Genomic DNA, 72,089 nt, shown 5'->3' with positions numbered 1-72,089 from the left:
GTACATAAAGAAGAAGACCCCTACATGGGCCCAACCTAACACAGCTAAAGACATACAAGAAAATAAAATTAAGAGCCCAAGCCCACTAGCTTATCTTGTAGTCTAAATAACCTGCTAAATCACAATAAAAGTAATTGTAAATAGAATTAAACTGGCTCAGGGTCCATGGCCCAAGCACTTCATTCGTGGACTGTGACAAGATCTAATATTGAAACCCTGTAAATTTATGAGAAATGTTATACATCAGCTACTATTAATCCCACTATTCTCTCTCTCTCATCAAGCTCTCTCTCTCTCTCTCTCTTCGACCTCTATCTCTCTCTGTCATCAAGCTCTCTTCTCAAGTTCTCTCTCACCGAACGCCCACCCCCTCTCTCTCATCGAGTTCTCTCTCTGTCTCATCGAGCTCTCTCTCTCTCTCTCTTTCTCATCTCTCTCTCTCTCTCTCTTCCCCATCAAGCTCTATTCTCAAGTTCTCTCTCCCCGAATCCCCACCCCCTCCCTCTCATCGTGTTCTCTCTCTCATCAAGAGCTCTCTCTCTGATATGGCTCACTCTCTCACTCTCTAACATCAAGCTCTCTCTCACCAAGTCCTCTCTCTTCTCAAGCTCTCTCTCTCTCTCTCTCTCTCTCTCACAACTTTGGGTTGGTTTGTTTTTCACTTTGATTTTCACCAAGGCCAATGCTGTTTCAATGGATGAATCTGTGCACTAGGAGATGAAGCATGAGCACTGGGAGATGAAAATTCACAAAGAAGAGGGGAGGAGAGGAGTTTTCGGGCGAGAGGGATGATTTGGGGGCATAATCAGTTTTATTTTTTATTTGTTAGTGAACCGGAACATAGAGTGTATGGTTTAAAACATTTAAACTGGCTGATGAGAAGATTTCTCTAAGTTTATATATATATATATATCAGTTGAATTTCACTCATCCACTCGGTGTTATAGTCACGAAAGAATTACACAAAAATAATTTATAAACTGATATAGTTTGATGTTTTTTGTTAGATCTATTTTACAATAAAAAGTAACTTTATAACCTGACGAACTACATCAAACATATCAGTTTGTAAAATTACTTTTATACAATATCTTTATGGATAAATCATTTCTCCTCTTCTATATATCTTCCCCTTACGATTGACAATTCCATATCTTGCTCATTCTGTGTAATAAAATGTGCATTAATATTACGTGGCAAATTTAGAATATCTTTAGATTTGTTCTTTTCCTTTCCATATAGAAAAGATTTGATTTATAATAAACCCATTATAACCTATATAGTGATATCATCTTTACATTCTTATTATTCTCATATATATATATCTCAATTCTTCTATAAAAATGAGTAATGTTAGATATAGTCTTAAGATGCACCCACTTTTTTTCAAAGGAATGACGGTGCTTGCACACGTTAAGACCGCAAATACCATTTCTCTATAAAAAAAAATACTAGTTATTTTTACTGAAATAATTATAAAGAAAATATGAGCAAATCAAGCCATTGGGCTCTTACCCAGTGGTGAATACTGGTATATATAATATATATTGTAAGAATAGTGCTACATGTACTTATAATTTTCACTTACACTTTTACATACAAGACTCATTTTGTCAATTTTTTTTTTAAATTCAATTATAAATTTCAAATTTCATAATTTTCAATATATCAATAATTAACACATGAAGAAGTAAATTTTTTATAAATACAATTAACATTTTTCATATTGTAATGTTGAACAGGCCACCAAAGAATTCTTTGTTTTATTTTCTCTCTGTCTTCCCTTTTTTTTTCAGTTACAATTGTATTACAAAATATTATTGGAACCGGCCTTAGTTACCACCCGGCTCGATTCTGTCATTTTTCTCTATATATTCAAATCTTTCTTGGCGTCATCTTGCTCGCACCATCATTTCAACCATATTATCAAATCAATGTCTGTCTAGCATTGTCTTACACTTTTTCTTAGGTAGAAAAAATTTATTCATCATCTGATATTTTTTTATTATCATTTTATGATTTTATGATTTGATATTAAATGATAAGTTTATAAATAAAATATAATAAATAATCTCTAATAATTTAATATCATATTATAAAATAATAAAAAAATAATAAAAATTAAAATGATAATTAGCATTAAATCCTATTCACAGATTTGCAAAATGGAAAGAAAATCAAGAACAAAAGGCTTATCAGGAGCCAGCACATGCCGGCTTAATTCGGTTATTTATTGGCAGAATCGTCCTATTATGAGCATGGGTTGAAGCCCAAAGCCCATTGTTTTTGCTGGCCTTCTATTTTTTGTCCTGTTAGTTGACCAATGCTGTGTTCAACCCATTTGTATTTGTAGTTGAGTCTTTCAGCCTATCGTTAGTAGCATGATTTTATGTTAGTATTGAGCCACTCTTTTTGCATATTGTTAGTCCCTTGTTGGCTTTTGCCCATTGTCTATTGTCCAATTATCAACCATTTCTGGCCATTGCACCAAATCATACGATTGGTCATAGCTCCAAATTTGATAATCCACAACTGTCTCACCATATTCAGCCGCCACTTCATCTAAGTCGCGGCACTCTAGCACCTATACTACTTCTATCATCATATCAAAGATCAATCAACGGATATAAAGGTCAAATTCATGCCTTTAATTTGTATTATCGCACCAAGTCATTCTAAAATTAAAAAACATTTAGATTTCGAACTCAGCTAATTTAGGCATTTGGATCCAGCTTGAGTTTGAGGCGGATGTTAGAGTATAATAGATTTGAATGCTTTCATGTCATTAGATTTGATATTCTCCCTTGTGTTTAATTAGAATATCTCGTAGAGTGATATTAATATCTCTAAGTCTTTATCATTATCATCTATCTTTATTCTCATGTAAGTTGAGTCATTTGTGCTGTGAACAATCAAGAAATAAAAGCAAAATGTAGCTCTTAAGAGCTCTTACTTGATGGTCGACATAGGCATGATCATAAAGCCGAATGATCAGCAGTTTGTGAAATAATATTTTACTCGATGTGCGTGGATCAGATGATCAATGGCAAGGTCAAAAGTCTCGACTTCCTTAAAATATGACTTTATTTGAACAAGACATCATGCAATTTGTTAAAAATTTCATTAAGAATTGAAATCACACACACACACACACACACACACACACACACACACACACACACACACACACACGGTCAGGAGCACATGCAAAGCACGTTTGCCTAGTTGGGTTAAACATGTTTGTAATAAAAAGAATATGGTTTGTTAAAAAAAACTTGATTAATGAATAATTTAATGCATAAAGACGAAAAGAGTAGAGGTACACTACACAATAAACAAAGTCCAACTTATTTGCAAGTGTGAGGATAGCCTTAGGGTTTCGCCGCCCATCCTCCGTGCAAACTTTGGTAGCCTCCACCTAAGCTTCGAAAATAGCTTCCTCCACCGTCCCTCACACCCAGCCCTGGCTTCACCCACCCATCGCACAAACAAAGGTCATACGAGCACCCATCGGACAAAAACAACCACCCATCGCACGAGCATGAACACACGACATCCTCACACCTTCACGACACAAACCGCACCTTCACACGGCACAGATGCACCTTCGCACGACATCGCACCGCACATGGCACAAATCGCACCATCGCACGGCACAAGACCTTCGTACCGCACCACTGGACTAGTGTATAGCAACACAAGACACCATTGCATGAGCACCATCCCGGTACCATCTCATGCGGGTTTCTTGGTTCTTGCAGCTCAAAAGCTCAAGCCCAGCACCGGCGGCACCATGCGAAGATATACAGAAATGAAAGAGACAAATGGTGCTAAGAAAGAAAACAGATCTAAAACAAAAGGAAACAGAGACTGAAAGAAAGAGTTGAGACTGGGGAGACTAGAACGTGTTCTGCTTTTATTAGATCTAATAAAACACAAAAGGAAAACAAAACCAAAAAAAGGCAAAACAGGGAGGGGGTGAGGGGGGTGGGAGCGTTGGGTCCTCCCCCTCAGCCTCCTCAAGCTAATTTTGAAAGTGTGAAGTTGTTAGAGAGAAGTTGGAGTTTCTCTCTCTAGATAAGTATACAAGTAACAGAGTTAATTATAATATAAACGAAAAAACAAGAAAACTAACGAAAAAGTAACAAAAATTACTGTAGCAGTTAGATAACCACTTATTATAATAGAATATATATATATGTCTACCAAGAAAAATATCAAAAAGCTTGGGGTTTCTCCAATTATAAGCTCTAATACATGTATTTATGAGTAGTTCAGCTGATCAAGTAAACGGGCAACGAGCTGATCATTGCATGTTTGGAATATAAATTAACGTACGTGATCTCAACTACATTCGGAAAGAGATTTTGATAAGATGACCTGAGTTACGAGTATAAAAACAAAACGAATAAAAATAAAAAAATAAATTATTAACAAAGTTTATATATATATATATATATATATATATATATGTATATGGATCGTGCTACAGCCCCCGCTGGGGGCTCCCGCTGGGGCTGTAGTGTATTTTTATATGTGTTTTTTTTAAGTTGTTTTTTATATAATTTTTTTTAATATTTTTTAATATTTTTTAAAAAATAAAATAAATTTAAAACATTATTAAAAACACTTTCTTAATCAAGAAGTAAAAAAAAAATTATTAAAAAATACTTCCTTAATCACGAAGTAAAATAAAAAATCATATAAAAATATTTTATATTTTACTTCGTGATTAAGCAAGTATTATTTAATAATATTATAAATTTTTTTATTTTTTAAAAATATTTAAAATCATTAAAAACATCTATATAAAAAAAAAATTAAAAAATACATATAAAAAAATACACTAGAGCTCCAGCGGGAGCTCTAATATTTTCCATATGTATATATAGTACGCATGATCATTAAAATTGTCGCTCTAAGCTGCTTTAGCTCCTCCTCATGATCATGACGATGGGGTTATCTCTAGGATAGAGAAGACATTAATATAAATTTATAATATATAGATGCAAGTCAATTAAAGAGCCATTGAAATGAATTCTTGAAAATGATAGATCAATAACGTTGATTATTTGACTTTCTGTCTCCTGTATACGCACCTCTCAATCTCTAATAAATTCCTCTCTCTCTCTCTCTCTCTATATATATATATATATATATATATTGGCCAACGTCCTCGAGTCTAATAAACTAATTCATGTAATATTTAAATCACCGACAATATTTTGTTCCACCTTGAAATTGAGATTAATTAGATTAATTCAGTATTTTTTTTAAGTATTAATTAAATCTATATGCATGAATTGTTTTTCCTTGGCCAGCCACACATGATGTTAATTAAATTAGTCAACTTTGTTAGCTGCGAAATTAGGGAAGAAATGAGGGAACGTACTGAGGAGAGATTAAAGAAAATACTGCATATATATATAATATATAATATATATATATATATATATGAAGTGGGAGCCAAAAAACAAAGTCATGCCTTGGTATATATATATATATATATATATATGAAGTACGTGTGTGACATTATCCGGCCTGCTGCATGCATCATGCTTCCATGGATTCCCCCAATATTTGCGGTGTTAATGTCAGAATTAATAAATTCATGCCAGTTCTAAGCAAATATATATGAGCCCGAAATTTCCTTTGATGTGAACTCAGCCCATTTCGTATCTACATTAATTTAAAGGTACTTAATGTGTATATATATTCCAAAATCGACCAGTTTCATTGTAAAATATATCTATTTAAGAGAAGTGATAGGAACACAACTATTACCCATGTATTATATATACATACCACTACAACACAATTTATCTTTTATGACAAACAAAACTGTCACAGAAAATAACCAAAACATCACTAAAGATATTTGGTGACAGTTTGAAACGTCACCACGACCATCACTTAATGTGCGTCACAAAAAATAATTGGTGATGGTTTACTGTTGAATCATCACTAAAAATATTTTTAGTAACGGTTAGAGGTGTTCCGTTTGGTATGACGTTCACACGTTCCCTTTTTATGTAACGGTTGAGAACTGTCACAGAAAGTAACATTCGAACGTCCAATCGAACATTCAAACATCAACCCTACCACTTAGCTTTCGAATAACAGAAATTAACGTTCATTAATTATAGTTCGAATGTATCATATTTATGTTTGAATGTTTATACGTCTGAACGTTAACTACAATAAACGTTTGAATTTTCGTTCGAACATTAACGGACCAATATTTGAATTTAACGGGTATAATGTTAGGATGTTAGTTCAAATATTAACGAAGAAGCGTTCGAATGCAAGTGGTACATTCGGAGGTTTGTTTGAACGTTTTGTTCGTTTGAGGGTGAGTACATTCGAATGTTATGTTATAATCTTGTGTAATTACGTTCGAACGTTTTTTATTTACATTCAAACATATAAATCAAAAATACTAATTTCATAAAATTAAAAAACATATAAATTGTATCATATTACACACCATCATTTAACAACTAATAATATCTTATAAAGTTTCAAAATTAGATATTAAAAGTTATATACACTGATAAAATTGATAAAATTAATTTCTTCTTTTTTCCTCACCCACTGCGATTCAGTTCCTAGACATAACACGCTTTATTTGCACCATCATCTCCCATTGCACTTGTTCTTAGAAATTCACTGCTTATTCTTTCCTTTTGGTCTCTCTGTTGGTCCTACAAACACGTCTCTAAATGAGATTGTCGCTCTAAGAGAGACTCTAACTCTTTCTATCTTGACCTCGTATACTAATTCTCGCGCTGTGCAACTTCTACATTTTTTGTAAGATTATTAATTTGTGAAGTCGATGAGGTTGAGGAGGATGAACCAAAATGCTTGAAAGATCGTTCTAAACTTCTTTCCATACTAGACTGTGGCTCGAGCACTTGCGTGAATGTCTATGTCACTATGAGAGAATTTCCCAGAAGCTGACTGCACTTCAAATACTAAATCGCTGCACTTCAAATATATATAAACATAAATATATATTATATATAAACATAAATATATTTATATATATAAATATATAATTATATTTTTCAAATTGTATGTATATAAATATATATTATAATTTTTTAGACTTGTTCACAAATTATGCACTATAAAAACCACATAATTTTTAAATTAAAGTCATATTTAATTTAAATTTACAATTAACGTTCGAACATTGGCGCCAAAACATTTCACATTCGCACGTAAGTAGCCACAATGTTCGAACGTAAATTTTCCCTCCGTTCAAACGTCAAAAAAATCTCATCTATCTTTAGTGACTCCAGAAATCATCGTAGAAAATACTTTTTAATGACGGTTTGAGGACTGTCACAATTTTCCAACCGTCACTTATAAAATACAATTATGTTGTAGTGTATATCGTCTTTTTAATAAAATATTATTATAATTTTGATCCAAACCCATCAAAGTCAAATAATAAATAATTTTAAAAAATAATAATATTTACTAGAGAAATACTTTAGCCTGAACAAATATAACTCACAAACTGACGTGGTTTAATATGGTATAAATGATTGTATAAATGTTACTTTTATTGGAAAGTAAATATAACGTATTACGTAAAACTACATCATTTTATAAGTTTCATTTTATGAAATCTTTTTATAGATGTAGCACTTCTCCTTATTAGATAGTTGTGTAATAAGACTTGTATAATAGTTTTGCATATATCATTTTTGCATCGAAAGCTATATCTGCAAGTCTATATTTTGAAACACCGGTAATGCGTGTGGAAGATTTTGAGAAATGCCACATCAATTAATAAGTACTAGAGTTTTTAAGGCTTTTATAACTAAAAAGTCTCTACAATAAGTAGTGTGTTGGCATATTAGACATATAAATTAGGGGTGGTATATGTCATATGTGACACGATCCGTGAACTTAAGATAAAATTAGTAGGTTTGGGTTTTAATTATATAAATGGGTTTGGGTCCAAACAGGTTGATCCGTTAATACATTATTAATAAACGGGTCAATAGCTAATTAACCTACTTAACCCGAAATCAGCCCTCAATAATCTTTTTTAAATTTTATTTCAAAATTAAAATTTTATTGTTCGAATTATAATATTGATATTTCTCAATATACTTATATTTTTATTGTTGGAAGTATAACTCTAGACCTATACTCAATTTGTTATTGTTGGATTTGTAATTGGTTTTATTATAGGTTAAATTTTGAAAAATATTACTATTTTTTGTTAGTAAGTAGTTTTATTTGTTATTTTAGATATTATGACTACTAATAAATATAGATTTTAAAGTTTATGTGAAATTATGTTAATTGGATCAAATGGATTATGCGTGTTAGTTTAATAACCTATTTACATGAAATGAGTTGAAATGAGTAGTGTTGTATTGACTTATTTTTAATTAATTATTAAACGGGTCAAAATGGGTGACATGACACGACCTATTATTTAAATAGATAGTGTTAGGGTTTGAAAGTTTGACACGTTTAACTTAACGGATCGAGTTCGAGTTAACCTATATAGTTAAATGCTCATGACTTGATACAACACGAACATGACCCACAAAGACGAATGACCACCACCCCTAATACAAATAGCATATTAACTGTACCAAAATTTGGCCATAGAATGACCTAGCTGGTAGTGCCATCATTTTAACTATGGCTTATGCTACTCATCATCCCACATCATATTTCAATTTTTTTTCTACTAAACTAATTGAGTTGTTTTATTTATCATCTATATACCACATACTTATTATAGTAAAAAGGGAAAAAAAAAACATAAAAAAAAAAAGTGTGGTGTTGTAGGGATTGACAATTCAACATTTAGTCAATAATTAATTGCTTCCAGCCAATATTAAAATATGCACTATATATACGCGATTCAGTTTAGATAATATTAATAGTCAAGATAATTTAAAATGGTCACCGGCCATTGATCATCGCATAATAAGCCTCTTGTTAAAGCCTAGGAAACAGTCAATTAATTGGTTGGCAGCTGGACATTATATATAGTACCTAAAGAATGTTCAGTTGATCTGCGTTTAATTACCATCTTAAACTACAGTCCGAATTAATATTTTCTAATTAATTAGGTACTGTAGTCCACAAAGAATCAAATGAAAATTCCTTTGCATTTTTCGTTTGCAGATATTTATATTATAATTATGGTAGAGATATTGGTTAGTTTAAAATTAATGGAAAATAAAATTTTGGGGAAGTAATATTAATTAATGGGACTATATAATATATTATTCAATATGTACGACGTAAATGATGTGATTAATTATGATGCCTACGAATCCTTTTTCTGAAACCCTTTTGTTTGGGGTTAGGGGTGAGCTAGCTAGATATTCTTCATTGGTGATATTAACACTAGTTTGATGCAAGATGGCATGGGTACTTGAGACATTTCATGTACCCAAAAAGAAATTGGTTGGCTCCACTTCTGTCATTTATTAAAGAGTACTACTACATCCACAAATGAATTATACAAAAGTAATCTTAAAAATTGATGTGGCTTCATGTGATTCGTTAAATTTACTTTACAATAAAAATAATTTTATAATCTGACGAACCACATTAAGTCACATTAGTTTATGAGATTGTTTTTGTGTAATCTCTTTGTAATTAGAGTATTTCCATTTGTTAAATGTAGTTGGGAACTCTATCAATAAATAGAGTTGTGGTTTGAAATCAGGAATATTCTTTGTATTCCAAGATGGAATCATATGTAGTATAATGTGTTTTGTTTTGATTTTTGAGTTATTTAGGTAGTGTGATCTATTTCCTTCTTGTTTGTAATAATTTTATCTGATCACTAAATTAAGGATTAATTTGGCCGTTTGATCGTCGATTTTCTACTTTTTCACTATTTCTAGCATAGAATTTTGAAGAACCCAATACAAAAAGTTCAAATAGCCTTAAATATCTGTTTTTGCAAAGGTTATCATTGTGCAATAAGGGATTAAGCATGCTTTGTTATGGATTAGCTAGATATATACATATTGAATTTCAATGATCGATATATATATATATATATATATAACTACAAGAAAAACGAGTATTTGTAACGGATTATTTACGATGAGAATGACTATTTGCGATGAAAACAAACTCATTTTAATAAGAAATAGTTATTTTCGTAGGAAATACCTTAGCACAAATAAATAGTTATTCCATTACATCATTCAATTAGGAATAGGAAGGGGAATCTTAGATACTAATTTATAATTAATAGGATACCATAAAAAATTGTGTCCTCCAACGTTTTAATACGCCCACAAAAATGTGCTTATTTATTTGTATAACAAGATTTACAACTCCTCTCCGGATTCGATTAAACACATGAGCCCTTCACATCAATTGCTTTAAATTAATGGGTAGATCACTTATTTAGGTGTATGGCCGGATTTAACATTAAGCGTAATACTATATGTAGTCGTAGAGTATGCAAATGTCGTGCAGTCGTTTTGAAAAAAAAATGAGATCCACTATTAAATTTTTTTTTTCAAGTGGGTCCCGTATTTATTTATTTTTTTCAAAATGATTGTGCGGCGCTTATACACTCACGACTGCAATTATCATTTCACTAATATTAATCATCTCATACCTACTAATTTTTACACTTGATTTACCTTCTTTATTATATGAATTGGATTAAATGAGTCGATCATTCTAAACTTAGGCCGATTCATTCTTGTCGCAAATATTATCAATAATATATAGCATCCCATATGTAATTCTTCTACTACGTACGTGTATGGTTTTCATAACGATAATGTTTTTCAAAATCAAACTTTGTTGTTCCACATCTTGGACTTGGACTAACCATCCCTTAGAAAGTATAGTTAAAAGATGTCGATTCATAATTTAATAGATCTAGAAGTGGCAGCTTGCAGGAAGGGATAATAACTTTATAACTAAGTACTAGAGAAGGATAGGTTCATGAATTATGGGGTATGGAGATCCCATGTCAAGGATAGTGCTCTCAAATTCTCAATCATTGTGATAGGAAGAGATAATAAGAATGAGAAATGTTCGGTAGGTAAAGAAATTTTATAACAAAACTTACAAATTGATGTACCATAATACACACTACTTAAAATTATAAAGTCTTTTTTTATTACAAAATAGATTTGACGTATCAAATTAAACCATCTGACTAATTTGTCACTATAAGAAAAATGAATATTTATGACGAGTTTTTTGTGATGAAAATAATTATTTGTGACGAAAATATGCTCATTTTGACAAAAATAAAAAATAAATAACAACAATTTTCTTATATTGTGTAAACTAGGCTAGTTTGGTTGAACAAAATCAAACAATCTCATCTCATCTCATCTAATCATTATAATTTTCCTAAACTCTCACATAAAATATAATAAATAATTCAACTTTTTTAAATTTTAAAATAAAAATTATATTATAATAATATTTTATTGAACTTTTAACAAAATATCTCATCTCATATCATCTTATCTCATTTGAACTATATTATCAATCGAGAATAAGTGCTAGCATATATGTCCAGTATATTAATGATAAGATGATCCTCGGGGCTCACAAGTACTGTACATGGGTGTGATGGTGGGGTTGCTACTGTGGAAATTGTTGCATGCATGGCTGTATGGATATTCTGAGTAGGGGTGTAATCGGTTCGGTCCAATCCGGTTTTGGACAAAATCTAGGACCGAACCGGTATGTACCAATTTTTCATTTTTCAAAACCAATTACGCCCCGATTACCCTTCTAAAACCGGTACATCCGGTTTTACCGGTTTTCGGTCTGGTCCGGTCTGATTTTTCAGTTTTTAAAAATGTAAAAAACATATAATAAAATGTTACTTCTTATGATAAAATATTATTAATAATTTAATATATATATATATATTATGTTTAAAGCATATGATCAATTAAATTTTTATTTTTTAAATTATAATAACATTATCTAATATATAATTATATTAATAACATATGATTAAACAAATTACAAAGGTTCATATTTAAGATTAACATTTTATGTTATAATTTATAAATTATAATATCAAATTATTTCATATATGATATATAATTATATATTATATATAAAAATTTAATATATTATTATATATTATATATAAAACTTATATATATAAATATTTTGTATAATATATCAAATTAATTTTTATATATATATTTTCCAACCAGTCTGGTTCGGTCTGGTCCGGTTTTGGAAACTATGGAACCGAAACCGGACCGGTTCCGGCCGATTTTTATAATATAGGAACCGATTCCGGATTGGACCGGTTCAAAACTGGACCAACCGGTCCTGTTCGGTCCAGTCCGATTTTTCGGTTTAAATTTACACCCCTAATCCTGAGTAAGAGTACCAAGAGTACCACCCCCCACACACCTCTCCACTCTCCAGTCTCCAGCCACACCCCTTCCATTTCCAAAGAGAATGGCTGCCAATCCTAGATTTCTTAATTTGCCAACTTTGAGCACTGAAATTTAAAATGGTAGGTCTAAGCTGCCCAACCATCCACTGGAACACTTCTCTATTTTTTCTTTAATTTCTGATAAGAAGAATATTATTATTTCATTACCATATGTACATAAAACTAGTTATAAAGACAGCTATATCCAAACATCAATGAACACTATTTTGTAATGTGTTTTACATCAATTTATCTTTTTCTATTTTTATATTATTTAAATACTTTTTATTCTTTCCTTTAGGTAAAGTGCTAGGCCGTTCAGGAAAAAATTTTAAATTGATGTGACTAGGTCTGATATGTTACATCTACCTTATACTATAAAAAAATTTTACAATCTCGCATGGTCTATTAGTTTGTAACTTTATTTTAATGAAATTTATTTCGGAACTAAAATTTCTCTTTTTTTATCCATTTTAAATATATCCTCTAATTTCATATATTTATAATATTCCCAGATGTTTCAATATTTGCAATATATATCTTCTATCCTAATGCAATGGCCACACTCAAAAGGATAAAAACAAGCCAAATAAAAATTTAAAAGAAAGAATAAGAGATATTGGAGGGGTAAGAAGAAAATGGCTGAATGGATGAAAGAGAATAAAGAGTAAAATATTTTTAAATCCAAATAATTTTATGAGTTAGAGCGCTTGTAGTACTGAGTTAAACAAAGTTAAAATTAAGCTAAAGTTTGGCCAGAGAGTTCAAAATATATTAGATATCAAATTAGTTAAATAAACAGTAATTTTATTGTTGGCTATTTTAACTGATAAAATATGACTAGTAAATACAACTCATGTCCATTTATTTTTTACTATTATTTTATTATTGATGTTTTTGACGTGGTAGCCTTTTTCTTGCACTCTCCCTCTTGTTGTAAGCTTTGAATTTTGGCGTCTTTTTTCTAGTGACCGAAACAGTATGGATCAAATTTCTAGTTGGCTTTCTTGCGAGCTAGATTTAACTATATTGTTCAATTCGCAGCAAAATATATTAGATATGTGTGAATTCTTTGGATCCTATTTTCCATTATCTTATCCCAAACCGGACAGGGAGGGTTGGGATAGGATCGTGGAGCCCATCAAGGTGGTAGTTCAATTAGTACAAACTGATATTTTATGAATTTGAGGTTAGGAGTTCGAGTCAGGATATAAGTTGAAACCACTTGTAATAGTATGGCCTAACATTTGGGCGATGATATGGATTTCAGACCAGCTGGATGCTTTGGGGGCATTTTGGTGACGGGCTAACTATTGGGATAGTAGTTATGGCTCAAACCGAATATTCCGCATTAAGAATGGACTCCTATAGTCATGTCTAGGGAATGTTGTTACGTTGGTTGCCCCTGCTTCCCTTTTATTAAGAAAAAAAATCATATGAATAATAAAAAAAAAGGTTTGGTAAGATGACTAGCGTACGTTATAGATGACAAATGTGATAGATACACGTTGGAGAACCAGAGAGGGAAGCTTTCAAAAGCTTCTCCCACACAAAAGAAAAAGCAATGTTTATCACCTTCCTTTGCAACATTCGAGGCAGATGCTTACACCCCTTTCCCACCGAAGATTCCAACCCACTCCAACCCTTTTTTTTTCCCCTTTTTCCCATGCATGCATTTTGATCAGTCCCTTTCATGCTTTTGTAGGGTGCTCATTGTTGTTGGATATGCAACTCCTTGGTCGCCACCACCCTCACATGTCGGTGGTTCGTATTAACCTTTGCTCTAAAGCACGTTTGCCATACACATTGGTGCTCTACAACTTGTCCTTCCCTAAGTATACAACACAATAGGCTAAGACTGAATAAAAATTTAAATTCGAACTATGAATCCGACAAAATGGAGTTAGATTTTTTATAATTTTTCAGTCAGAGTCAAAGGTGTCTTTGGACCGACTCTGGCTTTGATCCACTCTAACTACGACTTTATGCTCTGACTCGTACTCCGACTTTGTCCTCCGACTTCGACTTCAATATTGTACATATGTTATAAAAATATGTATTTATCTATATATTTATCATGTATACTAATATAGTTATATAGTCAAATTCAATAATATACTAATATGAGTTCATTCTTATAAATAATATACTTATACTATAATATAAAGAGTTAGTTTACGTACAGTCTCCATTTGGAGACTGCTCATGCAAGCTCATGCGGTTATATTTAAAAAAAAAAATTACAATAATATCCTTTTCAAAATGATGTTTTTCTCATTTTACCTCATTCATCAATAGGACTGCACACGCAGTCTCTCACTCAGGACTGCAAATATAATTTCTCTAATATAAATAGGAGAAACTCTATTTGCAGTTTTGAGTGGAGGACTGCGTGTGTAGTGCCATTGATGAATGGAGGTAAAAGTAGAAAAACATCATTTTAAAAATGATATTATTGTAATTTTAAATTTTTTTAAACATAACTGTATGACTTACATGAGCATTCCCCATTTGGGGACTATATGTAGACTAACTCTATAAATAGAGTAATGATAGTTTAGTATATATAAACATCATAATATTATTACCATACATAATCAAGTATAAAAATAAGTTGGACACTATTATTTAAATAAGTCTAGTATAATATGTTAATAACACATATACTAATTTACTAAAGTATAATAACGTATAATTAGACACTAGAAAGTCTGGTACATAATTAAGTTATAACTAAGTCAGACATTGGTATAATAACATGTAATACTAATGTGTAATAATATGTAATTAGACACTATAGTATAAGTCTTGTATAGAAATAAATTAGACACTAATATAAAAATAACTAATAAGACTAGTATAATAAGTTAATAACACATAATACTAATTTAATAAAGTATAATAACATGTAATTAGATACTAAAAATAATATGTAATGCTATAGTATGATAACATATACTTATACACTAAAAATAATATGTAATACTATATTATGATAACATTTAATTAGAAACTATAATATAAGTCTAGTATAAAAATAAGTTAGATATTAATATAGAAGTAAATTAGTTGTGAATGATTTAGTTTTAAGTTTTTAATTTTTTTGGAAAAATTGAAATTTGCAAGCCCACAAAAAATTGTTTTTGAAAATTGGCTAAATATGAACCTAAAAAAAGCCCAAAACTGAAAATCCAAATCCGACTTCACTCTGACAAGTCAGAATTGAAATTAGATTGGATCCTACACAAGTTAGAGCCGGAGTCGGATTTAGGGGAATCGGACTCCGACTATGTCTGTGCTCATCCCTAGCCATACACTTGGTGCTAATGCACGGGCTGCCACCTCTCCTCCCTGAAATGGTACCCTCACCTCCTCATCCTCCCACTCTCACCCTCATTTGAGCTGCAAATGTTTTGTTTTCACTTCCTATTTTTAAGCTAATGTTTTGGAGCTTGATCTACTTATCTCTATATATAGATGTATAACTTTAACACGACTTTATAAAAGTACAAATGGGGGTGAAAAATCGACCGTCCACTATATTGAACCAAACCAGTCGAACCGACCAAAAGAAGGCTAGAGAACCGATCGGTTTTAGGTTAGTTCATCAGAAATAGTCTAATTTTGGGCCTTTTTAGATTTTTTTTTTTTTTTTTTGTCTATGTATATAGAACTTTTGGGCCCAATGAATGTCCTAATTTGATATAGTGACATGTTAAAAGTCATTTTTAATATTTAAGTTCTATTTTGATTTAGGAACACCATTTTTAATGTTAAGTTAATAAAAAAAAACAAATGACAAATTGTAAATACATGCTAGATAATCCAAAAAATTAAAAAAGTAAAACCAACACCACCATGATACGATCCACCACTTCAAAGTCTAAATTCCACTAGATGTTTGGTACACATTATAAACCAAGTTATCAAGTCTCAAATTCAATTACAAATAAAAAACAATTAAAATTTGTCATAAGCACCATACAAATATTACTAAATAAAAATGTCACAACTACAAAACCAAAAGATAAATAAATATTCTTGAGTCTTCACTCATGATGTTTCAATATTCATCAATGGTTGTGATATTTGATTGTGCGCTAAACTCTATATGAAAACATAGATAAGAAGAAAACATAAAGTATTAGTAAGTTTTAACGATGTAAAATATTAAAAATCAGTTCTAAAATCAAATAAATATTGAATGAATCTCATAACATTAATAGAGCCCACCAAGAAGCTCTTTATATTATCCATGGACTCTCGAATATCAATAGGTGTCGACATTTGTTTCAACCACTTTTGAGCACAATTAAGGGCCTCCTTTATTCCTAGAGTCAATTAATGAACATTGAAACTGATCAAGCACACAACCTCCTATATTAAATATTGACTCGAACACGACGGTGGAAACATTCGTGGCCAAGAAGTCTTATGCAATCTTCAGTATAGGATAGGTAAACTCTTTAAGTTTCCATGAAATCAACAAGCCAAAAGAAGCGGTCCGAGACTCATAACCATATGATATATACTGATTCACCTCTATTTTGGCCGTGGTAGATCCTAAAGTGGAGGATATTTGATCTCACTCATCGTGCCATCATTTCTTAGCATTGCCATTACCATCATCTACGATTGTAGAGTTTGAAAAGTGCTCATATTGTAGGTTAGTCATGGTAGACCCGATTGTCGCATTGTACTTTTCATACAAATCTACGAATAACTGTCTCAGATTCGATACCAACTTTTTAGATTGATTCTCATCATGGACGTTTTTTAAATGGAAATTAAGAAGCCCTAACTTGCTATGTTGATCAAGTACAATTACAATCAACATAAACAAATTCAACATATCCAATGACCCCCAATATTTACCAAACTTCCTTCTCATGCTTGTGGTTATGCTTAGAAAATAATGATTATTACTCTAGTTCAGTCTAATAACTCGTGTTAGCCGTGACATATAAAGAACTAGAAAATTTTATAGTCACATCATAAAACATTTTTAAAAATCTTACAAACGCTCGCACTATCTCAACAAAGTGAGAGGAAATTGTAGTCCTCACTCTCCATCTGCATAGAAGCCTTCTCAAACTTCTCAGTTACCTCCAACATCATATATGTTGACTTCCATCAAGTTGGTACATCAAGGGACGAAATTTTCTTATAATCTCCACATACCTCCCACTAGTCTACCCTCAATGATTAAGAATTAAACAAACATTAAAGATTTTTTTGTGCAATTTTTAATCCCTATCAATGAAATGTGCGGTTACACACGTATAGTTAAGACTTATAGATGTCCATCTATTGGTATTCAATGAAATCCTCATGCCATTATCTTTAAACAACTTTTTGAGCTTTTATTTTTCAATGCAAATAACTTAATGCAATCTCTAGCAACTGTAACACGATATGGTACTTTAAACCTAGGTTCAAGAAACCAACACACCTTCCTAATTAAGCCTTTTCCCTTTTACAACTCTAAATGACAACTCATCTACAATTATCATTTCTACAATAGCCAACATAAAAACTCTTCACTGTACTTGCAAGTTACAAACTTACAACAGTCCTCATCATACTCCTAACATTTTCAATCCCCTCCTCATGTGTTGCCTCGCCCACCAATTGTTTTACTACCTATCCAATGGCCTACGTTTATAAGAGTTTTTGGGACATATAAGTAAATGGTTTTCCATGGTTGAAGTCTCGTTCATGTATGAGTGGCAAGCGTAAAGCTTGCCACAATAGTTACACTTGACCATAGGCTCATCCATGGAACAAGCCTTTACCCTCTTGAATGGTCCCATAAAACTGACAGGTCCTTCCTATTCCATTTCTTAGGAAAGAGGACAAGTATTATGGGTAAATGCACTCGGGGTAATCCTAATGTTTAGGTATTTCTCAAATCATCTATTAAGTTTGTGGTCGGTTTGTCTGAGTCAACAAAAACTGGAGTTGACAAAAAATATATCTAACATGTGAAAGAAAAAATCTACAAAACATAGAAACAAAAAACAAAACAAAACACATGCCCCAAATATCACAACAACAATTACAACATAGTATCTAATTAATAACATTCTATTTTTTTTTAATTTCTTTCATGCAAGAAATTGCACCAAACCCAATGTGTAGATCACTCACAATGAGAAATCTGCTCTCTATTACTTTTCATCCTCAATCCAAAAGGTTTAAAGTTTTAAAGTTCGCTCCAAAAATCCGTAATGCCTATACATAGATAAATAAACAAGCAAGATACCATATAATAGGAAAAATATGGATTAAGTGGCAACTAGAATATTTTAATAAACTGACTTGTTGGTAATAGGGACTTGGACGGGCATGAACCAACGAGGACGCTGACTGGGACGTGAGGAGCAAGTAAACAGATTGCCAAATCAAAAGAATCCAATTTATAGGCCACAGATAGAATGTCAAACCGAGCAGAGACACTCTAGAGAGAGAGAGTGTGTGTGTGTGTGTCGATCGTCAAATAAGGGAGAAGAGGGAGGTTTGTGCTTCAACCCTAACCAAAATGACATTATTTTGCTTATCAAGTTAAACATCATTGTTTTAATTAATTTTTTTAGTAATTGTTTTATCGAAGCGTTGTGGTTTAACTTAAGTAAAATGACACTGTTTTATATCAATACAATCTATATATAATCATTTGGTTCACTGGTTAAAATCCTGTGTAGACTGAGAATCGAACCGATTTATATAGGTTCTACCTCTTTGGACTACTAATTAACCAATTCTCCATCACTCTCAGTAGTTTTCGCCATCTCTATTAGTTGATTTTGGTTAGTTCTAGCCGGTTTGATCGATTACTGTTCACCCATAAGTATGCTAGTAATTTTTTATAATTAGGAAGTGAGTATTGTCTATCTAACTTAACGAAGAATTCAAAGGATGCAACTTTGAGATCTTCAACCATTATTCCAAAGCAATTAGTATGACTGTTCATCTGAGTTTCAGTTCGAGAATTCGGGTATATCCGGACCGGAACTTGGGTTTCAAACACAGGTCAGAACTCGAACCGGGTTAACCAAGGTCAGACCTGGGTCAGAACTCGGATTCTAGATTGAATCTGATTTTTTATTTATTTTTACATTAGAATTCACAAAAAGTAATTAGATACCTAGTGTATTATTTCTTTTTTATAATGCTACGCGAAAGAGATTATCCAAATCTCCTGCTCTTCTTTTATTGGAACTACCATTATGATTTTCATTCTCGTCTTTGGAAGAAGAAGAAGGCGACGACAAAGACTACGTTAAGAAGGGAACAACTTAACAAGGAGAAAAAAGTATAGATAAAGATAAAATGTGAGGGACCCAAAAAGTGGGTGTCAAAACAAAAATGTATAGTTGTAGATAAGGACTGGAATTCGCGTGTAGAACAATACTCTCTTCTTGTGTATTTATTTTGTATTTTCGGAAGTAGTGACATTTGGGAATTAGTTGTTAAAGAGCGAAGTAGTGAAAACTAGTTTGGTATGGAAATCTGTGAAGTTGAAGTTGAAAATAAAAATAAAAAATCGATTACCAGATTTACTATGACCGAGTGTACCTGAATTTTACTATGCAACCCTTAATTAGATCTTTCTATTTTTAGAGTTTCTCATAATAAATGTTTCAAACATTAACCAGTGTCAGAGTATGGTCCAGACCATTTATTGGACCCATTCTTTGTTTTGATTTGTTATGTTTCACTGGCTATTTGGATGTTTGCTGAGATTTCGGAGACGTTTGGATTCGAAGATGATTTGAGATGAGTTGAGATGAGCTGAGATGGATTGTGAATAGTAATGAGATGAGTTGTGAATAGTAGTGAGATTTATGAGTTAAAGTTGCTGAATAGTAGTGAGATGAGTTGAGATGAGCTGAGATGAGCTGAGATGAGTTGAGATGAGCTGAGATCACTTACGAATCCAAACGAGTCCTGACGTATCTTTCTATTACTTTTTGACGTATTTCTCTTCGTACAAGTGATTTTATTTCTTTTTGGCATAGTTTTGTTTATTTTTATAATTATTTTTATCTCATTTTATTATTATAAATTTTTATATAAAATAAAATAAATAACTAGATTTTTTAAAATTTTAAAATAAAAATAATACTAAAAAAATATTTTAATAATATTTTATTTAATTTTTAATTTTTATCTTAATTGAATCTGTAAAAAGAAACGCACGAGTCAGTTGGTTCCGCATAGAACAAAATAGTACAAACAAAAAGCAAACAGGTGGTGGTGCCACAGAAATGGGAGACATAACAGTTGTCAAATTCAGGTAAAAGAGTTTGACAAACATAACATAATCAAAGGAATCCAACATGTTCATGACTCATTTTCTACGCGTAAAAGTGATCCTATTTTTATTTCCACCTCTTATCTATCTCCCGTGGAAAATCTTCAAATCACCCTTTTGCACTTAAAAATCTTTTGGGAGAGGTTTCTTTTTCTCTCTTATTTTCAACCGGCAATTTATTGGATAAAGGGTTTCAAAGGCCGCAAAATATTCGTTAAACAATATCAATCATTAGAGAGATGTAAACTTAGGGTTTGTTTAGATTTAGAAAGTATTTAATTTTTCTCATTTCATCTCATTATTATAATTTTTTTAAATTTTTACACAAAATATAATAAACAATTCAACTTTTTCAAATTCTAAAATAATAATAATATTAAAAAATAATATTCTAATAGTATTTTATTTAATTTTTATCTAAAATTATCTTATTTCATCTTATTATCCAAACCAGCCTTTTGAATAAATTTACAAATTGAGTAATATTTAATATTATAGAATTTATAAATTAAGTATATAAATCAAAATAGTGAAACTCACCGTTAAAAAGCGTATTTTTTTTTTTTTTTGTTTTTTGTGGATATCAAATTTACCTATTTTGTAAAAAACAAAATACACTAAACTTACGTAGTTTAAACAGTCGTCTCTCTTGCTCATTATACTTTATCTATAAGGGGAGAATCTCATGCCACAAGTGACAACCCTACCACCAACCAACCCACCTTTCATCCACCGAAGCAATCTTCAAAAGCCAAAAAGAAATTATGACCAAACAAAAAGATAAAAAAAAAAATAATAATTAAAAAAAGGCCAAAAGATAATAAATAATTGAACGCACAAATAAACAAAAACTAATAAAAAGGCGTGGATGATTCTTGATGTCATCATTAACATTATTGTTGTGTTCTGTCACAAAGTTCTTTCGCTCTCTCTTTTCTTCCTTTTACATCAATTCAACGGCTAACATCTGCAATCTTAATTTCTAGCAGATCTCACCGACAAATTATTACAGCACAGCACAGCTATCCCAGTTCACAGATCTACATGATTTCTTCCCACAGCTTCTTTCTCTGTGCTGCTCCATCTTTTTCTGTAACAAATTTATATATATATTGTACAGCTTCAACATCTTGATCCAATATTTTTGAGGATCACAACAATAACTTGACCAAAATATGTAAATGGAAAAGAAAGGACAGAAATTTTAATTCAAAGAAGAAACGTGACCCAGAGTGATTGATTTCGAATATCATCTTCATCATCGTCAATCGGATTCTTCGGGATGATCATTATTATTGCCGCCGGTACTGGTTTCCTTCCTTAGTTTCGATTGAATCCCATAGTAATTCACGTACCACTTGACGAACTTTCTCAAACCGGTGGACAAATCCGTGGTGGGCTTGTACCCGAAGTCCCTGAAAGCCAAGCTCACATTGGCATGCGTGTATGGCACGTCCCCATTCCTCGGCATCTTGATCACGTGTTTCTTGGCTTTGGTGCTCAGCAACCCTTCCAATATCGACACCAACTTCCCCACCGGCACCGGTGACTTGTTTCCTAGATTGTAGATCCTCAGCTGCGCCGGTCTCCTCTTCTTTCCGCCGCTCCCGGTGCTCTTCTCCGCCGTGTCCAAGGCTCCAACGCACCCTTTCACGATGTCGTCGATGTACGTGAAGTCACGCGCCACCTCCTTGCCGTCCTGTGTCCTGTACACGTTAATGGCCTTACCCTGTAAGATGTCCTTGGTGAAGAAGAAATAGGCCATGTCTGGTCTACCCCAAGGTCCGTACACCGTGAAGAATCTTAAGCCAGTGAGGGAGAGCCCGTAGATATGGTTATAGGTGTGGGCGATTTCTTCGCCGGCCTTCTTTGTTGCGGCGTAGAGACTGGCGGGCTGGTCGGTCCGTTGCGATTCGGAGAATGGGCTCTCGGTGTTGAGGCCGTAGACGGAGCTGGACGACGCCCAAACGATTGCCGGTTGAGGATTCACAGCCTTGGCAACTTCCAAGAGATTCACAAACCCGGCAATGTTGGAGTTCACGTAGGATTGTGGATTCTGCATGGCGTAGCGAACCCCAGCCTGGGCGGCGAGGTGGAGGATGTGTGTAAAGGGAACGACGTCGAATAACTTAGTGAGCAATGGGGCATCGTTCAAATCTCCTTCCACAATAAAGACTTGATGTTTGAGTAAAAGCGCCTGCCTCGCGCGCTTCAGCGAGGGATCATAGTAGTCGTTGAAGTTGTCGAGGCCGAGGACGCCGTCGCCGCGTTTCTTCAAGGCGAGGGAGCAGTGGGAACCAACAAAGCCAGCAGCGCCGGTGACGAGGACGGACATGCCATTGGGGCGGCGGGGGGTGGAGGAGTGGCGGACTTGCTTCTCCCAGGAGGGGCCGCCGGCGTGGGGACCGTATAGAGCGGAGGAGAGGAAGTTGCGGCGGGTAGTGTGGAGATGGAAGGAGCTGGGGGCATCGGAAAGCGGAGGGTAGTGGAGGACGAAGTAAAAGATGAGGGCGAGGGCGATGAGAAGAGTGGCGCGGAACAAGACCTTGGAGGAGGCGTTAATTAGGAGCTTTGTGCTGTTAACTCTGCGGAGGTAGCTGTTGTAGCGCTCTATCTTTATGGTCTTGCTCGTGTCTGGCGGAGAAGAAGCCATTTTGCTTAGCATAGCTCCTTCTTTCCTTTTTTGTTGTCTAATTTCTCGTGTCAGAAACAAATTAGATCATAGAGAGAAAGAAATGGCTCAAAAGTGTTATGTATCTGCGTGTATGTGTGCGCGTTTGAGAGAGCTGGAGCCTGGATTGAGGTTGAGCCCTGAAGTTGTGAAGGATGTTGAAAGATTTAAATATAAAGAAGAAGAACAGAGAGATATGGGTTGGTGTTGGTTGGAGACCACTTTCTTTTTTCATTTCTTTTCCCTTTTTTTTTTTCGTTCAACTCTTTGTACTAATTACAGATGGAAAGTGGCTTGCTAGCTCATTTATATATATATATATATATATATATATTTATTATAGCATTCATAGTTAAATAATTTCATTCAGTATATTTTTACTTATACGTTGGTCTGTTGTCCGTTGCTCTCATCCTCCCATGATTAATGCCGTCTTATTATAAATTTATTAATTGCGATTGAAATTCTTCAAAACAATCAAACCAATGACCCAATAAATAGCAGGGAAGTCCTGTATAATACATTCTGAATGAATGATGTGTGGATTATTAAATTTATTATTTTTAAAAAATAAAAATCGATAAGAATGAGATTAAAGTGTAATATAGACTATAGAATATAACTCTAAATTGAATGCAATTATAATCGCTCCTAGAGAAAAAGATGATAAGCTTTTATTTTCCAAGAAAAAAATTAGATCTTGTTTGGTTATACAATCATCTTATCTTATTTAATCATTATATTTATTTTTAAATTTTTACATAAAATATAATAAATAATTCAACTTTTTTAAATTATAAAATAAAAAATAATATTCTAACAATATTTTATTTAAATTATCTCATCTTATTTGTATAATCAAACGAGGCCTAAAAGATTTAACATCTAAGATTTGCTTATATTTATTATACGGATCAATTCCAACATCATATGAATAACTTTATTCACTTAAAAGAATTAACTTAGATAATGAATTAAACCGTTCTTTTCACGAATTTGAGATAATGAAGACAAAAAATAATATATATTATTTATGCACAATTCATAAACAAAACAATATATACATATATATCATGTAAAATGACTTATCAAAAAAAAATATATATATATATCATGAAAAATGCTATTATAATTTTTAAATGTGTTCATTAAATATGTTCGCTCATATATTTTAATTTTTTTAAAATTTTTTTAAAGATTAAAAATTTCTAACAAATACTTAAAAAAAAAAAATAATTTGTACTTATGTGCATATTTTGTATGCACTTTAGCATTTTCCATATAGACACCGCTACACCTACCGGAGAAAATCACCGAGAAGGCTATTTTATCTTATATATATATATATATATATATATATATATATATATTTGCTTTCTTTTCATTCATTTTCTTAATTTTTTTTTTTAAAAAGCAGAACATTATAAAAAAATACTTAGTCATTAAGTAAAAAAGAAAAAAAACTGAGGATCCATTCTCTGTCTATTTTTCTATTTGATTAAGCAAATGAATTGATGTGATTGATTACGATTCATCTGTCTATTTTTAAAACCAAATAAGTTCAATAACTTCTTATACTAAACATAATGCAAACTGAAACTACTCCATTGAGCTTAAAAATGGAGAGAATCAAATCGTACCATCTAATTTTGGAAAACAATTAACGCGTAGAAAAACCCACGTGGGCAAGTGGCAGTTCGCCGTTTGTTTGTTTGTTTGCTTGAGTAAAGGTCAAAGAGTAGTGTTAAAATCAATTCACGCGTACACGAGTCTGCATTGTCGACAGATCCATGATCTGTCTATCTATATTAATATATATAATAACCAGTTTACTGGTACGAGACCCTTTGTTACCGACGCGGCATTTTAATATTTTTTTAGTTCTCTAACAATAAATTATGCAAAAATCTTACCTTATTTTGCCGGTGTCTATGTCGCGTTGGCGTACGTTGTTTGTTTCTTTGTTTGTTCAGTTCAAAGTTACTCCGTGTTGGCTGCACGTGTTCATTCATCCCGTAGAGCAGCTTACCCAACTCAGTTGCTGGTCGGTGCTGATCTCAATCATGCTTCTTGGCTTTTTATATTGGCGTGGGTTTTTTCCATCAAGAATTTTTATGGTGGGCTTTAGTTAAATAATAATAATTTTAACCTGAATTTTTATCTATCATTACTCATTCTCCCTAATAAGAGGATCTCAATTAATTATTCTCCAACTCTCAAATTCAATATCTTATTTACAGTGCCTAGACTAAAATTGATTATTGATATTGAAAATAAAAATGACCCGCCGAAGACTTGTGGTCTAGTTGTCATAACCTTCAGCCTCTAAAATAGAGGTCTGAAGTTCAATACCACCTCCCCCAAATAAAATAAAAAAATAAAAAAAAAAGAGAAAAAAAAATGACCCATTTAGATGGTCAATGTGTTCAAACCCCTAGGGGTTCACTCAACTAGTAAAAGCTTTAGGTTTGGGGGTATGCTTCCCTAGGTCTAAGGTTCATATCTCCTTGGATGTAAACAATCTTTAGGATCCATCGAACTGAGAGATTTTTTCTTTGAATTACCCGAGTTAAACTTGTGGGAAACTCTTTACTGAGGGTCTGTGCACTCTCGAAATTAGTCAGGACGCTATTCCTGGACACCTGGTACCAATAATAAAAAAAAAAAACTGGTCAATGTGTCCTTCATTCTATAAATAAAGCATTAAACCATTCAATTGGTCCAATAATCACTCTAACTGATCTTAAAATTAGTTTTTTATTTTTTATTTTTTATAAGATGATGACATATATAAATATACATAGTTAATTATGTGTGTGTATACATGGTTATATGTTAGGTTTTTCAAAGAACTCAAGATATCAATGTTTTCTGTTGATCATAAAATTAATAATATTTTCATTATAGTAATGAAATGTGAATCATTTCTTATATTTATTGTTTGGCATTAATAAACTATGATCGATAATATAATTAATACACACCTAGCTTGCTTGCTTCATCATGAAGAATGGTGAAAATGTTTGCTTATTTCTAAATCCGAATTAAACTTATCAAGCTTAAGAACAAAGTTACAAAGTCAAGTTGGAATAGGAAAATGGTATAATCCCAAGTTTATTCCTCGATAAGAATCAAATCCCTCTATTCTCATAATACATGCATAGCCTAATCTTGATAACTAATTTAAGAACTTGACTCGGATTACGTTCCTTATATTAAGACTAGATATATATGTTAGGGACAATGCTAGGATGCAGACGAAATGTGCACTCCAAATTAAATATGCACACTAATGCAAATGGGTTTTTTTTATTTATTTTTAAATATTTTTTAAACATTCTTAATCATTAATATATATAAATTCACTAGTAGTCATTTCCTTAACTATTAAGAAAAAAAAAAAATAAAAGATATGAATGAACATATATATTTATTGGGCATATTTGAGAATAATATTTTCATTTTCCTTATGTTAGATATGAGACATTCTTTCTATGCCAATTGTAATGAAACAGATGTCTCCCTTTTAAGGGATCTAACTCTCACAAAAATTGGACCATTCAAATCTCGCCTCTAGTTGGATTACGGATTTTTTTATTATTTATTTTTATTCTTACTCAAAATTTGAGATTTTAAAGTTAGCAAAAGATAAATGAATCTTCCTATATACAAATAAGTTTGTGTACCAATCTGTATATTAATATTGTTATCTTTATATTCTAAATTCAAATTAGCATTATTTTCAATAAAATATACTTTCTGACCAATCATATTGAATGAGTACGCGTATTAGTGCGCAGAACCATTTACAATTAAATTTTTTCAAGATAAATACATACATTAGTCATTATTATAATATTTAATAAGCATTTAATTAATGACATCTAAAAATAAATGTTGTACGTAGAATCTAACTGATGATAGATATGATTATCTTTTCTATTTTCTGAAATTCAAATAATAACTTAAAACTTTGATAAAAAAAAAAAAAAAAATCCTCTCTCTAATTAATCTTTTTTATTTCCCCTTTCAATTACTGTGCACTAGGTGTAGAATTTACAAGCACTGAAGAACTAAGCAAGAGCTAGCCCACGACGAAATGAGAAAAAATAATAAAGAAAATTATGAATAAATTTCATATTCCACTCACCCAAATAATAATTATATATTTTCTATTTTTTTTTATCAGTCACCATTGATTGCCACATGATGTGCGCCACTACCCCTATCATTGCACTGCATGTGTTTGATATTCTCCACGATTAACCCCGCCCACCGACGATTAATGTAATCCATGCATCATGTCAAGCCAAGAGAAAATTAAATAATTTATTTTCAAATAAATAAATAAATAAATATATATATATAATAACAATGTTAACGTGTTTGTATAATCCGTGCCTGGACATATAGATTTTCTGAGTTAAATTTAATTTTCACTTCTATATTATTATTTACTTTTTTATTTTAATTATTTTAGAGTGTGAAATAGAATTATTTATTAATATTTATTAAGCAATATGGATAATATATAAACTCAGAAAATGATGGGGAGCTGAGAGCAGAAGGTGGGGGGGGGGGGGGACTAAAAAAAAGTCCATTTTTCCAGCTGGCAGCAGAAGCTAGGCCGGAGAGAAGGAAATTGCAATAGATGGGGAAGGTTCGTAGCCGACACATACATCCTACGTACAGTCCTACCATATCGTTGTTGGCATGAGAATTTGATCGGTTTGATATCGAAATACTTTTATCTCATTTTATTTTATTATTATAATATTTTTAAATTTTTATATAAAATATAATAAATAATTTAATTTTTTTAAATTTTTAAATAATAATAATATTTTATTTAATTTTTATATAAAATCATCTCATCTCACGTCTATCCAAACCGACCTTGGTGTATTTTATCACATGGAGAGGGAAGGGGGGGAATCATGAGGGAGTGTCCACATGAGTTTTTGTTTTATTGGTTATGGATACTTTCATGTGAAATAAATATTCATATAGTCGAGTCGAGTACGTACTGGGAAAGCTTGACTTCACTTTAATGATACTTGGCCTTTTGAACAAGGCATTCCCATGTGCCAGTCTTCAATCCAGTCCAAGCATTCATATTCATCCTATCCATCCTCCTCATCTGTTTATTTTAATTATCTTCTTTATTTTATTTTATTTTTTTTAGAATGTGTAAGTTTTGTATTATTCTTTTAAAAAGAAAGCGAGATATATCCGAAACCCGTATTGAAAATATCTATTTTTCATGATGGACATCATTTTTATTCAAATGGACAATATGAAATATACATATCATATGATTATATGTAATATTACTCTTTTTTTCTTGAGTTGACGTGTTCTTTTCTTTTAGCCGCAAAGAAAACATAAAATGGGACCATTAATTTATTTGAACAATTGTCAAATTGCATAACCCATGAATCAAGTGGCGCATAAGGTTTTGAACCTCTGAATCAACCACATTCGTGGATCGTGATGGTACCTTTTATTATTATATATAGTAAATGCGTATTCCATGACCCACGTATTAATGTCTACATAGGTGATCAGAAAAGTTGCTATCAATTAAATAGCTCTCCACCAATTATTTCACTGCACCAGTTAATTAACTTTTGAAGTTGATTAACCAACGTATTAATGTCTATAAAAAGTGGATTTTCTTTTTCCAAAATTTGGTCCACTTGGGTTTCGGGTTTCAAAAACCCGGATTATTCTGGGTATTGGGTTGAGTTATGACCCAGGTTAACCGAGTGGGTATCCGGGCCGCGTTCCACGTCTGGGTCCAAGTCCGGGTATAATTGGGTACTCGGATCCTTAGCTAGGTGAATAGTCTCAACGGTATGGACTTAAAACAAAATTATAAATCTGAAGATATCAAAATAGTAAGTTGGAAAAGTGTAGCTTATAAGATAATGCAGCATTCTTATTTATTTATTTTTCTAGAATGTTTGTATTTTTATTCAGAAATTGAATATTGGAAATATATTTTTGGGTCTATGTAAAGGGATGTGTTTCACATCTATCGATGTATTTTAAGTTTATCTTAACATGATGCACTAAATTACCAACGAGGCTTCGGGTGGAATCTATATTTAATGTATTATTGCAACAACTATGGATTTTCTATACATAATGAATAAATTATATGTGTATGACTTATGGGTTTTTTATATTCCTCTATAAAGTTTATTCAAAATTAGTTAGATGTGGAATTTTAATTTATATAAAGGGAAATGATTACTAGTTTTTTGGAAAACAATTTATCTCATTATGTAGAAAGGAATTCCATTGTCCAATTAGATTTTGGAATAAGAACAAATATGTACTAATGTCAATCTTGTGCAATAAATATAGTGATAATAGCTACTAAGAAAGTAAATGCTGACCTTACTAAAGGAGTAAAATTGAATGAGACCAATTGTAGCATGTGGCATAGGAAAATCTCATACATGCTGAATGAACAAGTTATCCTTAAAAACTTGTTCCAACTTATGATACAACCTTAGAAATGGGATCCTAATATTGTCATGATATGGAAGCCTCGCTATCAAGTCTGAGCAAAGAAAGATCGATGCGCTTGATTTATCATGCTCAGCAGCATGCACAATGATCTTATTAGGGAGTTTAAGATCTGCCCAAGATATGTGGAACCGGATGAATATTGCTTGTGCATGGACATCATCTATTAGGCTCCATGTTCTTCCATTGATGTTTGAGCAGTATGTTATCTACCATTAACATACCATGATCGAGCATTTGAGGTCCATATCTACCTTGATTCCTGATCTAAGGCTGCTAGCAATAATCCCATTGATGAGCAGTATCAAGTTACCGTTGTGATACAAATTATCGAATGACACAAAATCAAATTTGGAACATTTTCAGCCTTGGGGTTCTTTGGGTTATGTTCACACAACTTCCCATAAATATGTGAAACTTGATCCTAGAGCAAATAAGTATACATTCATAAGATATTCAGATAGCTCAAAAGGTTATATAATATATGGTGAACATCCTAATGGAAGAATGAAGGAAATAGAGTCGTGTAATGTCACATTTATTGAGTATAACTTTTCGAATAGTGGTGAACCAAAATAAACATCTTGAACTTTTTGAGTTGTAAGAACTTGGAGTAATACCATCTTTTAGCGAGAGTAGAGAATTATCACATTTTAGAATCGTAAAAGATAGTGGGAGAAACTTGCCTCCTAGTGAAAGTGTACCACTAGAAAGTGACTCACAATAGTATCATATACATAGAAGTGAATGTGGAGCCATTCCTCGTCTTCATTTTGAGATTGAAGAGTATTTTATGTGAGCTCTACATGACCTTGATAAGCCTACATTTTATGAGGAAACACTAACTTCACATTCTTCAGAGAAATGGCCGAAACCTATGAAAGATTAGATGAATTCTATGGCAAGGAACCAAGTTTTGAAGTTAGTTGATCTTTTGCCTAGGCTCAAATCTATTAGAAATAAATGAGTTTTAAAAATTAAGCATCAGACAAATGTGTCAATTGACAAATATAAGGCTCGTCTCGTGACAAAGGATTATACTCAAAGAGAGGGTATAGATTATGATGAAACATTCTCTCCTATAGTGAGACTTGCTTGCCTTCACCTCATTCTAGCTATAGTTGCATATTTAGGCTTGAGACTTTTTCAAATGGATGTGAAAATTACATTTATCAATGGAGAAATAAACGAGAAGATCTATATAGATCAACCTATTGGCTTTGAGGTTGACAAACAATAGTGCAAAGTATGTTAGCCAAAACGTTCCATTTTTTACCTTAAAATAATCTTTAGACAAATGGCACTTCAAATCTCATGAGTCCATTACTTCAATTGGTTTTAAAATGCTAAAAAAAGACCATTGTGTGTATATCAAACATGCAGGGAAGAGCTTTTTGATGTTATCTTTGTACGTGGATGACATTTTTTAGCTGGAAATGCTATAGAGATAATTGTTGCTACAAGCGTGTACTCCTATACTTTTGAGATGAAGGGCATGGATGAAGTAAATTATGTGCATGAAGTTAAAATTAAAAGGGATCAATCTAGGAAACTTTTTGATTTGCCTTGAGACATATAGTAAGAAGATTCTATAACGGCTTCGTATGCACAACTCTAAAACCATAGACACTCCAATTGAGAAAGTTATATATTAAGCATAGAACATTGCACTAAGAGTGATGAAGAAATAAAAATAGATAATCAGAAATCCTTAGGTAGGTGCAATTGGAAGTTTGATGTATGCTATGGTGTGTACACAACCTAGCATTTGCTTTGTAGTTGGAATGATTAGTCATTATCATAGTAACTCAGGCTTTGTTCATTGGCAAGCAGTTAAGAGGATTTTCTATTTCATGGGACAACATATCTTGTTCTTTGTTATCATGGTGGAGACATGAGATTGAAGGGATTATAATGATGTTGATTGAAGTGATAAAGATGATTGTAAGTCTATGATGTGTTTCACATTTATGTTTAGTAGGTGTAGCAAAAAACAATCATGCATTGCTTTATCCATAATGGAGTCAGAGTATATTGTTTGTTCAACAGCTATACAAGAGACTCATTGTCCAAAGGATACAACAATTGTAGATGAAACTAATAAAAGATACAGTAACAGTATAACAACTTTTGCATATGCCAATGATCTCAAATACCATAGTTACCAAGCACATAAGTATCAGGTCTCACTAGATTTAGTATGTTGTTGCGTGAGGTGAGGCTTCATGAATAATCATATCTCTACTAGCAAGATGGTAGCCGATCCTCTTACAATGCTATTTTCAAACTCAAGTTAGGAGTTTGAGACTTCATTAGATTTGATATATATTGTATTGATGATACCTTATTGACTTGTACATTTAACACTGTTAGAATCTATTGCATCAATATATTTTTGTTTTTATATCATGTAATAAGTTAATTAATACTAAATGAAAAACACATATTATAAAGATGTTACCAGGCTAAGATCAGTCTACTCACATTAATGATCAATTTGGCACTTGAATAGCGAGCAATATTTGACAAAGTGATTACCTTGGCGCTTAAAAAGCGAGCAAGTAAATATCTTGATACTTTGGGAGCATTTAAGATAAATTTAAAAAAATGTCGCCTTAGCCTGACTCAAATGAAGATTACAAGAATTGCAAATGAAATGTTTTCACAACTTTATGAAGTCTTATTGAAGTGGAAAGTGAGATATTAGGCACGCGCTAAATGAGTGATTATGGTAAGAAACTCAAGTTAGGGCGCTTTTATGGTGACTAGACTAAGATCCCCACGAAGTTTGAATGTGACAACTCCAATTGAGTGGAAGTATCGCCATAATAGTGAGCAAGATTAGATAAAGTGATTACCTTGGCACTTGAAAATCAAGCCAACTTGAGGGGGCATTTAAGATAATTTTAAAAAAAATGTCACCTTAGCTTGGTGCATATGACACTTACAAGAGTTGCATATGAAATATTTGCACAACTTTATGAAACTTGATTAAAGTAGAATATGAGATATTTGGCATATGCTAAATGAGTGACTGTGGTAAGAAACTCAGGTTAGGGGGCCTTTATGGTGACTAGACTAATATTCGTACAACGTTTGAATGTGACAACTCCAATTGAGTGGAAGTTTTGATGTAACAAAGATTTTATACTGCATGTGCTATAGCCGACCATACAAATGAGTGATGGGATGGATCTCTACTACATTATGTGAGTCCTAATTGATCATTAGATTTTTTTTCCTATGTCTTAAACTTGGACCTATGTCATAAGATGAGAACTTATGTTGCTACTTTAGCATGTTATCTCAGGACCACGAATGATACAGTCTCATGAAACATGTTCGAGAAAGTGAGCAAATCTACTTGAATTGGCATGTGTCTTAGAAAGTGTATGGAATCTTATTTTTTATTGTATGACTTATAGCCTGAGTGATTATTTCATTTTGACTCGATATAATCATGAGCATGTTATATAATATGAGGCCAAGAATTGCATAAGTTATAAAGACTTTTGACCTAGTGATATCAAATAGATTGAGGTATGCACGAACTATTATGAGTGATGTACTATGTTAGTAAGATAGTGACTTAATATAGTACTTGCATCCTTTGCCTTATCGTCAAGTCACATGCTTTGTTTTCTATATGAGGAATAATGGGTTGAGAGATTAGGACGAGAATGTTAATGGGCATGATCCATTGTTGACAAGTGAGAGATATTTGTAAATGAGTACCCTATGACCCATGTAATGTCTACGTGAGTGGGGAAGTTATAATTAGTTAAATAACTCCCCACCAGTTATTTAACCGTAGAAGCTAATTAACTCTCCACTATAAGCAGTCAATTAACTTTTTGGGAAATTAATTAACCACCCTATCATCGGCGCCATGAGTGACAATTTGGGTTGTGTCATTTGGATCTATGTTAGGTTATTTGGGTTCGTGTCATGAAAGAGCCGAACCTAACCCAACTCGAATACCAAAATGAGTCATTCAAGTATGTGTGGTTCATGTTGTGTTAACCTATTTTTCTCAGTCTTCATGCTCTTACGTACATTTTTCAATTAATAAATGAAAAAACATAATTATCATCTGCTTTAGGTTGTTACAATATATGGACAAAGAATCTACTTTCTATATTAGCACTCATTGATTAATTAATAATTAAAAGAAAATAATTAGTCCACAAAGAGATTCGCAAAAAACTGCCTCACAAAGTTATGTAACATGATGTCATACCATAGGTTATAAATCTTTCTTTATTCTAAAACAAATTCTTTGTAAAGATGGTAATTCTTATAATTGAATTACAAGAAAACATAAATTTTTACTTGAAACTTTATGCTTTGTATATTTTTTCTTGGACTTATCAAACACCTCCTTAGATATTTTAATTATCACTTCCCACGTGAGAGATGAGCAATGATCTTTTATTGTTCTCTTTTCCTCTTAGTTAAGTACTGTTTGTTTCACTTTAGTAAATGTGAGATGTTATGTAAGATAGCAAAAAAGAGCAATTAATTCAAATAAAATAATATAAACTTTTAATTATGAAAAAAATAATAAAGAAAATAGAATATTAAGAATATCACATGCCAAAATATACTTCAAGATAGCAAAATTGATTTCCTTTTCAAAATGCAAAATGTCTACCTTCACATTCCTATCCATCCTAAGATTTTATATATATATATATATATATATATATATATATATCATCTTTTCATGGGACTGATTGGAATTAAAATTGATCAAAGTCTATTTAGGCCTCATTTGGTTACATTGATGAGATGAGAAATATATGAATAGTAGTGAGATAGTTTGTTAATATTAATGAAATGATTTGAGTTAAGATTTTAATGAGATTTTGGAAAAAAATAGAGAAAAAGTTAAATAGAAATATTATAAAGTTAAAATATTGTTAGAATATAATTTTTGTTTTGGAATATGAAAAAGTTCAATTATTTTTTGTGTTTTGTTTGGAAGTATGGGAAAGTAGTAAGGATTAGATAAAAAAGTTAGAAATTTGAAATTAAAAAGTGTTTGTGTTTGAATGGTATTTGGATGTTGAGATGAAATGAGATGAGATAAGATAGGCTGAGACTATTTGTGAAATCAAACGGGGCCTTAAGTTTTAGTTAGTCCTTGTAAAGTGGATTGGAAGACACTCTTCATGCTATTAATATGGCAAAAGCTAGCTTACAAGAGAAGTTTAAAGTTTAAAATTTCTAAATTTCAAAATTTTATATGTTTGACACATTTATATATGTTCTTCACACTAACTTGTAAATAGATTTTTATTTTATTTTAATATCTCTCACAGTTAATGTCGATCACCTCATGTTAATTTACTGATAATTATCAATGTAGCAGAAGGAGGTTTTTCCTTTTTTTTTTTTTAAAAAAAAAAAACACAGAGCAGCAAGTTCCACGGTTAGGTGGAGAGAGTGAGCAATGATGGAAGGTTTGGAAGATATGTGGACGTATCTTCGACTAACGGAGGAGGAGGATGTCACTATAGAGATCATGGCTACTAATGGTGAGGAAGTACAAGAGAAAGGTGAAAGGAGACTCATAGGGAAGGTCTGCTTAGATCTTTTTGTTGGTAAGGACATAATGTGAATACCATGGCCAGAATATGGAGAATCAGCAAGCAGACATTTTTGTAGGAAGTGGAGAGGAATGTTTTTGTGATTACGTTGTGAAGGGAAACCGTTGCTTTCTGATAGCGAATTGTTTATGTTATCACCTTATGATGGATTACTGCAATTGGGAAAGATAAAGTTTGAATATGAATTTTTTTGGCTTCAAATTCATAACTTGCCAATGGGGTAGATGACAAAAGAGCGTGGTGCACAAGCGGGAAGTTTAGTTGGCCGTGTTTTAAAGGTGGACGTAGATGATGATGGAATTGGTTGGGGGAATTATCTGCAAGTAAAGTTGGAAGTGCCACTGCATAAGGCCATAGCAAGGGGTAGATTCATAAACTTGCAGGGTTAGAGGATGTGGGTGCACTTCAAGTACGAAAGGCTGCCAAGAATTGGTTTTAATTGTGGATGGTTAGTGCGTGGGGAGAACGGGTGTATGGTGGACAAGGGAGGTTTGGGTTCCGAAGTTAACAAAAACTTGCAGTTTGGTTCGTGGCTTCGTGCTAGGGGTGTTTATAGATGCAGGGCTTCCTCATCTAGTTTAGATGAATGCAATAGTGGTAATGGGGGTTGGAAGAAGGGGACTGGGAGTGGGAAAAAGGGGGGTGAGGCAGAGGGATCCGTTGGTAGAACGGATCAGGGGTGGTTGATGCATAATTCTGATCAGGGGCAAATCGAGAATAAAGGTGGTGTTTTGAATGAAGGTAAGACTGAGAATCATTGAATTGTTTGGAAGTTGTTGAGATAGGGATGGAAGTTGTGGAGGTAAAGGGCGAAATAGGTGGGTTGGTTTCAAATGGGGACAGAGAGATGATAGCAGAGAGGATCTCAAATGAAAGATTGGCAAACTTTCAAAACAATGACTTTTTAAAGGGGAAAGTGGAGATTAGTGGCTGGGCAGACAAAAGTGGGTTATTGGGCTATGATGGGCCGGGAGAAAGGAAATGGCCTACTGAGGGCCAGGTGCATTCTAATGGGTCTGTAGATCTCCTTAGCCAGTCGAAAGAGGCATTATAAGCAATTTTGAAGGAGGGGGATGTAAGGTTGGTCAGCTCACTACTGGCATCACCTGAAAAACAAAAGCAGCAGCAAGGAGGTGGTAGGTGGAAGTGTCAGGCTCGTGAAAAAGGTGTGTTCTCTTCTCTTACAAATGTATTATCTGGTACAAAGAGGGGTTTAGATGGTAGCGGGGAGGTGGTTCTTTTCACTAAGAGTAACAAGAAGTATTGCACTAAGGTAATACAGAGGCATAATGTTATGTCCCTGGATTTGGTGGAGGCTACTGGACAACCCCGCCAAACATTATGAAAATGTTAAGTTGGAACCGTCGGGGACTTGGGAACTCTTGAACAGTTCAAAGCCTTTGTTGTTTAGTAAAGATAAAGTACCCGATGTGGTCTTCTTAATGGGACTAAGTTGTCCTATTTTCGTGCTCAAGCAGTTACAAGAAGGTTTAGATTTGAAGGTTGCATTGTGGTGGAAGCTATGAGGAGAAGTGGAGGTTTTATGCTTTTATGGAAACACAAAGATCAGTTTGAGTTAGTAAATTATTCTCAAAGGCATATTAATGTGATGATTAAGGATGAGGAGTGTAGTCAAAGTTGGTTGTTAACTTGTTTTTTTGGCTAATCTGATGCTAATTTAAGAAGACAGGCATCTAGCTTATTGGGTTCTTTTAAGCCTAATTATAGGGGATCGTGTGTGATTGTTGATTTTAATGAAGTATTGACAAATAATGAAAAAGTGGGGGGCAGATCAAGGAGTGAGAAGCTGATGGGTATGTTTAGGAGAGTATTAGAAGATGGTAATCTTTTTTATTTGGGATGGACAAATATACATGGAGTAACCACCATGAGGATGATTCTTATACTAAGGAGAGCTTAGATAGAGTTGTGGCAGACCCATCTTGGAGAGCAATCTATTCTGAGTGCATAGTGGAAACACTAGCTGCCTTATGTTCAGATTATAAGCCCATTTTGCTGTATTGTTTGCATGAGAGAAGAACTGTTAAAAGAAGTCAACTTCACTTTAAATATGAGGCAAACTGGATAAAGGAGGAGGGTTGCAACTTTTTAGTTGTACTTGAATGGCAAAAAGGGGTTGCTCGACATAATTGGATTGACAGGGTGCAAAGGAAATAGGACGGGTGCAGGAGGGGTTTGCAGAAATGTAGCAGAAATATTGTTAAAGAGATGACAGCTGCAATTAGAGAAAAGACAAAGCTATTGGGCCTTTTGCAAAATAACGTGGGACCAGAGAATATGGCAGAACAGAAGAGGTTGCATGTTGAGATTGGTTTTTTGTTGGATATAGAGGATATCAAATGGAAGCAAAGAGCCAAAAGACATTGGCTAGAAGGTTGGGATAGGAATACAAAATTTTATCATGCCTTTGTAAATCAAAGAAGGAAAAAGAACACTATTAGAAAGGTTGTGGATGATGAGGGTTAGGTCCTGGTGGAGAAGGGTGACATTGCAGTTGGTTTTTGAAATCACTTTTCAAAAGTTTACAAATCTACTCATCCTTCTGTAAGATCTATAGAGCAGTGCCTTCAAGGGGTGGAAGAAAGGATCTTAGATGATATGAGAGGTGGTCTGGACAAAGCTTTTACTAGTGAGGAAGTGGTTGTTGCTTTAAAGCGGATGTCTCCCTTTAAATCACCTAGGCCATATGACTTTGGTGCAGAGTTTTATCAAGATCATTGGGAGAGAGTGGGAGGGGAGGTTGTCCAAACAATTTTGGAGTTCTTTCAAAATGGGAAGATGCCAAGGGATCTGAATCATACTTATATAGCATTGATTCCCAAGGTAAACTCTCCTAATTTAGTGCATGAATATCGTCCAATAAGTTTATGCAATGTCTTTTACAAACTAATTTCTAAAGTTATGGCCAATTGAATGAAGAGTGTTTTGTCTAAGGTTATTTCTTGGAATGAAAGTGCCTTTATTCTAGGTAGACTTATTACATGCAACATTATGGTAGCATATGAATTACTCCATACAATGCAAAATAGGCAGAGGGGAAGAGAGGGTAGTATAACCATTAAGCTTGACATATCCATGGCTTATGATAGGGTAGAATGGGGTTATCTTGAGGCTATGATGCTAAAGCTGGGATTTGGTTTGAATTGGACACAAGATTGGTGATGAAGTGTGTGAGATCAGTGAGTTATTCAGTTATTGTGAATGAGGTGCTAGGTGAGACTATCTTACCTACACATGGGTTGAGACAAGGTGATTCTTTGTCACCATATTTGTTCTTGATTTGCGCTGAGGGTCTTAGTTCATTGTTATAAAAAGCTGAATCTAGAAGGGTTATTAAAGGGGTAACAGTGGCAAGGGGAGATACAAGAATAAATCATTTACTTTTTGCTGATAATTGTGTGATATTTTGTAAAGAAAAATATGAGGAGTGGTGCTGTGTGAGTAATTTGTTGGTTCAATATGAGTATGCCTCGGGTCAGACTTAAAAAAAATAGAAGACCAGTATTTTGTTTAGCTCTAACACAAAGGTTGCTACCAGGAGTTTTATTTTATAGCAGACAAATGGTGTGATGTGCAACAACTATAACAAGTATTTGAGGCTTCCTATTGTTGTGGGAAGGTCTAAGTACAATTCTTTTATAGGACTAAAAGAGAAAATTCGAAAGAGGACAAATAGTTGGAAGACTGAGATTTTATCTATAGCAGGAAAAGAAATCCTCATTAACAGTGTGCTACAAGCCATACCTGCTTACACTATCAGTGTTTTTAAATTACCTGGGAATTTTTTAAAGGAAATTGAAGTAATTTTGGCACGGTTTTGGTGGAGCCACAAAACACTTGAGAAAGACATACATTGGAAAAGTTGGGGAATCCTTAGGCTGGTGAAAGGCAAGGGAGGTCTAGGTTTTAGAGATCTCAATAGTTTCAATAGAGCTTTGCTTGCTAAGCAAGTATGGAGGTTTTTAAAGGAACCTTCTTCATTGGTGGTTTGTGTTTTTAAGGATAAGTATTTTCATAATGGGAAGTTGTTGGAGGCTAAGTTGGGGTCTTGTCCCTATTTCATCTGAAGGAGCCTTTGGTCACGTTTGGATCTGGTTAAAATTGGACTTGCAGCGAGTGGGGAATGGTCAGTGCATAAGGATTTGGAAGGACAAGTGGCTGCCTAGGCCATCAACTTATTAGATTCAGACACCAGTTAATACTTTTGACTCTGAAGCCAGAGTTGATTTGTTCATTGATAATGAGAAGAGGAGTTGGAAAAAAGAGGTAATTGAAGCTTTTAATGAAGATGATGCAAAGTGATTTGTGCTATTCTTATCAGTAGAAGGGGAGCTAGTGATAGGTTTATATGGAAGGGTTCAGCTAACGGTTTGTACAGTACTGTTAAGAGTGCTTATTATGAAGATCTTATGCAGAAAAGTCAGAAGCTGGGGGAGTTATCAAGTTGTGAGAGGGTTGAAGATCAGTGGAAGAAGATATGGAAGATGGGGGTTTCAGGGAAGACAAAACAGTTGATATGGAAAGCTTTAAATAATATTTTACCTACAAAAGGTAATTTTTTTAAGAAGCAAGTGATTGATAGTGGTTTGTGTCCAATTTGCAAATTGGAGGAGTCTGTGTTGCATGCTCTTTGGACCTATTATGCATCAGCTGATGTTTGGGGTGGAGATGCAATTCCAGTTAAAAAGTGGGAAAGGTTTTATGCAGATTTTGAGTTGTTATGGGAAAAATTATATATGAGACTAGATTTGGATCAATTGGAGTTGGTTTATGTCATTTTTCATAGAATATGGACTAGAATGAATGGTTTTGTTTTTTTAAAACAGTTTTAACAATTCGGCAGTGATATTAGAATTGGCTCAAGATGATCTGTTTTCTTATAAGCAAGTGCATCAAAAGGGTTCTAGTCCGGCAGTGACAAGTCAGATAGAAACAAGAGGACAGAGATGGAGACTAGCTTTTTGGCCTAATTTGACATGATGCTGCTTTTGATAAGGAAAATGAAAGAATAGGTTTGGGAGTTGTTATCAGAGATAATGGAGGGGATCTACCAGCTGCTCTTTCTGCTCTTAAGGATTGTGTTAACTCAGTTTTTGTTGCTGAAAGCTATGCTTTGTTAAGAGCTATGGAACTGTATATTGACTTGGGTTTTCATCAGGTTCACTTCGAAGGTGATGCCAAGTTTGTTATTGATGTTGTTCAGTCCAATTCAGATGATAATTCTTGGTTGGGACAAGTTGTAGATGATATAAAGCAGATGTTGTCAAGATTTCCATTGTGGAGACTCTCTTTTATTCATAGGTCTGGAAACAAGGCTACTCATATGATAGCTAAGTTGGCTGTTAATACTGAATGTGAGAGGGTGTGGTTCGAGGAGGGTCCAACACATGTTTTGTTTGTTGTTTTGGAAGACAAGTGATATATTGTTTAAATTGGAGTCAAAAAGAAACTTTTGACTCCAAGAATGGCTCCAAGAACGCTCCAAGAATGGCTTTCTCCTTGAAAGTTTTTTCTTGCTTCGTTTGACGCACGTAATGGCTGCTGCTGCTATCAACGGAGGTCGGCGTCCCTTCGTGGATCTAGTATCGGTGGTTCCTCAACCTCTTCCAGATATGTCTGTGGCTTTTCGTCTGCCGAAGTCTAAGGATGGAGAAATTTTTTTCCAGTTCTCTAAGGAAGAAGTCCAACGTTCTGCCGAACCTTTTCGGTATTCCATCGTATTGAAGTTTCTGAGAAACAGACCATCATTGGATGCCATTCGGGCCTTCATTCATAAGCGATGGAATCTTGATGGAGTTCCAGTCGTCTCCAACATGCGGCATCCTCGGAATGTTTTTATTCGAATGATTTCAGAAGAGGATTGCAATAAGGCTCTGTCTCGTGAAGTCAATGATATCGATGGAATTCCTTACCGTCCATTCCACTGGACTCCAGAATTTAAAGAAGAAGAAGAACCTTCGCTTGTTCCGGTGTGGATTGTACTTCCAGGTTTGCCTCCAAATTACTATCATGAATCTTTCCTTAAAATTCTTACTGCACCTATTGGTAGATTTATTAGAAGTGATAACTATACTCGTTGTGTTACTCGGACTGATGGTGCTCGCATATGTGTTGAAATGGATGTTGCTAAGACACCGTTACTTTCTTTTTGGATTGGAATGCCTGGTTTGGGAACTAGCAGAAAGCAAGAAATTGTTTATGAAACGTTGCCAGCGTTCTGTTCTAAATGCCATATACAGGGACATAATTTAAAGACTTGCCGTGCTGGGAAAAAAAAATGTAGGAAGTAATGTGTGGGTTCGGCAAAAAGATCCGATCGTGGAGGAGCCGACGGATAAGAATAATATTCCAGTTCTTGAAACTACTAATATTCCAGTTCTTGAACATACAGAGGTTGAGTCAAAAGAACCAGCTGAGGAGGATCGGGTGTTAGTTGTTCAAACGGATAATCTTGATCATTTGGAGTTGGAACCGGAAAAGGATCAAGAGGATAATCTTGAGATTCCGGAAATTGCGGAAGAGATGATTCCAAGAATTATGAACGGACATTTGGCTTGTGCGAACCGTTGGACGGAAACAAAATTAGAAACAGATATGAGGGAGGGAGAAGTTATTCCTAGTTCTGCAGAAAAAGAAGTATATGATGGACCTGCGGAAGAGGTATGTCTGGAAGATGGCTTGATGTCTGATCCGGAGCCTGAGAAATGTGCGGAAGTTTTTTTGCAGGAGAAGGAATATCACTCGGCTGCTGAAGATGAAGTTGTTAAGCGTAAATATCAAAAGAGGCAGTTTGAGAAGATCCGTAGTTCTAGGCGGGTGATCACTAGAACACAAAAGTTTTCTCAATGATTGGATCAATTTTAGTTTGGAATGTAAGAGGTTTAGGTACCTCTAAGAGACGATTACAAAAAATGTTGTCTAAATATAAGCCAAAATTGATAGTGTTGCTGGAACCTTTTCAGAGTGTGGTTAAAATCCATAGTTTCATGCGGTTATTGAAATTTGATGAGGCGATATCAAATGAGACTGATGGTGGTAAAATCTGGGTGTTTTGGAAAAATGAATTGGATGTGCAGGTGGTTCGCATGAGTTCGCAGTTTGTGTCATTATGCATTACCGAAGGAAGTAATCATTTCTTGGGTAATTTTATTTATGCAAAGTGTAATAGGCTTGAACGACAGCTGCTTTGGGAGGAGTTGAATTTGGATAGAATGGGTGGGGAGCCGTGTTTCTTTGCTGGGGATTTCAATGTAATTCGGTCGGATATTGAGAGGTGTGGTGGGCGTCCGAGGAATAGAGTTGCAATTGATGAGTTTAATAAATGGATTCATCAGGGTGGGTTGTTGGAAATGAATTCACAAGGTGGTAAGTTTACATGGTGTAATGGTCAGCAAGGTTTATCTAGAGCTTGGGCAAAGCTGGATAGAGTTTTACTTGATGCAAATTTTCTATCTCTTTTTCCGACTGCTCATTGTTTGTATCTTCCTAGGACTACATCGGACCATTGTCCTATGGTTATAGAATTTTTAAGTGATCCTTTCTCTTATGGTCCACCTCCATTTCGTTTTCAGCAAATGTGGGTTGAGCATCCGGATTTTATGACTCTTGTTCAAAAGGTTTGGTATGAATCGGTTATTGGTTCGGGGCTGTTTAAATTAGCCACTAAACTTAAAAAACTTAAGGTGGCGTTGCGTGTATGGAACAAGAGTGTATTTGGGAGAACTAATACTCAGATTGCTATTCTTGAAGATAAGATTGAGAATCTGGAAAATTTGTTGCAGAGAGGTTGGGATGATGATATTGAAAGGGAATTAGTAAGGACTTCTAATGAGTTGTCTTCTTGGAGGATTAGGGAGGATATTAGATTGGCACAAATGGCTAAAATTAAGTGGAGAATGGGTGGTGATAGGAATACAAAATTTTTTCATGTGTGGTTATCTAATAAAAAGCATAGGAAAATTCATCAGTTAAGAACCTCGAATGGGTTGGAGTTTAATTCTCCGGAAGCAATTCATCTTGGAGCTGTTGATTATTTTTCTGATTTTCTTCAAAGATCTAATCCGGTTAGGGAGGTGCCTGATTTATCTAGTTTAATTTCATCGGTTATTAATGATGAGGATTGTGTCCGGCTTTGTGGGATCCCTTCGTTGGTTGAAGTGAAAGAGGCTCTATCAACTATTCCTATTAATAGTTCTCCGGGTCCAGATGGTTTTGGCGCGGGTTTTTTTATGAGTTGCTGGGAGGTGGTTAAAGTGGATGTTTTAGAAGCCATTTCAGAATTTTTTCTATCAAAACGCCTTCCGAGATTTTATTCGGCTTCTTATATTGTGCTTATCCCGAAGGTAGATGTGCCGTCGGGGTTTGATAAATTTAGGCCAATTAGCCTTTGTTCAGTTTTCTATAAAATTTGTTCAAAAATTATTGTGAATCGCATGACAGGTTTCCTTCCCAAAATGATTTCTCTTGAACAAGGTGCGTTTATACCTGGGCGAAGTATTTTTGAGAATATCAGTCTTACCCAGGAAATGGTTCACTCTCTGAAGAGGACGTCACATGGTGGTAATATTATGATTAAAGTTGATATGGCTAAAGCATATGATCGGGTGGAGTGGCATTTTTTGCTTGAGGTTTTGAGGTGTTTTGGCTTTCCTTCTTCCTTTTGTGCTCTGATTAGTGCTTGTATTTCGAATGTGTGGTATTCTGTGATGCTTAATGGTACGACGAAAGGTTTCTTTCAAGGGAGGCGGGGTTTGCGCCAAGGGGATCCTCTCTCGCCTTACCTTTTTATTATTCTTCAAGAAGTACTTTCTAGACTTTTGAAACAAAGCTTTGATGGGAACAAGATTGGAAAATTTTCCCAAGCTAGAGGTACTCCTCATATTTCTCATCTTATGTATGCTGATGATATTGTTATTTTTCTGAATGGGGGTAAGAAATCGGTTAAGGAACTTTTGGTGGTTTTTGAAAAATATGAAAAATGGACAGGTCAGCAAATTAGTAAAGAAAAGACGGCTATATTTTATTCTCCTAAAATTTCGTTAGCAAGAAAGAGAGATCTTAAAAGGCTGACAGGGTTCTCTGAAGGTTTGTTTCCTTTTAAATACCTTGGGGTTCCGATTGTTTTAGGGCGTCTTAAGCATGAGCATCTAGAGGAGATGATTAACAAAGTCTGGAATAAAATCAGTGGTTGGAAAATGAAATTATTATCTGCGGGTGGGCGCTTAATTTTACTTCGTCATGTGCTGTCTAGTATGGTTTTACATATTTTTGCAGTTTTACAGGTTCCTCATTCTATTATTAAAATTTTAAATCGACTGTTGAGCACATTTTTTTGGGGTGAGATTAATGGTAAAGGAAAAAAAAGTAGGTGGCTTGGGAGAATATTTGTAAGCCAATAGAGGAGGGTGGTCTTGGTTTGCGGAATTTGGGGGATATTCAAAGAGCGTTGCATATGAGGTTTGCTTGGAATCTTTTGAAAGGAGAATCTTTGTGGGCTAGTTTCTTTAAAAGAAAATATGTGGGAAATTCGAGTTGGTGTCTTATTGATATGAGAAAAGGTACGAGGTTTTGGAAAATGATTGTCAAAAGTATTCCGAGTGTTTTTAATAATTCTAAATGGAGAGTTCAAGATGGTAATATTTTATTTTGGTATGATAAATGGAGAGATGAGGGTCCTCTAATTGATGAGTTACAGATAGTGGGTAATCCGATGTTGCAAGTTAAAGAGTGTAAGTTGTCCAATAGTTGGGATGTGGAGTTTTTGAGTACGTTAGTTGGTCAGGATAAGGTGGAGAGTATTATTGAGGCTTTGGCTGGGTGTAAGGGAGGATCTGATGTATTGATCTGGATGAAGAATGACAATGGGAATTTTTCGACTAAATCCGCTTGGGATTATATTCGGGTTCAAGGTTCTAGTATGGAGTGGCATCCTTGGGTATGGCATAAATTACTTCCACTTAAAGTTTCGGTTTTAATGTGGAAGGTGTGGTTCATGGCATTAAGTGTTGATGATCGTCTTCGGCGCATTGGGATCCAGATTGTTTCTCGTTGTGATTGTTGTGATGAAGGTAATTATGAAGATCAAGATCATGTGTTACTTACAGGGGAATTTGCATCGGCTATATGGCACTTCTATGGATCTATTTTTGGTATTCCTATTGGTCGTACTTGGAGGGAGACGGTTCAAATTTGGTTTCGAAGGGCATCTTTTAATTCTCAACTGGGATTAATAGTGGGGATTTTACCGTCTATTATTACTTGGCACCTTTGGACTAGACGTTGTGCTGCACGTATGGAGGGAAGGTTCCAGTCTATTTTTTCGGTTCGGCTTTCTATTAGTAGATGGATGGGAGTTGTAGTTCGAGATATGAAAAAGGTTAGTAATTGTTCCAGACATGATTTACAGGTTTTACAGTCATTGAATATTCCTGTTTTGGTTCCTATTAGAAAGCATGTACAACCAGTGGCTTGGCAAAAGCCAGCTCATGGGTGGTTTAAATTGAATACAGATGGGAGTAGTATGGGTAATCCTGGTTGTTCAGGGGTGGGCGGTATCATTAGGAATGATCGTGGTCTTATGGTTTATGCTTTTAATTCTTCTATTGGGATCGGTACAAGTAATAGAGCGGAGTTGTTAGCTGTTCTTCAGGGGCTCAAAGCATGTAAGGAGTTGGGGATTAATTTTGTGGAAATTGAATTAGATTCGCAAGTGGTGATTTCGTGGTGGCATAGGAGAAGGTGTGGTGTGTGGTATTTAGAAGATTTTTGGGAAGATACGTTGTCCCTCATGGATTCTATGGTGTGCGTTGTTCGTCATGTTTATAGAGAGGGAAATAAAGTTGCGGATTGGTTGGCTCGGAGTGGTGCATTGGGTCTTAATTCAGAGTGGAGATTTGTTAGGGAGGTGCCTAGAGTGCTTCGTGGTTTAATCCGTTTGGATAATTTGGGTTTGCCTTCTTTACGTTATCGTTAGTGTCTTGTTCTTGTGTAATGTTTGTCCGTTTTTAGTAGGTTTGTAATTTTGTTTTGTAATTTTGACATCTGGTAATATTGTTTGTAATACTAGGTGTCGGTCTGTAACCACGGTATTCCTCCGCCACAAGTGAGGGTTATTAATAAAATTTGGGACGGGGTCACTCATGGACAGGTGGCTTCGGCTCTTCTATAAAAAAAAAAAAAAAAAAAGTGATATATTGTTTAATGTTTTAATGAGATGAGCATTTGCTTTGAAAAAAAAAAAAGGATTTTGTTTTCATAGTTTGGCTGTAGCTTAGGGTTTAGCCTTGGAGAAATTTTATTTTCACCTCCAAACTATCACTATTCTTTTAATTTACATCATCAACTCAGTTGATTAGTTCAATATGAAAAAAACTTAGATTCTTTGATTGAATTTTCTAAAATTCCCTCACTTGAATTTAATGAAAAAAAGGAAAAGAGAGAAAAATAATGTTATAAATAAAAAATAAAAGAGACCACCCATGAGGGTCATTGCCAAGGCCACCATGTTGCTTGCCTAAATACCACATGATTTCCTGATTTAGGCAACCAAGAGGGTGGCCCTATTGTACTTTTCTTTATGAATGCTATATATTTTCATTTTTGCTAAATTAAGTGAAGATATTTTATTTTTATTTTTTTTAAGGGAAATGTCATCATTCATTCATTCATTAAGAGACTCTTACATCCATGACCGAATACATGTGAGGATATCGACATATCAACCATTTGGAGCTCTACCAGTATACTATTGGACTGGTCTGGACTTTAGTGCTACTTATACTCTCTACAGACAAACGCTCAAGAGATGACACTCTATCTAAACAGAGACTCAACCTCACCCTTCATAAAAGGGAAGGACTCAACTCTACGGACAAACCGTCCAAGAGATGAACTCATTTTTTAATTTTACTATACAATAAAGAAAACAAAAATGAAAAAAGATGGATTACAGTTTGGACCAACTTCGGTAACCTTTGATGGTGCATGAAGGTAACAAGTTTGTCTCTGTTTAGCCACAAAAGTCAGATCTGAAAGATCTGGTGGTGGTGATTTCGGTGATTCGGCGCGTGTGTCGCATGAGGATGGCGTGCAGTTGTGAGTGGCATATGAGGACCACGCACAATGATTTCAGCAAAACCGCCATTATACTTTGAACGATTTGTGACCTGAGAGTCTTTTTGTACTGCGCATGTCTCTCGAGAGTTGTTGAAAAACTGTAGACTTGAAGGAAGAAAATAAACTAAGAAAGGAGGGAATGAGAGGGAGAAGGAGGAGGAGAAAGGAGGGAATGAGAGAGGGGGGGGGGAGAAGGAGGCCTCCTCCTCCGACAAAACTCAAATATGGAGGCTTTTCTGTTTTAGAGTGAGAGAGAGAGGGTTCTCGAAGGAAAATTTGGCTTTGTGATGAAGTGAAGCCCTATACACCACACACCACAATTTCTTTCTTCTTTTTTTTTTTTTAAATTTTTATTTGGTTTTATTCTTCTTAAAACAATTGAATTCTTCTACTCATCATCCATATACCACACATTTGGTAAGAGCAAAAAAATTAAAAAAATAACAAAAAGGGTGGTGTGTGGTGTGCGAGACTTATGAATAGAATTTTTTTAAATTGTTAATTTTGCTAGTTTGGTAAGCAATTTTTTTTTTTTTTAAATGGTAGTTCGATGGTGCATAGCATGAGTAGTTTATATTCATGGATATTTTTCAAGCATTTTATAGAAATTCATATGTGATTACAAAACATATAGCCTCAAACTAATTAATGGTATTCTCTCTTAAAGCAAGAGATCTCAAGCGCAATTGGGCTTCAATCCTCGTCAAGAAAATTAAGAAAGCCTAGTAAAGCATGAGCTAATTAATTGGACTTGCTAAGATTTAGGACTTGTTTGGAAATTGAGGTTATCTCATCTCATAATTTAATTATTCACAATCATCAATATATTCAAACAGAAATACTTTTTAATTTTAAATTTCAACTTTTTCATATAATCATTACAAATCTTCTAAACTTCAAAACAAAAAATAATACAACATTTTCAAATTTCAAAACAAAAATTATATTCTAACAATATTTTAATTTTATAATATTTTTATTGAACTCTTTTTTTGTTTATTTACCAAAATTTAATAAAACATTTTAACTCAAATTATTTCACTACTATTAATATAATTCTCATATCATCTCATTATCCAAACGAGCCTTTAGAGTTCTTTTCTTGCACTTTCTCGTCACACAAACAATCAAATCTAAAGCACTTAATTACAGCATGCATGCAAGAGATGACAATGGAATCATGGAATTATGGCAGCTGCGTTTGAAAAATAAATCCTCTTTGTCTTGTGAAGCACAAAAGTCCCCGCCCATTGTCTCACGTTACCGAATAATATCTATCTCTATTATATAAGAGCCTATCTCAAATTAACAGGAATGAACAGTGGTTTTCTTGTTTTTCCGTGTGACATCCGTGTAGCACATACTGCTTTTTATATTTTGTGTCCGTAAATGTCTTTTTATTACTTTAATATCTTTTTGCAGAGGAAAAGACCTTTAAAAAACTTTTTCTTTCGTGGGATCAGTGAATAGCTTTGAGAATGGTGATGTTCTGCATTTACTGACATTTTATACTGATACAAGCATTTACTGACACATGAATATAGATAATTATTCAGATGTTCTGCATTAACTGACATTTATTCACTTAGTTGTACTTTTTTAAAAAGCAGTCTTTTTGCTTGTGTCAGCAGGAGAAAGAAATTACTTGTGTCAGTAGGTGATTCAATATAGATAATTATACCGATTTACATATTTAAATAATTAAAAATGATAAAACTTGTACGTTCTGATCCACCAATATCCAACAAAGACTACTCCGGCCTGTTGCAGACATATGGCTCCTATTATATATCGATATATATATATATATAATGACAGGAAATAATTTCAACAATCTTTCACAGAAGTTTCCTTATTAAATATTGTACAAGAGAGAGAATCTGTAATGAATTAATGTGTTTAATTAATAACTTGTAAAGAATTCTATACTTTGCCTTTGAATTTCCAGAATATCGACCTTTGATTCGATTCTCCAATTGCATTCATAATTAAATGCATGAAAATGTAGGAATTATGTACCCTTTTACTCATACTATTGAATCTTTCAAATGAATTAAAAAGTCAGAGCATGTTATTCACCAAAAAAGGGAGATCAAAGGGATCTATATATGTGCCAAAACCAAAAGGTTCAAAAATAAAAAGCATACATGCATGAAATAGACTGTGTCTCGAAAAGCAGAGTCTATTTTGCCCTAATTTGTTCTGATCTCTCTCTCACATGATAATACAGCAGCTTCTGCATTTACTGACATTTTATACTGATACAAGCATTTACTGACACATGAATATAGATAATTATTCAGATATTCTGCATTTACTGACATTTATTCACTTAGTTGTATTTTTTTAAAAAGCAGTCTTTTTGCTTGTGTCAGCAGAAAGAAATTGCTTGTGTCAGCAGGAGAAAGAAATTACTTGTGTCAGTAGGTTGATTCAACACATGAATATAAATAATATAACGATTTACATATTTAAATGATTAAAAATAATAAAACTTGTACGTTCTGATCCACCAATATCCAACAAAGACTACTCCGGCCTGTTGCAGACTTATGGCTCCTATTATATATCGATATATATATATATATATATATGACAGGAAATAATTTCAGCAATCTTTCACAGAAGTTTCCTTATTAAATATTGTACAAGAGAGAGAATCTGTAATGAATTAATGTGTTTAATTAATAACTTGTAAAGAATTCTATATAGAGTATGTAACACACACACACATTTATATATCATGTGTCTCACAACATTGATCTTGAGCTAGCTGATCATAAGGTTTTCTGCCATATATATACATTTTCTTTATCTCAAGCTAGCTAGGGTTTATATTAAACCTTTTTAACCTAGAGTTCTAATAAAGCCACACACACGGCTTTATTAGAAAATCATAGCAGCTAAGTTTCCACAAAAGGTTTCTAATAAACCTTTTTTCTCTATATAAAGCCACACACACGGCTTTATTAGAAAATCATAGCAGCTAAGTTTCCACAAAAGGTTTCTAATAAACCTTTTTTCTCTATATATAAGGTTTTCTGCCATATATATACATTTTCTTTATCTCAAGCTAGCTAGGGTTTATATTAAAGCCCTCGACCAAATCCCCAGCTGATCATATTCATGACAAAAAAGATGGAAGATAATATATATATAAATGAAAAATTCTATTTATCAGAGCCTATCTCAAATGTACAGAAATCAACAGTATTTTTCTTGTTTTTCCGTGTGATTTTATGTCTGATTTTGTTGGAAGATTTTCTTTTTATCTCTGATTTGATGTCTGATTTGATTGGTTTTACAACTTTTACTTACTTTACAGCAGTCTGATGGGTGATATGATGGGTGATATGGGTGATAGATAAGAGGTCAGAGGACGCCTAGAAAGAGAAGGAACATACTTTAAAAGATGATGTTGTGTTCATCTTTAGGAGAGTTCTTATTTTCATAGTGTTCTTTGTTTGGTTCCAGATATTGTTCCTCATTACAGGTAATTTTCTGAAAAATCCTGTATTTTTTACTTCTTCTCTAATACTCCATTTTTTCTTTTACGTACTGATCATCTTTTCAGCTTCTTTACCCTCTCTTCTCTTATCCTCTATTTTTTTCCTTTTACTGATTTTTAATATTTACTGCTGATTTTTACTGATGATTTCTTCTACTGATGAGTTCTTTTCAGCTTCTTTCCCAGCTCTTCTAAGGTGTTCTTACCAGCAGATTTCAAAAACTAAAATTTTCTGGTGTTTGATCATTGTAAGTGCATGATTGTTTAGTGTAATATTTTCTGTTAGTTATTTAGAGTAAATATTTTTTTACTTTCATGTTTGATACTGTGTTTCTAGCTTCGTTAGTCTTGTGTCAACCTAATCTCAAATTATTTGTTTTGTTTACATAAAGACCACCATTTTATCAAACATATGATGTTTCTAATGGCAATCCCCAACCAGAAGTGTGGGCAAACCCAGCATAAGATCCAAATATCAATTCCAATACTTGAAAGTTCAAAAAACAGAACAAGCACCTATGTAAACGAGATACTTTATTCAAGCACAAATGACTATATATCAAAAATTCAAAAAATAAAAATACATCCAAAGTCATGCACAGAGTTTTCATATATAGAAAACAAAACAAAATAAACATACAACCACGTTTTGTGATACCCAGCAAACACTTACATCAGAATAGACCTTAACTTGAGTGTCTAGCTTTGATCTCTAATTTTGCAAATCCTAATTAGCTCAAAAAATTAAAAATAAAATTTAATATAATTAAAATAATAAATTAAAAACAACAAATAGAGAATATTGGCTGCAGAGAATATTGGGAACACAGATAATAGAAACAACAAATAGAAATGCCCGAGAACAAAGGAAATTAGAAAAATGCAATTTCTGTAAATACAGAAACAAGAACAATTACAAAAATTGTTCATTAGAGAACATTCCACCCAGATTTAAAAAAGAAAACAAATCAACCCCTCCGAAAAAAATACATATGATGTTTCTAATGGCAATCCCCAACCAGAAGTGTGGGCAAACCCAGCATAAGATCCAAATATCAATTCCAATACTTGACAGTTCAAAAAACAGAACAAGCACCCATGTAAACGAGATACTTTATTCAAGCACAAATGACTATATATCAAAAATTCAAAAAATAAAAATACATCCAAAGTCATGCACAGAGTTTTCATATATAGAAAACAAAACAAAATAAACATACAACCACGTTTTGTGATACCCAGCAAACACTTACATCAGAATAGACCTTAACTTGAGTGTCTAGCTTTGATCTCTAATTTTGCAAATCCTAATTAGCTCAAAAAATTAAAAATAAAATTTAATATAATTAAAATAATAAATTAAAAACAACAAATAGAGAATATTGGCTGCAGAGAATATTGGGAACACAGATAATAGAAACAACAAATAGAAATGCCCGAGAACAAAGGAAATTAGAAAAATGCAATTTTTGTAAATACAGAAACAAGAACAATTACAAAAATTGTTCATTAGAGAACATTCCACCCAGATTTAAAAAAGAAAACAAATCAACCCCTCCGAAAAAAATACATATGATGTTTCTAATGGCAATCCCCAACCAGAAGTGTGGGCAAACCCAGCATAAGATCCAAATATCAATTCCAATACTTGACAGTTCAAAAAACAGAACAAGCACCCATGTAAACGAGATACTTTATTCAAGCACAAATGACTATATATCAAAAATTCAAAAAATAAAAATACATCCAAAGTCATGCACAGAGTTTTCATATATAGAAAACAAAACAAAATAAACATACAACCACGTTTTGTGATACCCAGCAAACACTTACATCAGAATAGACCTTAACTTGAGTGTCTAGCTTTGATCTCTAATTTTGCAAATCCTAATTAGCTCAAAAAATTAAAAATAAAATTTAATATAATTAAAATAATAAATTAAAAACAACAAATAGAGAATATTGGCTGCAGAGAATATTGGGAACACAGATAATAGAAACAACAAATAGAAATGCCCGAGAACAAAGGAAATTAGAAAAATGCAATTTCTGTAAATACAGAAACAAGAACAATTACAAAAATTGTTCATTAGAGAACATTCCACCCAGATTTAAAAAAGAAAACAAATCAACCCCCTCTGAAAAAAATACTTCCGAAAAAAATGTATTTGTTCATCAACCCAACGATGTTGACCTCCCACTTAAATCACAGTTTGATCCTTGGGAAAATGGAACCTGTGACATGGGTGGGGCTCATGGACACAAGTTCACCCATACCACTTGGGCTACCCACGGGTGGGTGTCACACAAACATAATTTGTTGCTTCATTGCATGGAAGAAATACTAAATGATCAAATAACAAACATCATACCCTCAAATTAATATGGAAAGCAAAACAAGCAACAACACCAACACTAAAAAATCACAGCTAATTTGATAACCACGCTCAGCATTTCTCTACATTTTAACAAACATCGTAAATCATAAGCACAAAAAGAATACTAGGTTCTTCGGAATGAAGAACACAACATAGAGTTCTAAAACCACAATTACCTAGATCATTATCCAATAAATCATTTCATAGACAATCAACTCATAGGTGAGATTCAAGAATATACCTCATTGATAGCAAGCATTTGCCCATTGCTCTTCTTCACCTTCTTCAACTTCCTCAAACAATACCTAATCCAGACCAAACAAAATATATTAAACCAAAACTAAGCAGAGAAAGAATAAGAGACCCACATATCGATAACACAACAATAAAAAAAACAACTTTCACCAAAAAACCCGGGTATAACCCGGGTTCCGGGTTATACCCGGGTTTTTTTTTTTTTAACACTAAAAGCCTATATTTATTTAAATTTCAGACCATCATTATTTTTTTATATAAAAGCCTTTATTTTATTAAAAACAATTCTAAGAAGTCAAATTGGAAAGCATAATATTTGTGTTCTAAATACTAAATGCATAAATTCATATGCATCACAATGCAATCCACTACAATGACTACATATTACATTATTCATTATTTATACATTACATTACAAAAACAAAATTACAATATATGAATTACAAAATCAATGGCATGTCCATCAATGATTTAATCTCCACACCAAATAGCAAACTTCAAGTAATTGGACTGAAAGAGATCCTGAAAAAAATAAAAAGTTTTGAACAAGGATTATATATATATATTTTATAAGTAAACAAGGATTATATATACAAGGATTCAGACAAATTCCACTTACTAAATTAAAGATTATGATGAGAACAAAATCAGCTTTGCTCGATGCTTCTATACAAAGATATATATATATATATATATATATATATTACTCCATGCTTAAGAAATTGTTAATAAACTTTATATATTAAAACCAAAAGTCAAAGAAATATGTAGACAATCAAAGTTGAGGGGAAGCACATGAAGTGGTAGGAGATCCAAATATCCCTAGACAGCCACTTCTCTTAGCAAAATTAATAAACAAGAACATAGGAGAAAACTCCAACTCCATATCCTGTGAATAACCTTCCCATGTCAAGGGGAAAAGCACCCTACATTAAAGTCATACCAAAAAAACCATAATAGCAAGAAGTTTCAGCAATATGAGAAGATTTAATCTCTTACACCAAGAATTGAAATGTGCAAACAATGCAAGAGAAATATACAACAAGCCATCCTGCAATGCAGAAACCAGCTGACATCCTCATTGCCTGCTTCCATTAAAACTCCAAAAGGTTAAAATACATGGTTTAGTAAGAATAGAGATGACCAACGTTGAGCACTATCAAATCACAGTTTTAAATTCAACATACCCCTTTTCGACCAATGAAGTCTGCAATCCTACCACTTGTGACAGCACCAAGCATTGCACCAATCGTTAATATGGAGCCAAACATGAAATTGTTGCTTAACTCTCAAAAGTCTTTGCTTTTCCTAAAAATATTTTGGAACCCAAAGGCCCCAATTTTTTTTTCCAAACTCCACCCAGAAACACAACTAATTTAAAAAAAAAATCTAGAAAAATCAAAGATACATCATCCCAAAAACCATTTCTTCCAAATAATAACAAATCTTCATTATATATATATGTTATCTATAATAGATCTAAACAAATCTAAAGAGATCTAAACAAATCTTCCAAATAATAATAACCCACGACTCTAGCATTTTGCAGCTAAATAGATCTAAACAGATACTCCTCAAACATTCAAACATACTCAAAAAAAAAAAAAAAACCCAAAATCAAGAAACAGAGAACAAAACAGAGGGAAGGAAAAAAAACATACCCAAACGGAAATCCGTTCTAATCTCTTGGATCCCAAGCTCGAGTAGTTCCATCGTTCGGCATCGCAGATAGCAAAGAGAGAGATAGAGCAGATGAGAGAGTGAGTAAAAACTGGGGCTAGGGCATCGCAGATGCAGGTGCAGGCGTAGAGCAGAGCGAAAGAGAGCAGATGAGAGAAATGAATCGGGGGGAGGGAGGCGTAGGACATCGCACTTCGCAGAGGAGAGAGAGAGAGAGAGAGAGAGAGAGAGAGAGAGAGAGAGAGAGAGAGAGCATATGAGAGTTAGGGTGTGATTCGCAGGGGGAAGGGGGGTGTGGTAGGGCATCACAGTAGTTTACGATGGTTTGAGGGTTGCGTCTGGCGGCGCTGCTGTTGTGGGTGGCTACGTTGGTTGCTGGAGGAGACGCACAGCGTCGCTAGCGGCTACCGAGAGTGAGAGAGAGTAGGTTGGATTGAGAAAGAGCCAGAGAGAGTGGGTCGGGAAGAAGCTTCGAGAGAATGGGAACCAAATAAATATCAGATTGACACATAAAGCCAAGTCCAACGGTGAAGATTTAAAATTCTAAAATTATTCATATATATATATATTATTATGTAGGAGAGAGGGAAGATATATGGGAAATCGTGAAGTGACAGCTGCAACTGACATATCACGTTTCTCTTAACTTTTTGGACCTTTTTCTTCACCTCTATTTTTTTTTTAAATATTATTATTGTTTGAATAAGTTTAAAAGTAAAAAAAAAATAAAAAATAAAAAGAATCTGTTGAACCACCACAAAATCGACGCGTCAGCTCGGTCAAGGTGACCATCTTTTCAATTACTCTCTTGATCATCTTTTAGAGATAGAGGCAATTTGATATTTATTTACCGGTGTTAAAACGGAAATTTATGAAAATAATAATTATATTTAAAGGTTTTCATATAACTTAAATGCATATTCATATTTTGGTTAGGTATGAGTAAAATATTTTACATTAGATTAGTCAAACTACTGAACCTAAACTTATGAGTTACAGAATGTGCAAGTTCCATGCATTTTTGGAAAAAAAGTTAGAGTTCATTATTATAAAAATAATTTTTTATGTGAGTCTCAAATTTATCCAATTTTTTTAAATGAAATATTATGCGAAATTTACACGTCTTAAGACTATTTCTACATGCATCACTCATCTAACATTCGTCTTTTAAAAATGTAAACATAATAATATTACTCTTATGACATGACTAACTGTTCAATTAGAAAGCATATCCGATACTTTTAGCTCGGATTGCAGGCCTACTACATATGTCATCTCAAAATCAACTAACGAAACGAACACAACTTAGTGAAAATATGAAAATAAAAAAATACAATAATACAACAAAAAAAATCATAACATTTTTGCTAATATTATAATTTTCTTTCTAATAATAGGTTTTACACATCCAAAAATTAGATGAAAAAAATTGCAAGAAAATGAAAAAATGCGAGTAAAACCTTTAGATCCAAATACAGATCAAAAAATGAATAATAAAAATACACAAACAGCACTTCGAAGACCAATGAAAAAATATATCGCATCTAAATCCTAATTCATATGCAAAAATGAACAATGAAAATACAACAAAATGAAAATATATCCCAAATCCAAATGGAAATGCAAAACGAATAAAGATACCAAAAAACCTTCAAATCCAGATCGAAATGCAAAAATGGACATGAAAAATACAACAAGGTGGGAAAAAACCTTCAAAGACCAACGATGTTATGTGTGTGTGTGTGTGTGTGTGTGTGTGTTTGTGTGTATACAATGCAATCAAAACTTACAATGTCTTTTGTGTCTAAACAGGAATTATCCTCCTTATCAAGAGATCTAAATATATAAAAGACTCTCCACTGTTCATTTCAAGACCTGTAAGTCCCTTTATATATATATATATATATATTATTATATGTCACTAATGTGGAGACGTTTATTTCGCATTAAGTAGTTATTAATTATTCATTTAGTTTGGGTTGTGTGGAACAGTATTATCCAACGTTTAGAAGAATTGTTTGCTTCGTTAACATAATGAGAAGCGGTAAGATTGTGTTAATGAGTTATGTAGCATTTGTTTTCAAATAGTAATATTAGTTTTATAAAAGTTAAGCTTTGAAACTATTTTTTGAAGATCATGGAAAACAACCGGCGAAGAAAATCTCGTATAAAGATTTACCCGAAGAGAAAAAAGAAGAACTCCGTACAAAACAGAGAGAAAGATATGCTAAAAAAAAAGCATCTAGAAGCAATTCCATCCAATTAAAAGATTCAGCTTCATTTGGGGGTGATCAAATGACTATGTCAATTGATGAACCTTCAAATAATGATGTCCAACATATAAACATCATTCAGGATTTCACTGTTCTACAAAAAGTGTCAAAGAGACAACGAATTTTCCGCGCTGGTGTTGATATCGATGAATTGGTTTCGTCTCATGAAGTATGTGTTCCTCCTGGTGTTAATGTCTGTATAGTTGATTCAGAGGCAACTTCATCATTAAACAATGTGGCGAATCGTTCTGATTGTCCGAGTGATTCTATGGATTTCCTGACACGTAAATCAGGAAACACAAACATAGATGAAACGACCGTCTCTAATCAGTTTTTGATTCAACAGGTTTTCTTGAAATTATTTTTTCATATTTCTTATTCAATCAGTCTTATATTCTTTTTTATTGAAATTTGAGAACATCCTATTCAAATAGGCTCCATGTGTTGTTCGGGAAGAGTCAAGTTTTGAAACAAGTATACCATCATCTCGTAGGGGTAAGAAACAAGTATAATTATATTATTCGTTCTTATTCCATTGTCAACTCTTGACACTCTTCCAGCAGTGTCCTTAGCCAGATCATTCAAACAATTCGATGGGTTTACGCCTATTGTCTTCTGTTCATTTTTAAACTCAATAGGTAGGGGACATCGTCGCTTTGTTGGACGTAGACAACTATTGCAAGTTGTGCCATCTGAAGCATATTCCTTGCCGTATGTGCCTTGTTGCAGACATTGTAAAGCAAAACGATTCTATCATGAAACAAACGGATTTTGCTGTGCAGATGGGACAATTTCTTTGGCCACAAATGATGTCCCTGATCAGCTTTATGATCTTTTTACCTCCGATGCAAATGAAGCGGCGCATTTTAAGACCTATGTTCGGACTTATAATAACAAGTTCGCGTTTACATCTTTTGGAGTTAAATTCAATAGAGATCTTTGCAGACGAAATAAAGGGATTTATACCTTCCGAACTCAGGGACAGATCTATCACTATATCGATGATTTAGTCCCTTTAAATGGTCGTCCTTCTTCTCTCCAATTGTATTTCTATGATACTGAGCACGAATTAGAAAATCGTATTTCTGATTCAGACAGAATGAACCCATCAATTATAGCTCAACTCATCGATATTCTTCGCATAAATCCATATTCTGTGTTTTTCCGATCTCTTGGTGATTTGCCAAATTTGGAAAATCAAGTAATCTATATAAGATCAGATGCTGGCCTAGATCAGCGTGTGTTCAATGCCCCGACATCTTCACAAGTTGCAGCAATATGGGTTGAAAATGAAGATGCAGATCAGTTGGGAGGACGGGACATTTGTGTCTTTGGTCATTCTGGTGGAAGTCATATAGTTCAGTATTATTTTGGCTGCTATGATCCACTTCAGTATCCGCTATTATTTCCTTTTGGGGATACTGGTTGGCACCAAGGCATTAAAAGGATCAATAGAGGAAGCACAGTAATATGTAATGAAACAACCCGATCAATAGATCCTCACCAATCAATGTCAGCAGAAGAATTACTTACAAGAGAACAACGAGGTTAGAGTATAATCTTAATCTTTCCATTTTGTACTTAGAGCATTAGCATTGGTCTATACATATGCATATGCAAAATCGCCTCTTTTCCATATCCACTTTGTCATTCAAGCAAAATTCTCACATTGGTTTATGCATATTTGACACAAAATAATAATAAATTATTATTATTTTATTATTATTATTGTTTTGCTAAAATCAATTTTTTTATATATATTTTGCAATTAGCATCCACTACATACATTTGACATTAATAATATAAATTCAATAATAAAAAATATAGTTTTTTTTATATATTATATTAAAAATATAATAAAATGAAAAAAATATATATAATATATTATAATAATAAAATGAATGTGCAAGTGAAAATTTGTTGTGTTGTTGAAAAAGGGAGAAAATGAAATGATTGTGAGAGAGAGAGTGGGAGGAGAGATAAATAATGATTACAATAATATTTGTGGGGTGAATAGTGGTTATCCAAATTTGGATAAGCACTGTTCATAGGTAGCTAAATATTTGGATATGCATAAGCCAATGTGGAGGATTTTATGGTCATATTATGCAAATATGACTTTGCATATGTATATGCATAGACCAATGCTAATGCTCAGTTTGTACACGTCCAATTTTGTAATATTGCATTCCCCTTCAACTTTTGTAGCATTAAACAGAAAAATGAAGGATCCAATTGTTTCGTGTCGTGAGTATTATTGCTACAAGTTACAAATCAGAGAAAATTTCAGATCAATTTTGTTGCTGTCTGGTCGTCTATTGCAACAATTCGTTGTTGATATGTATGTTAAGATCGAGACGTCAAGATTAGACTATTTCCGTAGCAAACAACAACATATTCGATCTGAGTTATATCAAGGTATTGTTGATACCATTACACTAGGGGAAACTAACGCTTCTAATGTTGGAAAACAGATTATTCTGCCTTCGTCATTTATTGGGGGTCCAAGAGACATGCGAAAAAGATATATGGAAGCAATGGCTTTAGTTCAGCGTTATGGTAAACCAGACATTTTTTTAACAATGACATGCAATCCAAATTGGCAAGAAATTTCAAATGAATTACGCCTACATGAGGAGAGTCAAAATCGGCCTGATTTAGTTGCTCGGGTCTTTCGTGCAAAATTAGAAGAATTAAAGGATCGATTATTCAAGCAACAGATATTTGGAAAAGTTTCAGCATATGTTTAACGTCGCAACATTTGACTGTCACATTAACGTCGAGATTTGTTCTACTATAACAGCAGTCAAATATCTTTATAAGTACATTTACAAAGGGCATGATCGTATTGCTTTCAATTTGGTTTCTGAACAAAATAATCAACAAATTGATGAAATCCAACAATTCCAATCAGCCCGATGGATTGCTCCGCCTGAAGCTATGTGGAGAATATATGGCTTTGTTGTTAATGAAATGTACCCAGCAGTGTATAGCTTACATTTACATCTTGAGGATCAACACCAAGTAACTTTTCGAGCAAATGAAGACTTAATCAATGTTCTCAACTCTGATCGGTCTGCAAAATCGATGTTAACAGAATTCTTTGCATTAAATCGAGTGGATGAGAATGCCAGGACATTGTTGTACAAAGAATTTCCAGAATTCTATGTTTGGAGCCAACAATACAAAGAGTGGACTTGTCGAAAAAAGAAAACTGTTATAGGTCGAATTATTACAGCAAATCCATTTGAAGGTGAGAGGTATTATCTGCGGATATTGCTAAATCATGTAAGAGGACCTTTGTCATTTGAAGATCTTAGGACAGTTGATGGTGTTGTGGCTCCAACTTTTCGTGAGGCAGCAACTATGCATGGTTTGCTACAGAGAGACAGTGGTTTAGAAGATTGTTTACATGAAGCATCTCTATATCAAATGCCGTCCAGTTTGAGGCGGCTATTTGCAACTATATTGGTTTATTGTAATCCAACCAATCCGAGAGAGCTTTGGGAACGTTTTGAGCAAGATATGTCAATTGATTTTAGGTCAACTGAAGATTCTATGTTGACTGTAAGAATGCAAGTTTTGCGCTCAATCTCTTTTACACTTGAATCAATGGGGAAACACATTAATTCATTTCATCTTCTTGATGACGACATTTGTTTTGATGAAGACCAATTCGAATCTAGGGAAATCGATGATGAATTGGCTGTTGAAATTCCAGAAGAAGATACTGCTGCATCAGAAATCCTTAATAGTGAACAGCGACATGTCTATAATTCAGTTTTGGAAAATGTTTTTTCAAACAAAACTGCTACATTCTTTGTTGATGGCCCTGGTGGGACAGGGAAGACATTCCTGTACAAGGCACTTCTCGCTGCAGTAAGATCAAGAAAATTAGTGGCACTTGCAACTGCTTCATCTGGTGTTGCTGCATCTATCCTTCCTGGAGGTCGAACAGCACACTCGCGCTTTAAGATTCCATTAGATACTGATGAACATAGCATGTGTTGTGTCAGTAAACAAAGTGCCATTGCAAAGCTACTACGTGTAGCAAGGTTAATTATATGGGATGAGGCCCCTATGTCAAGAAAACAACACATCGAAGCTTTAGATAAAATGTTACGAGACATTAATGATTCAGAGTTAACATTCGGTGGAAAAGTTATCGTTTTTGGTGGAGATTTTCGCCAGGTTTTACCTGTGGTTCGTAAAGGAACAAGACAAGAACATGTTGACGCCAGTTTGGTTTCATCTTATTTGTGGCCTACATTGATCAAACTTCGTTTAACTGAAAATATGAGAGCAAGATTGGATCCAGTTTTTTCAGAATATGTGTTAGAATTAGGCAACGGAATGCCACCAATCACAATTGACGAAACTGTAAAAATTCCTAATGGCATGCTTGTTCCCTATGAAGATGACTGTACTTCTTTGGATCATTTAATAGATGTTGTTTTCCAAGATATTCATGAATATTCAATAAATATTTCAGCTATGATGAATCGGGCCATATTAACACCAAAGAACAGTTATGTTGATGAAATAAATACATTACTGATTCATAGGTTTCCTGGTGAGCTTAGGCGATATTATAGCTTTGATGAAGCAATAGATGCATCTGAACAATCAGTTATGGAGGATTTTTTAAATACTCTAACCCCAAATGGACTTCCTCCTCATGAATTGTTACTAAAGATAAACTGTCCCATCATGTTGCTTAGAAACATTAACCCTTCAGAAGGACTATGCAACGGAACACGTCTAATTTGTCGGGCTTTTGATCGAAATGTAATTGATGCAGAAATCGCAGTTGGGCACCATAGCGGAAAAAGAGTCTTTATTCCAAGGATCCCATTCTTGCCAAATCTTGATGAAAATAGTGGTTTCCCATTCAAAAGAACCCAATTCCCTATCAGATTAAGTTTTGCAATGACTATAAATAAGTCACAAGGGCAAACATTGGATTTTGTTGGGATATATTTACCTCAACCTGTTTTCTCACATGGTCAATTATATGTGGCTTTATCAAGGGCTAAGACTGCATCTACAGTAAGGGTTTTAATACGGCCAGTGTCGACTGATCGATCAGAAAAGAACTGCACAAAAAATATTGTCTATACAGAATTATTAAGATTAGCATGTTCAGATTAATGTTCTACAGGTAATGATTCAATTGTATAATTTGAGTTTAACTACTTAAACAAAATTATGCATTTTATAGAATTCTTTTTCTATATGTTTAGTATTGTGTTCTTTATTTCTCATTGTAATTTTTTTTTTTTTAATTTAGTATTGGGTTACTACACTTACACCTTTAATATTTTTGTATGTGAACAGTTTTAAAGATGCGGACGGTTTATACATCGATGAAAGATATCACTCCAAGTACAAGGAATTGGAAAATCAAAATGATCGTGGCAGACAAGTCACCCAAACGAACAGGCCAACGCTCACCAGTGAAGTACCAAAGCCTAACATTGATTGATCCAGAGGTATAATATTTATTTCTATCTATTGTCTTTTATTTTTTTTGGTGTACTGACAACTGATAAATGATTTTGTTATTTTTGTATCATATTTATTAAGTTTTGTATTTTTATTTTTTTTACTACTAATTTGTAAAAAATCTTAAAAATATTATTTTTTTAAAACCCAAAAATAATTTAAAATAAACAAAATTATTATACTCAATTATTTATTACAATATTTTTTTTTGTAAATTATTTATTTCAATTTCTTATACTATACAGGGAAATCGAGTGCAAGCAACAATGTTTGATAAAGATATAGACTCGCGAGATGATACTTTACATATTTTCCGGTCATATTACATCAGTAATGCATATGTAAGGCCACTGGATCCGAAGTATAGAATTGAAACACATGAATATCAATGGATCTTAAATTCCAAAACGATAATTGAGGAAGTTCCAAAGGATGAAGAACAATTGGAGGTACCAAAGTACCAACTCATTCCGTTCAATGAATTAGACGCTTACAAAGACTCAATTGCAGAAATAGGTAATTCACTCTTGATTTTAGAATATTTAATTATCAATTTATTCAAAATTTAAATCTTATTTGTCAGATGTTTTAGCTGTTGCAATCAATATCAAGCCATGTAGAGAGATAACTTCAGTACATGGACCAACAACTATTCAGGAAATATATGTCATTGATCAAAGGTAAAAATATTTTTTAGGTAGTTTACTTTTTTAAAATTATGTTTCAATCTTTATTTCTTGTATATTCTGTTAATTCTTTTTTTATTCCAATTTTTGTAGCTTAAACCCCATATGTTTAACTATGTGGGGTCAATTTGTGCAAGATGAATGCAAAAAAATCTCAGAAATAATTGGGACAAAGCCAGTTATACTTGGAACAAGAATAAGAGTTGGTTCTTATAATGGTATTTTTAATAATTAACAATCTTATATTTTTCTTTTATATTGTATATACTTGCATTAATCACGATCTCTATTTCTAATGAAGGATTGTCTCTTTCATCACGTCCGAAAAGTAAATTTATGATCAATCCTGTTCTTCCTGAGGCAACTTCATTGCAAGAGTGGTAATCGTCAGAAATAAGTCATTATTTGTTTCGTGCTACTTGAATATTAAAATCTTCATATTTTTATTTCTTATGTTGCATTTGTTTTTATGAATTTTAAGGGCGGTAATTAATGATTCATTACTTGAGAGTATTATTGCAAGATGCTTGACATACCCGTCTACATCTCTGTCTTCTGTTGGTATACGAGAAATAATCAAGAATTGTGATGTTGCTGAGTTGATCAAAAGTTTACAACCCATGGCGGTAAAATCCTATTCTTCGTAACAAATTCAAATATTTATACAATCAATTCATCTAAAAAATTATTTTTGATGTAATGTAGAAAGCAAAATTTTGGATAAAGGCGAAGATAATAGTGGTTGACTTGCGCCAGATATTTTTTTACATGTCATGTATTGGTTGTAATAAAGGAACTGGGTTTGATTACAATGATAGCTTCCTTTGTTACCATTGCAAACACCAAAGTATTTCCCAACCACGGTATGTATCATTCAAATTTTTTGTTCTGTTTGATAATTTATGTGATAAATTTAATGTATAACTTTTATTGATTATAACTTAAAATGATATTTCCATCAATTTTATAATTGTCGAGCATATGTTCAACTCGACGATGGTACAGGAAAACTATCTGCTGTTATGTTTGGTGAAGTTGTAGAGCAAGCATTCGGTTGTTCGGCAGTTGAGCTAATGAATCATACTGGTGATGTATGTTTTCTTATTTTCTATTACCTTTATTGTTGTGAGTAAAAACGTCTGTCTTAGAATTTTTGACATATTTACTACATTAATTTCCAGCATATATATTCTTTAAATTTTTATTAATCATGCAAGGTTATTAAAAATTTCTTTTGCAGGAACATTTGCCTTATATAGAAAATCTTGTAGCACAAGTTTCACAGAAAGAGTGGATGATTGAACTTTTAGTAGATCCCAATCGACTCAACCAACAACAGCACAAGAATTTCAATGTCATTTCTATTGATGCAGTACAAGAAGACACAAAATGATGGATCATAGTAAAAACATCAAGGGACTCATATTTTGAACTGATGTTTTTGTCGAGTTTGTTGCTAAAACTATCGATGTTATAAATATGTGTTGGACTATGTTATATTTTGAACTAATGTTTTTGTTGGGTTTGTATTAAACTTATCGCAAGTAACTTTGCTAAAACTATCAATGTTATAAATATGTGTTGGAGTATGTTATATTTTAAACTAATGTTTTTATCTTCTAATCTATGCAAGCATGTAATTATTATACTCTACTTAACTATCATTTTTATAGAATATATATTATTTTTTTAAAATAATTATTTTACCCAACTAGGCAAACTTTTGACCTAGTATATATATATATATATATATATATATAAATATATATATATATATTTATTTATTTATATAGACACACACACACTTGCAGTACTCTTTACAAGTTAGCCTGGGTGTTCATAATTAATGTTGTCGATAGCGCTTCTGGAACTATGGAAGGCAATCGAAACCGGCCAAGAGAATGAGAAAGAGGGTCATTGGGGCAGAGAGGAGAATGGGAGAGTTTATCTAGTTAAGGAAGAAGTAAGCTGATCATGTGAGAGACAGAGAATCAAGAGAGAGACCGAGATATAGGTTTTAACATAAATTGGTATTAGGGTTTTACAGTTCATATATACGAGAGTCTGAACGTAAACACGAATTAGGTTTATTAAAACGTACAATGCTATTTAATAATAAGAGTAACGATGCTCACACAATATTTTTCACAATACATTTCACAAACTTATATTAAAATAAGTATATTTTTATTTGAAAAGTAACGTTACATATACGAAATATTTTACAAAAATACTTCTCAGTTTAAAATATAATTGTGTAAAATGTTATAAAAAATATTGTAAATATATATATATATATATATATATATATATATATATATATATGGTTAAATACTCCTCTACAGTAAAACATCTTTCATGGGACGTTCCTTTCAAGATTTGATATTAAGGTCATAGAGGTTGTTGGATCATGAAGGAAATTCAATGAAAGCAAATTAAAGGCCAAAATCATTGCAAAAGAGAAGGACAAGTAGATGAGTAGAGTTTGACATTATATTTATATGTGTGCATATAAATAAGGCTCCATGGCTGAGGCAGATCAGATAATATATATAGCTTTACTATGCTCGTGAAAAGAAAGGAATAAGACGCCCTGTGGAGCCTCGATTTCATGACTTCAGTTCCTAGCTATTTCCTCCCAGACAAAGACTATTTGATTGGTTGGACTTCCCACAGCTTTGCACATGTTTAATACTTGAATTGAATTCTAAGCTAAGCAAACCGACAAATGAGTTGGTCGCATGGTTGTTCGTCCAAATCACTTTATCAATCATGCATATTATTTTTTAGTGTTATATTTTAAATTGATTAACCTGTAAAATAACTCTAAAATGTGAGATATCTCATCTAAAAATTTCTCATAATATAAACATCACTTAAACACAAAACACTTTTTGATTTCAAACATACATTCAGTGTTTTCATCTAATAATTATCTAATTATTAAATTTTTTTCAAACTTTCAAACAAAACATAAAAAGTAATACAACTTTTTAAATTTCAAAACAAAAATAATATTAAAAAATAATATTCAAATAATATTTTATTTTTATAATACTTTTATTTAACTTTTTTTTTCCCCAAAACTCAATAAAACATATTAACTCAAACTACTTCACAACTATTTACAAACCATTTCAGTACTATTCATGATGAGAAACGATATTTACAGTTGTAGAGTGAGTAAATATGGGACCCATATGATAAAAAATTAATTTTTTAATAGTAGACCACACTCTTTTTCAAAACGATTACGCGGCACTTGCATATATACTCTATGCATGTATATAGCATTACTCATTCATGATATAATTCTTATCTCATCTCACTATCCAAGCATCTCCTAAATATAATAAAATCAAAGATAAAAAATAGTATTGCTTACCTCATTAAAAAAAGCCTATGTACAAATCTTATATGAATGATTGATTAACATTTGATCAAAGTATCTTTTAGACTAATGACATGAATAAACCCAGAACAAGAAGTTAAGACCTAAATCTAAATATGTACGGAAAAAAAGAAAATTCTATATACCACATTACCATCCCACTCTATAAAATGTGTCACATTTATATCACCGATGGATGATCCTTTATTGATGATCCTTTATTGCATAATTCTTTATCATCCAATAGTAATAAATGTACCACATCTTATATAGTAAAATAAAAGTGAGATAAGAGTGTCGTGTATAACATTATTAAAAAAAAAAAAAACTCAGTTTTGCACCCCAACTATTTGGACATGATCTAAATATCACATGGTATATATGAGAGAACATCCGCGTTTTCTTTTTCTGTTTTCATAATGACAAAAACTTGTCATGATGGGACCAATAAGTATGCATGCCTAGCTATCGCCATATCTTTTATATTGCCTTACATAATTTGATTAATCCCATAATTTGTGTGACATATCTAAATTAATAAGTATTATTGTTATTTAATAAGGCCTAAACCATGGGATGTGGTATAATATTTTGTCCGTCGTCATTGTCGGTAGCATGCATGCGCCATGCATTATTGAAATCTTTGCTTGTGATTCTTTCTCTAAGTTCCTAACACCTAATTAAAATAAAATTGAATGAGTATTGGAGAAGTAAATCATATAAATATAAGTTAAATAATATCATAAAAAAATAAATAATTAAATCAAGATTTTTTCTTGAAGGAAAATATTTCCATTAATCATAAATCAACAAAGGTCAAGAATGCAAGTGGGAACATTCTCCACATCAATAGAAGAAATGGAATTTAAAAAAGTATCTCTAGCAAGCGCATGAGAAGCTTTGTTGCCTTCTCTTCTAAGATGTGAAACTGACCAATCCTAAAAAAAGCTCAACTAGTTCTTGACATCTTTAATAATCAAATATACTTGTAGCTGACTAGTTTTCACTCGTCCTACTAATAGTTGTTATGACTTCTTTTGAATCTCCTTCTAGTATGATCCTTTTAATCCCCATGTGCAAGCCAAAACGTGAAGCTTCCATTGCCCCAAGTGCCTCAGCCAGTAATGGATCAGGAAAAAGAGGCCTCAGTATCCTTGATGTGGCCAAAGTCCTCCCATTCCAATCTCTAAGAATTAAGCCTATGTCAATCATGCACTATACCTTGTCAACTGCTGCATCCCAATTGAGTTTATAGACATTCACAGGGGGGATTCCATATCGTGATCACATGCTGCAGTAAACTTTGCTGATATGATGCAACTGTCGAAGAGACCCTCAGCTCTTGCAGAGTATCCTTAGCAAATTTAGCTACTGAATTGGGGCACCTGAACTCTTGCTGGAATAAAAATTGGTTCCTCCTCGTCCAAACTCTCTTTGCAACCACTACAAATTCCTCCACGAGCTCCTTACCACCTGCTGCATCCAATTCCACCATGAGGTCCCTAATAGCAGTTTTGAAAGAAGAATATTTTTGAAGTTGTCTTAAGCACTGGTGCCGCACATCTTGAGAGGTAGGAGAATTCCATATAGCATGAATCACAGACTCTTCTTACTTCAAGAAGATAGGGCATATGGGCTTATCTACTACCTTCTTCTTGTAAAGATTTTGGTAAGTTGGCAAACTGTCATGACAGGCTCTCCAAAGGAATATCTTGTTTGCAGGTTGAATCTGTAATTGCCACATTCTTGACCAAAACCTTCTTGGATTTGTGCTACTTGAAGCCTGACCTCTCTCAGCATCCATAATCTCCTCATGCAAGTGATAGACACTTCTCACAAAGAAGGACCCTTGAGCTGATCCTATCCAAATGAACTTATATGTACTATTATTGTAACTAAAGGAAATTTGCTTGATCAACCTTGCCTCTTCAAGTGAGAGAATTTCCTCCACCATACTAGTCTTCCACTGTCTTGTTGTTAGATCAATTAAGATACTAATAGTAGCCTCAGGACCCTAAATACTCATTGGACTGTGAACTTTATAAGAAGACAACATTGGAATCCATTTATCATTCTAGATTTTAATACATTCACCATTCCGTACCCTCCATCTGGTGCTATTATTCAATAGCTCTCTTGCATCCAAAATACTTCTCCAAATAAAAGAAGGTTTACTTCCCAATTTGGCCTGAAAGAAATCACCATGAGGGAAGTATTTTGCTTTCAGTACCTGAGATGCTAGAGCTTGAGGGTGATGCAACAACTTCCATCCTTGTTTAGCCAACATTTTAAGGTTAAGGCTGTGTAAATCCCTAAAGCCTAACCCGCCTGCATCTTTAGATTCCCATGGAAATCCAAGAGATCCAATGGATCTTCCTTTCATTCTCAATCTGGCCCCACCAGAAATGTCTCATTACTTTGTTTATTTCTTTCAAAAGGGACCAAGGGAACTTGAAGACTGCCATACTATAGGTTGGCATTGCCTATACCACTGCTTTAAGAAATATTTCTTTTCCTGCTTGAGACAAAAGCTTAACTCTATTGCTAATCAATCTTTGTCTAACTCTATCCAAAATGATCTTGAAAGATTGAAATCTTGACCTTCCTATTAAGGCAGGAAGGCCAAGATATTTCTCATAAGGTTGACTTGACCTCACCCCTGCAACACTCAAAATAATATCTTGATTCTCCTTTGAAGTGTTTCTACTAAACTGTATGGAGGTCTTCTCTTTATTCAAAAGTTGGCCTGATGCACTTTCATATGTATTCAGTAAGAAAATAATTCAACTCCAATTCTAGGGAATTTGCTTTACAAAAAAGGAGGCAATCATTTGCAAAAAGTAGATGATTGATATGAATTCTGCCTCTTGAAATAGGAACATCGAAGATTGCTTTGGACCTTTCAACCTAATTCAGAATTGAGCTCAAAACCTCTGCACAGAGGATGAAGAGGTATGGAGATAATGGATCTCATTGCCTAATCCCTCTAGTAGGCTTAAGGGTTCCTGAGGTATTCTATTAAGTAAGATGTAATAGGACACTGATTCCGCACACTTCATCACAAGCCTAATCCATTCCTCAACAAACCCCATTTTTCTCATCACCTCTCTTAGAAAAGCCCATTTAATTCTATCATACGCCTTGCTCATATCCAACTTCAATGCCATGTAACCCTCTCTTCCTTTCATTATGCTACTAATGGAGTCTAAGGCCTAAAAGACCACTAAGATATTATCTGATATTAATTTGCCTGGAACAAATGCAAATTGTGTAGGAGAAATAATGTCTTGTAGGATAAGCTTCAATTTGTTTACAATTGCTTTGGACACAATCTTATACAAGACATTGCATAGGCTTATAGGTCAAAAGTCAGACACTTTTGAGGGACAATTGATCTTAGGAATGAGTGCAATATGAGTAGCATTTATATCATCAACTAGGCATTCAAAATTGAGAATGAAAAGGATAGCCTCACATACCTCTTAACCAGCTTAGCTCCAATGAATTTGATAGAAAGCTGGAGGAAAACCATCTGGCCCTGGAGAACTCAGAGAGTTCATGCCAAATATAGCTTCTTCAACTTCTTGCCTCGTGAACTTTTTAAGAAGCTCGAAGTTCATGTCCACAGTAACCTTTCTATCTAAATGTTGTAAGCAAACTGGTATGTTATCAGGATAGGAAGTAGTGAATAGATCCTTGAAAAAAGCTTGGAATTTTGTACTGATATCATCATTTGTCACTGCCACAGCACCAGTCTCATCAGCTACCTTTCTTATGAAGTTCCTCTTTCTTCTTTGAGTTGCACACTTGTGGAAATACGTAGTATTCCTATCCCCCTCCCACAACCATCTCTACTTAGCCCTTTGCCTCCATTTTTTGTCATCCTCCTCTAAAAGCTGATCTAACTTTTGCTTTGTAGCCCTAATTGCTTCTGTCATGTCCCCTTTGTTAGCCTTTTGCAAATTAGACAACTGATTCATCTTTGCTTGGATCACCTTTTTAGAGTCACCAACTATTGCTTTACTCCAAACTCTGAGCTTATCTTGGCATCTAATCAAGCCTGCCGTTGCCAGTTCTAGTTTGTAAGGGTGGGCAAAAATTCCTCCCTCCGAGCTCCGACGAGGCTCTGACTCCAGAGGAACTCCAACTATAGTAGTCGGAGTTGGAGCCCATGTGGGCTCTGAAATCCGAACTCCGACTATTTAAAAAAAAAAAAAACATGAACAAAACAACGTCGTTCCACTTCATGACGTCATTTCGTAAAGGAAGGGGGTCCAAACCACATGACCATGACCCCTTCTTCCCCCCTCACTTCCGCAAGTTTCAAGCTTTTAACTTTCGCACATGGTAACTTTCAGCTTTCGCACAAGGAGGTTTAGCTTTGAATGCCGTCAACCATCACCTTCAGTAGCTGTCTGCGACTCTGCCATCGCCGAAGTAATTGTAAGAATGCTTTCTAACTTCCTTCTCCAATAGAATTATTGTTCCTCCGTGTAATTGTAAAATGTGATTTGTGAATCTCTTTGTGAAATGCGTATGATTTGTTGCTCATTTCAATAAATCTGTTGTTTTCATTTCAATGATTTCGATTTTTAGGCTGTTAAATTTAAGAATTGAGGGATTTAGATTTTGGAAAAATTGAATTTTTTGTTCTAGGTAGGTTCGCTCAAGTGGCGCTCGAGTTCAACACACAGATTGTTTGATCGAG

At 33.5% G+C, this 72,089-nt stretch overlaps 2 protein-coding genes and 1 long non-coding RNA gene across 3 annotated transcripts; 1 reads left to right on the top strand and 2 right to left on the bottom strand.

The window, feature by feature from the left end:
- Window positions 1-21,591: 21,591 nt before the first annotated feature.
- On the bottom strand, window positions 21,592-23,642 carry LOC109019357 (UDP-glucuronate 4-epimerase 6-like). Its single transcript, XM_019001635.2, has one exon. It carries the CDS (start codon window positions 23,413-23,415, stop codon window positions 22,015-22,017), a length of 1,401 nt encoding a protein of 466 aa, XP_018857180.1. The 5' UTR covers window positions 23,416-23,642; the 3' UTR covers window positions 21,592-22,014.
- A 13,161-nt stretch (window positions 23,643-36,803) lies between these two features.
- Window positions 36,804-53,897, bottom strand: LOC118344066. The gene is made up of 3 exons (XR_004797832.1): window positions 53,833-53,897; window positions 44,756-44,760; window positions 36,804-36,814 (listed from the first exon to the last, which is right to left on the bottom strand). It is a non-coding gene; the product is annotated as an uncharacterized LOC118344066 (long non-coding RNA).
- A 6,124-nt stretch (window positions 53,898-60,021) lies between these two features.
- LOC118344033 lies at window positions 60,022-60,549 on the top strand. Its single transcript, XM_035683771.1, has one exon. It carries the CDS (start codon window positions 60,022-60,024, stop codon window positions 60,547-60,549), a length of 528 nt encoding a protein of 175 aa, XP_035539664.1.
- The last annotated feature ends 11,540 nt before the right edge of the window (window positions 60,550-72,089 follow it).

This window comes from Juglans regia, chromosome 12, assembly GCF_001411555.2.
Source record: "Juglans regia cultivar Chandler chromosome 12, Walnut 2.0, whole genome shotgun sequence".
NCBI classification, from domain to species: Eukaryota; Viridiplantae; Streptophyta; class Magnoliopsida; order Fagales; family Juglandaceae; genus Juglans; species Juglans regia.
This window is presented reverse-complemented; position numbering and strand designations above follow the sequence as displayed.

What these genes read in the sequence shown, in the direction of transcription:
- LOC109019357 (XM_019001635.2), bottom strand. Translation starts at nt 23,415, where the DNA reads ATGCTAAGCAAAATGGCTTCTTCTCCGCCAGACACGAGCAAGACCATA.
- LOC118344033 (XM_035683771.1), top strand. Translation starts at nt 60,022, where the DNA reads ATGAAGGATCCAATTGTTTCGTGTCGTGAGTATTATTGCTACAAGTTA.